General features: G+C 42.7%; 3 protein-coding genes and 2 pseudogenes across 7 annotated transcripts; all 5 read left to right on the top strand.

Moving 5' to 3' along the window:
* Positions 1-3969: 3969 nt before the first annotated feature.
* Positions 3970-8628, top strand: LOC115691756 (U-box domain-containing protein 33-like). Of its 5 annotated transcripts, none has more exons than XM_030618483.2 (7): positions 3970-4434; positions 4756-4883; positions 5225-5346; positions 5759-5863; positions 6235-6604; positions 7144-7590; positions 7807-8628. In XM_030618483.2, the coding sequence occupies exons 1-7, from the start codon at positions 4248-4250 to the stop codon at positions 8497-8499; spliced, it is 2052 nt and encodes a 683-aa protein (XP_030474343.1). In that variant the 5' UTR covers positions 3970-4247; the 3' UTR covers positions 8500-8628. The 5 variants fall into 5 exon arrangements, with proteins under 5 accessions (XP_030474343.1, XP_056160548.1, XP_056160546.1 ...); XM_056304571.1 differs by lacking the exon at positions 3970-4434 and adding an exon at positions 5522-5644 and having other exon boundaries at positions 5154-5346; XM_056304572.1 differs by lacking the exons at positions 3970-4434; positions 4756-4883 and adding exons at positions 4984-5007; positions 5522-5644.
* An 11840-nt stretch (positions 8629-20468) lies between these two features.
* LOC115691764 (U-box domain-containing protein 33-like) lies at positions 20469-24648 on the top strand (annotated as a pseudogene).
* A 745-nt stretch (positions 24649-25393) lies between these two features.
* On the top strand, positions 25394-26368 carry LOC115662889 (pentatricopeptide repeat-containing protein At5g66520-like). Its single transcript, XM_030584976.2, has one exon. It carries the CDS (start codon positions 25394-25396, stop codon positions 26366-26368), a length of 975 nt encoding a protein of 324 aa, XP_030440836.2.
* Positions 26369-36882: 10514 nt separating this feature from the next.
* LOC115662890 (U-box domain-containing protein 33-like) lies at positions 36883-38934 on the top strand. The gene is made up of 4 exons (XM_030584978.2): positions 36883-37329; positions 37645-37772; positions 37993-38114; positions 38520-38934. The coding sequence occupies exons 1-4, from the start codon at positions 37089-37091 to the stop codon at positions 38932-38934; spliced, it is 906 nt and encodes a 301-aa protein (XP_030440838.2). The 5' UTR covers positions 36883-37088.
* A 15935-nt stretch (positions 38935-54869) lies between these two features.
* LOC115665082 (U-box domain-containing protein 33-like) lies at positions 54870-60217 on the top strand (annotated as a pseudogene).
* Positions 60218-72089: the final 11872 nt, after the last annotated feature.

The raw sequence follows: 72089 nt of genomic DNA on the forward strand, positions 1-72089 counted from the left end.
AGAAATCCTCGCACTAAAGAAGAATGAGACGTGGGACTTGGTACCGAAACCTGAAAATGTACGTCCTATTTCCTGCAAATGGGTTTATAAACTTAAAACTCGACCAGACGGGTCGATTGAGAGGTATAAAGCACGTCTAGTGGCTCGAGGTTTTTCGCAAAAATATGGGGTTGATTATGAAGAGACCTTTAGCCCGGTAGCAAAGGTTACCACAGTTCGAGTTCTATTAGCACTTGCAGCAAGCAAGTCGTGGAATGTGTGGCAGATGGATGTGAAGAATGCTTTCCTGCATGGAGAACTTGAGCGAGAGATATACATGGAGCAGCCGGATGGTTTCAAGAGCAAAACTTATCCAGAATATGTCTGCAAGCTAAAGAAAGCGTTGTATGGCTTAAAGCAAGCCCCGAGAGCGTGGTATGGAAAGATTGCAGAATTCTTGTTGAAGAGCGGTTATAATGTAGCTCCAGCAGACTCGAGCCTGTTCGTGAAGGCAGAAGATGGAAAGGTTGCAGCTGTGCTGGTTTATGTGGATGATCTCATCATTACTGGAGATGATGAAGATGGGATATGTCAAATTAGAGCCAACCTCTCTGTGCGGTTCCAGATGAAGGAGCTTGGAGAGCTGAAACACTTTCTGGGGCTCGAGGTTGATAGGACAAAAGAAGAATTATTCCTATGTCAACAGAAGTATGCACGAGATCTCTTGAAAAAATTCGGGATGCTCGATTGCAAACCTATATCTACTCCGTTGGATGGGAACGCAAAGCTATGTGCTGAAGAAGGTCGAGAGCTAGAAGATTCGTCTATGTATAGGCAACTGGTAGGTAGTCTAATCTACCTTACCATAACTCGGCCTGACATCGCTTTTGCAGTGGGAGTAGTGAGTCGATTCATGGAGAAGCCAAGGAAGCCTCACTTGGATGCAGCCAAGCGTATCTTGAGGTATGTAAAGAAGACTTTTGATTTTGGGCTTTTGTATAAAAAAGAATCATCAGGTGAGTTGGTCGGTCATTGTGATGCCGACTATGCTGGAGATCAACACACACGGCGATCAACTACTGGATACTCGTTTCATCTTGGATCAGCAGTAGTATCCTGGTGCAGTAAAAGACAGCCGACTGTGTCTTTGTCTACAACAGAAGCTGAATACAGAGCAGCAGCAATGGCAGCTCAGGAGAGCACGTGGCTAGTGCAGTTATTAGATGATCTTCATCAGTCGATAGATTATTCGACAATATTGTATTGTGATAATCTATCCGCTATAAGCTTGGCAGAGAATCCAGTTTTCCATGCTAGGACTAAGCATGTGGAAGTCCACTATCACTTTCTGCGAGAGAAAGTGTTGGAGGGCGAGATCAAGATGGAGTACACTAAGACAGGTGATCAAGTTGCTGATATCTTCACCAAAGGTCTTGGAGCTGCAAAGTTTGAAGAGTTTCGAGCTCAGCTTGGTATGGTCGCTAGAACTATCCCTAGAGAGAGTAGTCGGTGAGGGGGAGTATTGAAGATATCACCGCCTTATCTCTCTAGATCTTTCGTGATTAGTCTTGACCTTTCGTATTTCAATGACTAGTTAATGTGATTGTTTGTATTTGGTCTTGACCTTTCGTATTTCAATGACTAGTTAATGTGATGTTTGTATTTGGTCTTGACCTTTCGTGTTTCGATATCTAGTTAATATCAGATACATGTATAGTCATTTATGAGTCATATCAAGAGTCATGTATTATGCCTATATAAAGGCAAGTCCAGTTGAAGTATTTGTAAGGTGAATCAAGTCATAATAAAATAGTTTATTCCTCTCCTCTCCTTGTGTGTTTTTCTTCGAGAGTTGTCGACGAGAGTTATCGACGATCGAGGCATTCACCTTCAAGAGTTGTCGATGAGAGTTATTGACGATCGAGGCTTTCACTTTTGAGTGTTACGCCTTTAAAACTCAACAGCATCCGGCCGTAAATCGTTTCGTCGTTTGAAGCTTCCACGCCTTTCACAGCTTGGCTATGTCTGTTAAAAGGAAGGATGTGTCGAGTAAAACAATCATTATCGCAGAATAAGGCATCAAACATGTTCTTTTGTGTGGAAATCAAGTGAGTGCCTTGACATGATTGGTTTGACTCACGTTTTCACACGAACAAGTCATCTAGAAACAGGCCAGATCTTTCCATCCAATGCCAACGTTGTCAGAATAAAAAGCCCGAGGCACCCTGATCTAACAGCGTTTAGCATCGAACTTCTGTCAATTGGATTCTGCGATGGCATGCAGTGTTCTTGAACGACCATCGTTGTCCTTCCGCAATGACAAATGAATTTCACAAACACCCAGATGAACAAATTTGAATCATGTCAATCCATCATGTGCAACTCATTGCTAAGAGGACAACGCGAGGGCTGTACAGGAAGAGGTTCTCTGTCATTTTCCTACCTCGTTCGTATGGTTAGGTCAATCGAAAAGGGGAAGAAATCGAGCCTCAAGTTCAACGGACGGGTTCCTGGCTTTTCCCTCTTCTAAGGCAAATAAAGAACTATAGTTCACATTCTCGTCCACAGAAGTCAAGATAGAAACTTCAAACTTGGGCTTCAAGGAGAGAGAAAGCTCCATTGCCACGATGTGATGCTTCTTCTGCATTAACAAGAAAAAATCCCACACGCATCCCACACGGGCGCTGGACTAATAGACCTCATGGAATAGAACCTTCCTTTCCAGAGATCGCAGTAAGTAGTAGAAAAGTGCTGGGGAGTCTACTACGAGATGGTGATTTGGGGAGAAAATAACTTTAAAAAAGATGAAAATTACTGAGTATACTGTTGATGCTGTGACGTGATATCGCAAAACTAATTTTGTTTGCTTTGAATCATCCTTTAAATATCATTTTTCTAAGATTTTGCAGCTCAACAAAGTATGTAAAACCTTTATGATATAAATATCCATGTGTGGATTACGGCTATCATTTTCCATAATCATTTAAAATTAAAGTATCTCTAATGTTAATATTTTAATCAGAAAAGTAGAATTCTTTCAATCCCAAAGGTACAAGTCTTCCAACCTTTTTGTCTCCTTCCAAATCGAGGGTTTCGCAGAAGAAAGCCAAGAAGGTGAGGCCAATTTCCTTGATTGGATTTGCATTAAACGTACGATGTCACGTCACCTCGCTCTCCATTGGGAAAGATAAGTCATCAATCCCACGAGGTTCTTCAGTTGACTGACGGAAGGAGACACAGAGATGTCTTATTGGCTGTGTGTAGACTCGAAGAGTACATTGAAAAGTCCAAAATGGCAACCCACTAGTAGCAGCTTTTAAGAAGCTCCTCGCTTGAAGAAATTCTGGCAAGATGTGCTCAAGATGACAACCACTAAAAGCTTTGGAAAAGCTAAGGAATTGCGTCGTCGTCGTTGAAGAAGTAAAGAAGTAATTTTCTTTCCAAAAATACCATCATATGTAATATTCTATAATTGACGTAGAGAAGCAAGTTAACCATTTTCAAATCTCGATATTCTCATCGATGACACATGACGCAACTATTTGATAAAATACCTTTTGGGTTTTTTTCTTTAGGTTCTACGACTTTTGATTCTTTAGCTTACATTTCAGATCAAGTTATCGGAGATCCATTTTGTGTCCATTGATCATTTCCTTGTTAATGATTCGTTTGACACTATAATATCGTGCATTTTATGAATATGACTGTTGTTTTTTTGTATTCTAAAAACAAAACTGGCTCGAATTTAATTACTAGAAGAATTTTCTAACTTAGTACAGGAGCGATCATTTAACAGGGATCGATTATTCCACGTGAATACTTGCTTCCTTACTCTTGCTCGGACACTGTTCAATTATGTTATGTAGGACCTAACAGAGCCCACCGAGAAATTGCTCACTCATTACCTGTTGAACGGGAGTTTCCCCTGGTTTCCTGGTATGTGCTGTCCGTACGTAAGCATTAGGACAAGCGACCTCTTTATAACTTCGAGCCATATCCCCCTCAAATGCCACCTCCCCACGAAACCCTCATTGCAGAAACTCCCCACTTTACTTCGTTTCCGTTTCTTAGAGAGTTCCCATGTCTCGCTTTCTGTTTCTCTCTCTCTTTGTCTGCTCTCGGTAGCTAGCTATCTCCACTCCAGACACTCCTGAGTTTGGTCCCTTTCCATTTTTTGTTGGAGGAGCCGTCCTCGTCGTCTGACTTAACACGCCTCGATAACCGCAACTGATCATATTAAACTTGCCGAGTTTGGAGTCCCGGTGATCATGCCGAGCGCTCGCGGGGTTGCATCTGAACAGGCAACGCCGGTGCTTGAAGACAAGATTTATGTTGCGGTCGGGAAGGATATGAAAGAGAGCCAATCGAAGCTTGTTTGGACGGTGCATCAATTAGGAGGCAACTTCAAGATCTGTATCATTCATGTTCTAGTTCCTTCACGGAGGATCCCTATGGGTAAGTCAACGTTTTTCTTCTGTTGTCTTTACATATTTCCCTCCACCGATTTTAGCTATCGTTTTTTGCTATAAGAGTTTCTATTGATCGTAAAAATAAGAACTTACCATGCTCGCATGGATATAATACACGGATCTTCCATGATGGACAATGGTTGCGCAATAAATTAAGCTCCCCTTTCAGGGTTTCGCGATTTAGGACCATATTGGATATCTTATTGCTTTTACCTGTTCGATTATTGTCGAGTTTTATTCATTTTGCGGTGTTCTTTCTTGCAGCGAATTAAAATAATTGTGCTGTTAATTTGCCTTTGGTTTGCAGGAGGCCTGGGTGCAGGAATCCCCGCGAGCTCGGCGAACGAGATTGTGTTGAGAGAACACAGAGAAAACGAGAGGTTAAACATGCATAAAATCTTGGATAACGGCCTCCTTGTTTGTAAAGAAATGGGGGTATATTTACTTTCTTCTTCTTCTTCTTCTTCTTCTTATGATGTTGAGAGCACACAGAGAAAACGAGAGTATAAACATGCATAAAATCTTGGATAACTACCTGCTCGTTTGTAAACAAATGGGGGTATACTTACTTCTCCTCCTTCTCCTCCTCTTGTTCTTCTAGATGATTAATTGTCCTGGTCAATGACTTCTTAACAAAGTGATAGTGAATCAAACAAATGTTAATCATTGTTGACCCTTGATATATATAGTTCTTGCGTGGCACAGGTTTACATGACAATATATGCTTCTTCATTTAGAGAGGAGGATAATAACGAAGCAAATTTATTGATTAATAGGTACGAGCAGAGAAAGAGTTCATAAAATCAGACAGCATTGAAAAGGGAATTGTGGAGCTCATACATTTGCATGGGATCAGAAAACTTGTAATGGGTGCAGCAGCAGACAAGTGCTATTTCAAGTACGTACAAGAACAAGAAGACACGCCCACATGGGTCGTGGACTTATTCATTCCACATCTATCCTCTTCATGATTGAAAGGACATGCTTGTTTGGATCTTTAATTGCGACATTAGAGCCAATGCTTATTTCATTATTAATCCTCAAAGATGTGCTGTACATGTATGATCTTTCAGGAAAATCTGGTAGCGCTTCTCGAACACATTGTCCTAATTCGCTCTGAGTCCATCACTATACATCATGTATCATGAATCAGTCTTATTTTCCTACCGAGTGGAAAAAAAAGATGATAAAAACTGGTGACATATCGTTTCAAGAATCGAATAGTCTCGTGTTGTGTCTACAAGTTTATGTTTCGTATTATCTGCATTACACCAAATTAATTCATTGTCTTCTCTGGTTTCAATTGGCAGGAGGATGACAGAAATCAAGTCCAGGAAAGCCGTCTTTGTTCGCGATAAAGCGCACCTCTCTTGTCAAATTTGGTTTATTTGCGACAGGCACCTCATTCGCACAAGGTTATCCTCCCACTTTTTTACTTGTCTCCTTCAAAACAATCGAATGCCCACGAGATGGTGTTAGTGAAAAAAAAATTTCTACATAAATAAATCTTGTTGCGATAGTTGACTGCCATAACAGACATAGAATTTTAGGTTGCGATGAGGCTAGGACAAACAATTTTGTTCCTTTTTTGCATTATACGTTCTTTCTTTGAATGATATGGCCAAATCCTTGGGAAATTTTGAGCTGGGGACCGATGGCAAATCAGTTTCAAGGTACAAGTAGGAACGTTTATGGGCTCGGAGTCTTGTACGGACGATCAATTTTATATAGTGTTGTGACAATTTTGGCTTCACCATAAACTTGTTTTCATTCCTTGTCAATATAGGGAAGCTCGGACGGTTCAAGCGGTTGCAGGAGTTCCTACTAATGTGCCATTCCCGACGACTCCAACCCCTGGACCAGGAAAGTCGATTCTCTCGAAATCGCAATCCTCTACACTGCCAAGGACGGCAAAGTTAAGTAATCCATTCCAAGACATTCTGAGAAGAGCATTCTCTTCGAAAATCGACCAAGGTGCAGTGATGCCTATGGCTTCTTCCTCTGATAGCTCTCCAGAGCATCCTAATGCGGCGAGCACTCTGGAGACACAAGATACTTTCCAAGAACTCAAACCAGTTTCAACGAGTCGTTCTGATCTTCCACAGTTGATTCAGCCGGTCTATTATACCTGCCAGCCATCAATTTCCAACTCTCTGGTATGTGCACAATAACTAACGCATGGTCTTTTTCATGTTCTCTAGCCGGGAAGCCATGTCTCTAGCTTTGCTTGTCCTATTTTATAGCCAAGAATATATTATTCTTTGTCATTAAAAGGAATATTTCAACTTTAGCTAATTGTAACTGGATATAAATGAAAACAATTCTCGAGAAATGCTTGAGGAGGGAGTGACGACTTGTGCTGAAGCAGAAGTACATATCATTGAAGGCAGGCGAAAGGATCCCAGGAAGGTCTAATGTCAATATAAAAACTGGACGGCTTTGCTATATATCGACCTAGACCCCTGATTTATGTAAATTGCCGCTATTAAAAATGGAGTATTTCTACTGATTTTGCTTAAGTCTGATTGTTGAGGACCATCCCGAACTCCATGGAAACATTTCATCGCAAATTGTAACACACAAATAGCAAGCATGACATATAGTTAACATGAGGATGAAAGATGATTTATTGACTCGAGGGCAAAAAAAAAACAGAGATGATCTATTGAGTATAGTATTATGGGTAAATTTTCAGTTGGAGGAAGAACTTGAGAAGGTGAAGGATCAGCTAGACAAAGTGATGGAAGAACTTCGCAGTGCCCAGGAACAGAAATTGCAGCTCGAGAGCCAATTCGCCGAGACCAACCAGAGCAGAAAGGAGTTGGAGCTGAAAATCATTGCGAGCGATGAAATGTTGCAGACTTTTAAAAAAGAGCGAGAGCTGTTGCAGATCGACCTCGAGAACGCGCTCCAAAAGGCCGAGGAGGTAAGCGGAAGAAAAGGAGATTCTTCGGGCACAAAGTACTTCTCCGAGTTCTCCATGACCGAAATCGCAGAAGCTGTGCAGAACTTCCACCTGTCCTTAAAGATCGGAGAAGGTGGTTGCGGGAGCGTGTATAAAGGTTTCCTTCGACACACGTGGGTTGCTATAAAGATCATGAAATTTCCTAGCATGCAAGGTTCACAAGAATTTCAACAGGAGGTAACAATTCTCGAGTTTCCTCTACTTGTTTTCATGTTTTCTCCAAACCAAAATTAAGAAAAATAAAAATATATAAAGACTTGGTTCATCACGAAGTAAATTTGTTTTCCACAATAATATCACTATGGCATGACGAATTCACTGTAAGAGTACAGTACTCACAGTGATCGAGCATATCATCGTTGATCATCGAACTCTTGATTGAATGTCTCCCAGGTGGATGTGTTGAGCAAGGTGAGGCATCCTAATCTCATCACGCTTATCGGCGCTTGTCCCGAGCCCTGCACTCTTGTTTACGAATATATACCAAACGGAAGCCTCGAAGACTGGCTCCGCAACAGCAACAGGGCGAAGCAGCTGCCGTGGCGAGCCCGAATACGCATTGCCATGGAGCTCCGCTCCGTCCTGGCCTTCCTCCACTCTTGCAAGCCTCACAGCATCGTCCACGGGGACGTCAAACCAGGGAACATTCTACTGGACGCGCACCTTGTGAGCAAGCTCAGCGATTTCGGCATTTGCCGACTGCTATCCAGCGGCGATCGGTCGAGCAACAACACCACTGTCGTGTACCCGACCGACCCGAAAGGGACGTTCGGGTACATGGACCCCGAGTTCCTCGTCACACAAGAGCTCACGACAAAGTTCGATGTCTACTCTTTCGGGATTATACTGCTGCAGTTATTGACAAGGAGGCCCGCCTTCAGAATAGCGAAGGAAGTGCAAAGGGCAATTAACGCAGGGACTTTGGAGGCCATCTTGGATCCATTGGCTGGAGAGTGGCCCTATAAGCTGGCCAAGGAGTTGACTGATTTGGCTTTGAGGTGCTGCGAGATGAGCAGAAGGAATAGGCCGGATCTCCGATCAGACGAGTGGACGGTGTTCGAATCGGTCGGAGCTTCCTATCGATAAACCTAGACTTGTGAATACTCAGGAATTGAGCGATATACACGTTCGGATATGTACTTTGAACTTCAAATAAATTGACTTTCCGGGTCATGCGTGGCGGTCATCGGCAAGTACGGGCCGGATTGTGTGTATTGTACATACATACATAGGTTTTTTGCTCTGTCATGTATTGAGTTATCTTGTCGAAAGTTCTTCCTTGATGTACCCACCATTGTTCTTATGAATAGATTTCTTCGTGTGCATTAAGTACATGGACAGTGAGATGGGATTGCTTAATTATATATGCAGAATCAGATCCACATATAGAGCAGCAAGCAAATCCAATGCCTTGTTATGCTGTTCAGTCCTACTAAATCCGCTTCACTTCAACGAACAATTTCTCATGGAATTTATCGGCCGATTATGCAGCATATTTCCTGACAAGCCAGTATGAAATGACCAAAAAGCTGGTCATTTCAATTGGTCTAGTTGTGGATTGGTTAAGTTCTTATTTGCGCTGATCGTGTCGGCCCCATTATTGCATGCACCAGCTGCATTTAAACCCGAAGTTTGAAAATTGTGCGAGATCGGCCAGATTTACGGATCTCCAAATGTGCTTGTGTTGACACGCGAGAATTTTCAATACTTTAGAACTGGGGATGAATGATGATTGGAGTCTTCATAAGGCCTTGAGCTTCGTTTTTTCACCTGCTTCTCATCGCTTATCCTTACTTAGTAACATCAAAAGGTATCTGCATAACATGAACGGATGAACCAAATCGTCTATGGAAATTCGGTGTAACAAAAAAAAAGAAGAAAACCTTTGTGTTTACACAACCCACTCATCAATCATTGAATAAAAATAGACAGTCAACGTTAGAAACTATATACTGTATATATCAACGATGATACAGGTGGCTGTGATTTATACAGTCTGTCTACCAATGATGGATCGAACGATATTTACGCTTGGCGAGGTCACCGTGGCCTAGGTGAGGGCTGGCCTCGCCAGATCTGGCCTAGGTAAGGCCGACCCTCGCCGGGCCTTGCCTGCCCTTGCTAAGGCTCGCCCATGCAAGGGTCAGCCGGGCCTCGCCTGTGGCGGGCTACGGCGGCCTCATCTGGGCAACGACAACCTTGCCTCGCCTAGGAGAGGCCAGGCGGCTAGCCATGGTTGGTGGCTAGTGTCTGGTGTCCGGTCACAGGCTAAAGGTAGAAGAAAGCAGAGGAAAAAAAGAAAAAATATTTAAAAAATTAAAATTTATCTACATCAGCGTTGGCGGTACCACGTAGGCCGGCCAACATTCACAGCTACAATGTCCAACCAAAATTAACCGGAATAACGGAATTGGTACAAAAACAAAAAAATTTAGGACTAAATTGGCACAAATGCAAAATATTTAATACTTTTCTAACACTTTTCCCATTGCGTCGGGCATATGCCATACATGAAAAGTTATTGCATGCACTATGAGAAAGAAAGAGAGGGTGTCTTTGCATCATCTATCTCTGGTCATGATCAGTGACGCCTCAATATTAATGGTTCGAAAGGGACGTGAAATTTGTAGCTTGTGACTTGTGAGTGTTGTCTTCTGGTGATGAGGAAAGGAAGAGGACGTGAACCCAAGTGCCTATGGACTGTTAAACGGAACAAAGTTCCTGACTTAGCCAAGTAAAATCCAATTATACATCTGTCAAAGGGTAATTAGAATGGCTATGTTTATCTAAGGTTTTAGTTGAGCTCAATTATCACTACGATCTCATCTCGTAATCTTGATGTTTCATAGGACGGATGACAATGGCAACAGTGATGTTAAAACTAGCAGCTGACCCCTTAAGCAAATATTTGATGGTACGACTAGGGGTGTCAGAACCGAACAGAAAAATCGAACCGAGATACGAACCGAACCGAGCCAAACTGAAAATTTGGTACATTTTGGTTCGGTTCCATTTTTAGTTCGGATAACCATTTTTTTTTTTCAATTCGGTTTATTTCAGTTTAGTTCGATTCAGTTCGGATCGAACCGAACTGAAAAAGTAACTCTGGTTTTTACCCTAAAAGTGCGCCCCTCTCTCTCTGGCTCAAATCCCCTCTCCATCGTCAAGTTCCCGTTGGCCAGATTGCCGCTCAGCCTCGGCGCCGCCGCGATCCTCGCTGGCACCACCTCCACCGTCGCGTTCACACGCCGCCGCCCTCCCCACTGGGATCCTGCCCTCGCCGACGACCTCCCCGCCATACGATATCTCCGTTGCGGAGCCACTGTACCGGAAGGACGCGACTTTCAGGTTCTCGACAGAGACATCGACAAAGGCGGTGATGTTGGTGTCGGCAAGCGCCGTCCCGTTCGAGACTAGCTGGGCGAGCTGGGGGATCTGGGCCTGGTTCATTTGGACGAGCGGGTCCCTGACGTGGAAAACGGTGAAGAAAAGGGCGAGGGCGACGACGGCAAGGATGAGGAAGAGCGCGGCGGCAATGCCGCAGCACTTGAAGTAGCTCGACTGGCGGAGCCTGAAGTGAGCCAACTAGGCTTCGTCTTCGTTGCTGCGGATGGTGCGCTAGGCGGGCGCTAGGGGCCTGGCTTGCTCTTTCTCGGCCATGGACAATGGGAGTGGCTTGGGGGACTTCGTTGTGCGGGGAGTTGCCGGCCAGGTGTTTGTGGAAATGCTTGGCTGAAAAGTCTCTGAGCGTGGATATTGTGTGCAGAAAAAACCGAAAATCAAGCTGTGAGTGAAAAGCAAAAAGAAAAAAGAAGAAAAAATTGAAAACCGAACCGAACCAAACCAAACCAAATTGGTTCATAATCATCATCCATGGAGAATTTCCTTTCCAACACAACACTGAGTGATCAAAATCATGTGAAAATAACTAGTGATAAAACACTATTGGCATGAAACCACTATCATCATATAACCTTGGCATGTTAATATCTACTATATTATATTACCAAATATACACGTGTTACCTATAGGCAAAAACTTGACATTCAAAAAGTTAAACAAAATCATTCTATTATGACTTATTCGAATAATTAAAAAGTTATACGAATTTATGGTTGAAATTATGTTGGCTAACAATATCGACTAGAGAGGATAAATAGGTGATTTCAAAAAATCTTGGCAAAATAGTGCGGAATTGATAGGGCCAAGTTCAATAACAGAGTAGTCGGGTAAAATAGAATATGACTATAATCAAGTTCTGGTAATATTCAAGTAGTACTGTGCAATGTATCTATCAAGCGGTGATTGAGTATGAACAAAGAGATAGAAGACAATGCACACAACTTTTATAGTAGTTCGGCTTTAGTGTAAGCCTATATCCACTCTGTCACGCTAATACTCTTCTGACTGGATTCCACTAGTCAATCGTTGAGAAATTACAGTCGTAACAAAGCAGGTGCTACTTATAATTAAGCTATCTCAACCTAAGCACACACTTAAAATATTGCCGACACATCTCAAAAGATTACAAGTATGCTCACGGAAGACAAATGAAAATATGTGAAGCTCTCTCAAAATTTGAAATTGTGAACTCTTGATCTTGTATCCTCTTTGGTGCCTTGGTCTTCTTTAATACTCCTTATCTTCCAAACTTCCCACTGGACAATCTTTAAGAGGATCAATCTCCAATCTACCCATTGGACAATTGTTGAGAAGATTAGGTAGCCATCAATCAGAATTCCCATATATTTGGTCTCCCGTATAATCAAACTTTGGTTCCCAAAAATGGAGTGCTTCAGCAAAGGAAAGAATTTTTCCTTTGAGATTATTGTCAATGAACTAAGATATCTCGCACAATTCAATGTTTTGTGAGGACAATCTTTAAGATTGTTAATTAATCAAGATCTTTGAAAGAAGGTATCGATATCATATCTCAAGCTAGTGATAAAATATCTCAAATTATTAATCTTGTAAATTGGGACCAGAACTTTTATCGCAAGTAGTATAGGTATTCTACTAATATTCAGCTATCACAATACATATTCAACGCCTTGCTAATATCTAGCATTTTCCCTGGTGTTATCTGGCACTCGTCTTGCTGATATTCAGCACTCGCCTTGCTGATATTCACGCAATTACCTTGTTGATATCCACGCAATTCGTTGTTTCTGGCTTCTTGAATATGATCAAGTGTTTTAACCAATATATTTTGACAACAATAGTTATGTAGATATTGTAAACATAAAACCTTGACACTTCTAAGTTAATATGAACTGTCCATTCTTCTAAACTTATTCATGTAGGTTTTTCAGTCATAAAGAATCCTTCCGGTTTGAATATTACTTGTAACATAAACACTTTTTGCATTTATCAAGATCGATATAAATCATGGATAGTTTTGTCAACTTCAAAATATATTATGAGGTTTTCTCAATAAAAAAATATACAATACAAAGGAATTGTATAGCTATGTATGGAAAGATAAAAATATTTCGAGATTTGAATTCTTTTTAGGAATATTGTTATAGGATAAAAATTCAAGTTTTAACATTGGAAAAGGTGAGAAATATAATATGATTGTTAATCTTCGGGGCATCTTTTTCTGCCCATGAACTTAGCTTCAAAACGATTTGAGTGAAGAATACTCAATTCGGGTAGCTGTCCTTGTTAGAGATGGCAACATGCCATGCCCCTCCTTCTTTGGACCATTTCCTCTGTCTTTCTCTCTTGTGTACGTTAATATTAAGACAGGATAGCTACTAACATCATGGGAAAATCTTCCTTAAATATCTTTAATTTATTATCTTATAATAATAGTATTCATCGGAGAATGCGTACTCAAGCATTTCGTTATATAAAATCCGAATCTTTCGTGTTCTTTGCGTGCTAGACTTCCTCTCTCTTATTTCCACTTGAAATTCTGTCTCTGTGTTCTTGACTTTAGGGAATATTACAGCTTATATTCTTCACCCTCTTCCATCTCCTCCATATTTAACCCTTGGAGTGATGTCAATAGATACATGCTACTGTTTGATTGGAGCAGGCAGGAGATTAGGTCTTGGACAGAAAAATTACTTCATGTGAATATCACCTAATCTTATTATAAAAACGAAAAGATAATTACATGCTCCAATCTTATATTACTTAATACCCATGGGCAGTCAATACCCAAGATAGGTCATGATAAAGTTCTAGTATCAATGCAGCCGAAAAGGTTTTTTCTCACATACATGCAAACAATTATTCAATTTCCTCTCAGAAACACCAATATTAAAAGGAAAAATTATATTTGGACAACCTGATGAAGATGTCATCTGTTGCTCATTCCTTCATTAATTAAATCAGGAGTGAAAGCAAAAGAGCTCATGGAATTGTTAAACCATGATGAAAGGACCTAGCAACCCTATATTTGATGTGGAATAAACTCTTTGGCTCCGTTTGTTTTGCAAAAAATATAACATTTCTGGAAAATGTTTCGCAAGAAGCTATTTTCCAGGAAAATGAGACAATTTTTCGATGTTCGGCTGAAATATAAAAAAGACTCGGAATGGTGGAGCCACGGTTAGGGGATCGTTCTTTGAACTCTCATTGTTTCGTTTAGCTTGAACAAATAAAAAAAATGAGATGGAGATTTATTTGGAGCTTTCCTAATTCCATCCACCAACGATCAATTTTGGCGAAAATAACATTCTAGGAATCAATGTTAAATTCATTCGGTGGGCCAAGAATGGCGGTACCATGTTTAGGGGATCGCTCGCTAAACTCTTGTCGTCTCTGTTAGCCTACATTGAGATGAAGATTTATTTGGAGCTTTCCTAATTCCATCTACCAACAATCGATGCTTGGTGAAAAATAAATCCCACGAATTAATTGTAAAATTCATTTGGTGGCCCTATAGCATGGTGGTGTCACGATGACGGAATCGCTCTTTGAACTCTTAGCGTTTCTTTCAACCTAGATAACCAGAAAATGAGATGAAGATATATTTGGAACTTTCTTAATTTCAGCTACCAATGATCGATATAGGTGAGAATAAAATTCCGGGAATTAATTTTTCGAGCTAATTTGGTGGCCCCAGAATGGCGGTTCCCCGTAGAAAATATCTTTGAAGAGCTGCGGACAAGGTCCCTTTCATGTAATAGAAGTGCGACCCCATCACCAAGGAAAGGTTCCCAGAACTGGTTTCTACTTAAGCTGGATCATCTGCCGACACATTGCTAAATGACAAATAAAGCTTTTAGCAAAAAACAAATGACAAGTGAAGCCAGAGTGATTGGAATCCAAAGAGATTAGGGGCTCCATCTTCGAGTACAAAAGTTGTCTTAGCATTTAATACGGTCCATCTTTTTCTAGGACAAAACCAACCAAAAAAACGAGAGAAGAAAATCCAATTATCTTTTATCGACTGGAAAACTCTAGGATGAAATCCGTCGTATTTCTTAGCGGCAAATGGGGGTTTTGACGAAGTTACTAGTCACATGTACCACGCCATGGAGTATAAAATTAAGTCTCTCAAATTCAGAATGACATTAATTGCGACATATAAAGAGTTAGTTGCCTTTGCCAGGGTTAGTTGCCAATGAAACAACGGACAAAGTTAATTTCTACATGATAGGTAGTAAGTTCGTGTTTGTGATATTTACTAGGTTCATGTCCTCATTATGTCTTGCCATAAATTTCAAACGATTGTTTCCATAACGATCTATCGGCTTTCATTTTCGGTCTGATTAAATAGCGCAACCATAAAAGAGGCATCTTGCATGTTTTTACATTTGTCCATTATCAATGTAGCCTTGTTATCCATATTTCAGCAAAGAACCATCCTCTATTTAATATTCTTAATTTGATCGACGGCCTTATTCTATAATCAATGGAACTTAATCGGCTCGAAAGCATGACTAGCAATAAGACTATAACTATACGGGGTTAAACACTTGTCACGAAAAACTATAGGACTATAAAAAACATATGAACAGCCATCTAGCAACGAGTCATCTAGAAACGGGTCGGATCTTTCAATGCATTCCAACGTTCTTGGAATATTCCCTCGTGTGCCACACGACTCTTTGTGTCCGTACGGAGCGACCAAGACCGTTAATCTTGTTAATCTTGGCCATGGTGGGACCCGCGACAGCAACATGGGCCCACTTCATGGACAGCTGCGATGACAGGACAAACGACAGAGGCGGAGAAGGTCAAGGATGGCTGAGATTCGCATTTCCGTTGGTACAATTCGGTGTGGGGCATGGAGTGTTCTTGGACGACCATTGTTGTCCTTCCGCTATGACAAAATGAATTTAATCTAAGTTAAATTAACACACGACGGAACACTCTAAATGACGTGAATTCGTCGTGCATATAAGTCATTGCTAAGAGGAAATTCGGAATGAATTCAATGGACGGCTTCCTAGCTTTCCCCTTCTCTTTTTCCGGGCAAACGAAACATTAGACTTCACAGTCTCGTCCTCATAAGTCAAGATAGATGCTTCAAGCTTAGGCTTCAAGCTTTGCCCTTCAATCAAGCCAAGCTTCGAGGAGGGAGGGAGGGAGGGAGAGAGCTCTATTTCCACGATATGATGCTTCTGCATTAAGCACGAAAAAACAATCCAACTACGCTCTGTGTCCCACGTGCATCCACACACGCGCACTTGACTAATAGACCTCATGGAATAGAACCTTCCCCTCCAAGGATGGCAGTAGACAGTAGACAAGTGCAGGGAAGTCTACCACGAGATCGCGCGGGATTTTATCCAGAGGCACTTGAATTCTTCTTGTGGAGTTGGGGTGAAGGTCTCTTGCCCTAATGTGTTTGACTTTTGCATTTTTTATGGAACATATGAGTTTGTTTGCGAGGCCAGAAAGTTCTTTGATGATATGCCTTAAACGGAATTTCGTTTCCTGGACTTCTTTGATGAATGGTTATCTGAACATAAAATGAAAGCTCGAGCGAGTATTACCAGGGCCGAGAGCTTGACGAAGCTCGAGAGGCCATGGCCACGAGCTTGACGAAGCCTGAAAGCAGGCGTGACCATGGCCGCTCGAGCTTTTTAGAGTTCCCCGCTTGAGCTTCTTCGAGTTGCTCGAGTTTCGTCGAGCTCGGCTGTGGCCGCTCGAGCTTCTTTGATTTCCCAGCCATGACCGCTCGAGTTTCGTCAAGCTCTGTGAACTCGAAGAAGCTCGAGCGGCCATGGCCGAGAGCTTGACGAAGCTCGATCAGCCATGGCCGTGAGCTCCTCGTTTCAGCCATGGCCGGGCGCACCTTCTTTCAATTCTCCTTGATTGCACCAATTTGATTGAAAGAAGAAGATGATCAGTTCCACGACAAAGGATGAACGATTTGACTTGCACCTCCTTTCAGCCATGGCTGAAAGGAGAAAATGAACCGCGGAAATAAAGAAGAAGATGAACAGTTAAACGGAAAATGCTCACTAATTGTTTTTCTTCTTTTTTTTAAAGCTTTTTGAAACTTTTATTTTAAAATTTTAATTTATTCTAATGTGGTGCTTGGTTGGCCCCACTTGTCTTAAGAAAGTAATAAAAAAAGCCACACCGGCATTTTTTATTAGCCAAATTAGACAGAGTTAACAGAATTACTTTATCGCACTAATTTGATAAATTTTAGTATTTAATTGCACTTTTTAAAAAACATAGGACTCAACTGCATTTTTGCTACCGATGCATTTATCCCTACTATTTATGATATACATATCCCTGTGTAGATATGGGTTATCATTATCCATTATTATTTAAATATCTCCAATTGTAAATTTTTGTGATAAGAAAGTAGAATTTATTTAATCCCGAAGCTATAAGCCTTCTCACCTTTTTGTTGTTGAGATAATCTCAAAATATATTTTGAAGTTGACAAAACAATCAATAGTTTATCTTGAATCTGATAAATGCATAGAAGTGTTTTCTTTCAGAAATACTCGTGAAGAGAAGTTCATATCAATCTTGATTATGTTCAAACTTTATCTACTATTGTTTAAATATCGCGGCCAAAGCTTAAGACATTTACTTCATGGATATCATCGATATTATTGCATGGAAATCATTAGAGCAACAGTGTTAATAGTAGCAAAGCTTATATGCGGACGCTTATTAAATCATTTGATTCAAATTCTATGCTAAAGTTGAATATCATCAGATTACGAAATTTACTTATGTCCATATATTTATTTAGACACAAACTCTTTTACTTATATCGTCACAGTTAGTGATCTGGCTTGGATTTCGCAAATAAAAGGCATTGATTGATCTTCAATCTTAAAAATTGTTCTGCAACGAAATTTTTTCACGTAAGGCATCTTGATTGATTGGCAATCACTCCAAAGGTAAGCTGCCTTCCTTAATCAAAGAACTCTACTTATGGAAATCAACATTTGTTTGTATGGGTGACCAAATTAACGAAGATTTATATCTTATCTTTCAACAGCTACTCAATCTTCTATGTACATTTTTGTCCAACCGGTTCTTTGGAGATCCTCTAAAGACTGTCCAATGGATAGATAGAAAGTTGAGGAGTATAAAAGAAGACCAAGGTGCCGAAGAACAAAGAGAGATTGAGAATAAAAAGTTTCAAAGTTCAAGAGAACTTCAATCTTACATACTTGTATTTTGTGAGTTGTAAACTGTAATCCTTAAGAGGCATTGAAAGCGTACTTGCATGACATAGTGAGACCTATAACAAATAGGAGTATTATCACTCACTTGTGTAACCTCTTATTGATTGACTAGTGAAATTTAGCTAATAGGTTGTTAACGTGGGAAAGTAAACGTAGACTTGCTCTAAGCCGAATCACTATAAATTGGGTTAATATCACGAAAAACCTCAAACTGGTACACCTTTGATAAATTTACCCCAAACTAATATTTTGACCACTAAAAACCCCAAACTGGTACATTTGTGACAGATTTACTCTCTGTTAGTTTCCGTTAAATTGAATTAATACCACAAAAAATCACAAACTGGTACAAATATAACAAATGGAGAGTAAAACATAAAACTGGTATATCAGTTAACTATCGCGTGTCATTTAACAAAGTAATTTGATAGTAAAATTTAACGGAAAAAAATGAGGGTAAATTTGTCACAAGTGTGCCAGTTTGAGGTTTTTGGTGGTCAAAAAATTAGTTTGGGTTAAAATTATTACATGTGTACCAATTTAGGATTTTTTGTGATATTAACCCTTATAAATTATGTGTGCAATTTCTTCTTTCTCTCAACTCTTGTTCATTATTTTTAATAGAATTTTGCACACTGATAAATATCATCATGTCACTGTCAGTATTCAGGCTCTAACTTCACTCGAGTTTGATAATACTCAACTTGATTATTTTACTTCTGCATTAAATTGTCAAGAGTTCTTCAAATCACCCAATTACCCCCTCCAGGTGATATTGGTAGCTACGACATTTGTCCCCTGCCAAATTGAGTTGTTTCGCAGAAGCAGAAAGCCAAGAAGATGAGGCCAACTTCTTTGATTGGATTAGGAAATTGGCAAGAAAAGCGGGATCAGACATTGGACGACGATTCAACGCCACATGACAATAATATTATTCTCCTATCACGTCAATCTAGCTTCATCGACGGGTGTCAATTACTTAGACTTTTCTGTTTTGGAAAATTTTATAATTGCTTTCTCTTCTTCGTAAAAACCTAAATGAATGGATCCCACAAGATTAATTGATTGATTGATGGATGGAGACACAGAGATCTCTCATTAGCTGTGCCCAGAATCGAAGAGTACATTGAAAAGTCCAATAAGGCAAACCCTAGCAGCAGCAGTTTGCAAGAAGCTCCTCACTTGAAGCAATTCGGGGTAAACGAATGTGCTCAAGATAACCACCAAAAAGCTTTGGAAAAAGATAAGCATTTGTGATAACTAAAAGCAGAACTAGGCGCAAGCTTATCCGGAGGATGCTGGACCTCATTAGAATCTCATGTAATTGGACTATCCCTAACATGAAGATGTAAGTTAACCATTTTCAATATAACTGACCAATTAAGACGGTAAATAAGAACATCGATATCTGAATTTTCTCGAAACTCTTCCTATTGATGACATACGATGCAAGTCTGCAACAAAATAATTTTTTGTTCTTTGTTAAGCGCTGCGACTTGGCAATTCTTTTGCTTACATTTCAGGTCGAGTGATCAAAGAGCCACTTTATGTTCGTTGATCGTGTCACCTAACTCTACAATATCTTGCTTTTTATGAATACGGTGGTGTTTCTTTGTATTCCAGAAATAGAACCGGCGTAAATTTATTACTAAAAGAGTATTTGAACTTAATACAGGAGTGAATGTATTGCACGGATTGATTATCTCACATGAATGCTTCCTTCCTTATTTATGCTTGTTGAGATGCACATGTAAGTTATGTTAGAGAAATCTCACATCGTAGAATTGGTATGATACATAGCAATATATCTTAGTTAGCCCATAACTCATTGGCTTAAGTTTTTGAATGAATGTGGATCTAACTGGCTTTGTCAACTCGGACTTAGGCTTCCTCTTGACGGTCTCTCCAAGTGAATGTATCAAGCTTCTGCTATGCGCTCCCAACGAATGGTGTCAAAGCCACGTTGTAGACTGGTGGGCCAAAATCTCAAATCAAAAAATTTATATTAAATTCATAAGACTGACTCTAACAAAACGTAATCAGCAAATTCACGGCTTTTGCTGGTCTTGACAAATTAGCTTAATCTACAGTGGAATTCATTAATGTTCTTCCCGTGAACGTAGGTCACCTAACCAAATCACATAAATCTGGCGTCCGAATTATTTTTCTTATTCTGTCTATTTTACTGTTTGATCGATTGCTTCCGCAACAATTGGTATTAAAGCTATATACTGTGTGAGTTATTGGATGCAATTGGAAGATGGCAAACACTGAGAGCGTTTGAGTGAGTCAGGTGTGGCTACAATCTCCGTTATATCGCTCAATTTATAGTGAAATTCGTTGCTGCTCTCTTGGAGACATAGGTCACCCGATCGAACCACGTAAATCTGCGATGGTGTAGCAAGCCACCAAACAATGCTAAGAAGGAGCCCACCGAGAAAGTGCTCACTCATTACCCGTGAAAAGAGAGTCTACGTTGGTCTCATGGTATGTAAACATTAGGAAAAGCGATCTCTATATAACCCAGCCATACCCTCCTCAACTGCGACCTCAACACATGACCTCGTTTGAGAGACTCCCCACTTTACTTAGTTTCCGTTTCTTAGAGAGTTCCCATGTCTCGCTTTCTGTTCCTCTCTCTCTTGTCTTCTCTCACTAGCTAGCTACCTCCATTGGAGACACTCCTGAGATTGTTCGCTTTCTTTTCTTGTTAAGAGTCGTTGTCGTCGTACTTGACTCGTGCCGGTATGGCCGTGCATGGTTAATCACATACCCACACTTTCTGGGTTCAGAGTCCCAGCGATCATGCCGAGCTTTCACGGGGTCGCACCTGAATTGACAATGCCAGCGTTCAAAGACAAGATTTATGTCGCGCCTTGGAAGGATGTGAAAGAGGGCAAAGCGAAGCTTGTTTGGAAAGTGCATCGATCAGGAGGCCACGTCAAGATCTGTATCATTCATGTTCTAGTTCCTTCACAGACGATCCCCATTGGTAAGTCAAACGTTTTTTCTTCTCTTTCTTTGCATATTACCAGCCATTGATTGTGGCTATCGTTTTCTTTGTTGTACGAGTTTTTTATTAATAGTGAAAATAAGAGCTTATCAAGCTCTCATGGATATAGTACACGGATCTTCCATGATGGACAATCATTATGCAAATTAGTCAAAATTCCCTTTTGAAGGTTTTGCGATGTTGCACCATATTGGATATCCTATTGCTTTTACCTGTTCTATTATTGTCGATTTTCATTCTTTTTGCGGTGTCCTTTCTTGCAACGGATTAACATTTTTGTGCTGTTAATTTGCCTTTGGTTTGCAGGAGGCCTGGGTGCCCAAATCCCCGCGAGCTCGGCGAACGAGATAATAATGAAAGAACACAAAGAAAAAGAGAGGATAAACACGCATAAACTCTTGGATACCTACGTGCGCGTTTGTGACAAAATGGGGGTAATTTACCTCCTCCTCCTCCTTTTTCTTCTAGATGATTAATTGTCCTGGTCAGTGCTTCTTGAAGTGCTAGTGAATCACACGAATACTAAACCTATTGTACGATAGCCAATTCACTTATAAACTTTTCAATTGTGCAAATTTAGTTCCAAACCTTTTAACAATTTGACAATTTACTCTTAAAACTTCCGATGATTTGCTAATTTAGTCCTAAACCTTTTAACGATTTGCCAATTTAATCGTTCCTGCTAATTTTGGCAGAAAATCGCTGAATTAAACAATTTTTAAAATTTTTCATTTTTTTCCTTTCCTTTTTTTTCTTTTTTCTTTTTTCCTTCGCCGACCATCATCTGGCCTCGTCGATGGCCGCTGGAGAGCCTTAGGCAAGGACCGCCCCACCTAGGCTACGAGGGTCACCCTCACGGGCCTAGGGTGAGGGCCCTCACCGGATCTGGCATGGCGCTAACCCTCGTCCTCGCTCGATTTGGCAAGGGGTGCCCTCGCCAGCCCAAGCGAGGGTGCCCTTGGCCTTCACCTGAGGCCGGCGACCTCCGCCAACCATCGACGAGGCTTGGCGATGGCCGACGGAGGGAAAAATAAAAATAAAAAGGAAAGGAAAGGAAAAAAAAAAGAAAAAATTCATAAAATTTTAAAAAAAATTGCAAAAATTGTCGACGTTAACATTGGTTGTGCAGTGTAAGACGACTGACGTTGACTAGACCGCCACGCTACCAAATGACTAAATTGGCAAATTGTTAAAAAGTTTATGACTAAATTGGCAAATCATTAAAAAAAATTTAGAACTAAATTGACACAATTGAAAGGTTTATGATTGAATTTGCTTTCGTACAATAGGTTTAGGACATTTTGGACAATTTTCCTTATATATACTTCTTCATTTAGACACGATGATAATAATGAAGTAAATTTATTGATTTATAGGTACAGGCAGAGAAAGAGTACATAGAGTCAAAAAGTGTTGAAACGGGCATTGTAGAGCTCATTCGTTTGCATGGGATAAAAAAGCTTGTAATGGGTGCAGCAGCAGACAAGCGCTATTTCAGGTACGTACAAGAACAAAAAGCCACGCCCATATGGTGGGGGACTTATCCATCCAACTCTATCCTCTTCATAACTAAACGGACAGGTTTTTTTCGATCCTAGAATACAACAATAAACCAGACACTTATATCTTTATCAATCCTTGAAAATGTGTTGTACATGTCCGATATTTGAGGAAACTTGTCGGTGCTTCTCAAACGCGATGTCTCAGTTCGCCCCAAGTCCACTACTCTATTTCACGTAACATGAATCATCTTATCTTCCTATTGAGTGAAAACATAAAATAAAAATCAGTTACTTATCGTCCCGGGAATCGAAAAGTCTCTTGTGTTGTGTGTGCAAGTTTATGTTTCGTATTATCTACATGTACACCAAATTAATTCACTATCTTCTTTGGTTTCAAGTTGCCAGTAAGTTGACAGAAATCAAGCCCAAGAAGGCCATCTTCGTTCACAATGAACCACACATCTCTTGTCAAATTCGGTTTATCTGCAATGGGCATCTCATTCACACAAGGTCATCCTCCAGCTTGTTTACTTTTAAATTTGTCTCCTTCGAAATTATCGAATGCGATATGAGGTGTTAGTGAAAACAAATTCAACATCAAATAATCAATGTGAAAAAAATGAGCTGATAGATCATGTTGAAATAGTTGAATGCCATAGGAGACTTAGAATATTAGGTTTGGAAGAGGCTGGGACATACTTTTATTCATGTTCTCCATTATATCTTCTTCCTTCGGATAATAGGGCTAAAATCAAATTTTCGATTGAAATTCAGTACAAATAGGAACGTTTATAGGCTTGGAGTCTTAGTACAGACGGCTAATTTATAGAGTGACGTGACAAATTTATATCTTCTTCATTATAGAGTGACGGCTAATTTATGGAGTCTTTGTACAGACGGCTAATTTATAGAGTGACGTGACATACTGTTATTCATGTTCTCCATTATATCTTCTTCCTTCGGATAATAGGGCTAAAATCAAATTTTCGATTGAAATTCAGTACAAATAGGAACGTTTATAGGCTTGGAGTCTTAGCGCAGACGGCTAATTTATAGAGTGACGTGACAAATTTGGCTCCACCATGAAGTGGCTTTGATTCCTTGTCAAAACAGGGAAGCTAGGACGGTTCAAGTTGTTGCAGAAGTTCCTACTGGTGCGTCATTGCCAACGACTCCGACCCATGGAACCGAAAGGTCGATTCTCTCGAAATCACGATCCACCATACTTCGGAGTGGTACGGCAAATTTGAGCAATCCAATACAAGACATTTTCAGAAGACCATTCTCTTCCAACGTGGACCGACGTGCCAATAACTTCTCCTTCCCCAGATAGCACTCCTTCAGTGCAGCCTAATGTGGTGAGCATGCTGGAGAGGCCAGACAATTTCCAGGAACCTGAACCGGTTTCAACAAGTCTTTCCCATCGGCCGCAGTTGATTCAGTCAGTCTATCATACCGGCGAGTCATCACTTTCCAACACTCTGGTATGTGCAAAATATGACAACGGATAGTCATTTTCATGTTCTCTAGCCAGGAGGCCATTTCTCTAGCTTTGGTTGTCTTGTTTCATAGCTAAGAAGAAAGTCCTTCAAAGGAATATTGCAAAGTTTAGCACTCCCCACGGCGAGGCCGCCCTGGCTTGGACAAGGGTCGGCCTCGCCAGATCTGGCGGGGGAGTCTCACTAGCGAGGCTGACCCTCGCCTGTGGCCGGTGGCCGATGACCGATCAAAGCAAAAACATTTAGTACTATATTGATCAAATTAAAAATTTTAAGACTAAATTGATATCAATGAAATAGGTTAAGGACTTTTTTTGTACTTTTCCCATCAATTGAGTGTAGTAATATGGGTAAATTTTCAGCAGAAGTATCCATTATGTGCTGAGAAATTGGAGGAAGAACTCGAGAAGGTGAAGGATCAGCTATACAAAGTGCTAGAAGAACCTCACACAGCCCAGGAACATCCACTCTTGCACGCCTCCCAGCATCGTCCATGGGGACGTCAAACCGGGGAACATCCTACTGGATGCACACCTAGGGAGCAAGGTCAACGATTTTGGTATCTGCCGACTGCTGTCCCGCGGCGAGCGGTCTAGCAACAACACCAGAGTCCTGTACACAGCCGACTTGAAAGGGACGCTCGGGTACATGGACCCCGAGATCCTCGTCATGCGAGAGCTCACAACACAGTTCGACGTTTATTCTTTCGGGATTATACTGCTGCAGTTGTTGACGAGGAGGCCCACCTTCGGAATAAAGTGCAATAAGTGCGGGGACTTTGTAGGCCATCTTGGATCCATTGGCTGGGAGAAAATATTCCGTGGTAGGATACTGCCACGTCACTTGCCTATATAGTATACATGTTCCATTAAAAGAGTGACATATGTCACTGACATGGATATTAAAAAAAGAGGAAAATTTGTCAGCGCCCCCCCTCTCTCTCCTCTTTAATTACGCGTGCTCTCACTCTTTCCTTTTTGCGTCTTCATCCCCTCTCTCTCTCTTACTTTATTTCAAATTTCACACCTCTCACCTCTCTCCTCTCTCAGTCTTGAAAAATCCTCCGACCACCTCCGACGAGCACCGCCGGACGCTCTCTCTCAGCTGCGACGGAGGCTTGGTGGAATGGAGTCGGGGTCGGAGGGCTCCCTCTGAAGAACAGGTCATCAGAGAGAGATCGAGCCGTGGTTCTACCCGGAAGACCCAGAAGATAGGCGAAGTTGAACTCCCTGTCGACGGCGTCGCCTTGCCATCCTCGTCGCCATCTCCGCATTCACTCTCCCTCCCCCATGGGTCTCCACGAAAAGCCAGGTCAGCTCGGGCGCAGATTCCAATTTTTAAATGTTCGTTGAAGCAGCGCTTCCCGCTTCGTACGCGACAACTTCGAGAGCGCCGCGGCAGCACCTCTTCGCCCTGCTCTGGAGCCGCGGCGCCCCGAGGAGCCTCCCCCAGATCCACGCCCAGGTCGTCGTCAATGGCTGCGCCGGCAGCAGCTTCGTCCTCGCCCAGCTGCTCTCCCGCTACGTCGGCTCCGGCCTCCTCGCGGACGCCTCGAGGGCCTTCGAGGGCGCTTGGAACCCGAGCACCCCCGCGTGGAACCAGATGATCCGGGGACACGGGCGGGGCCCCGCGCCGCGAGAGTCGGTGGAGTGCTGTGCTCGGATGGTGCGCAAGGGTGCAGAGCCCGACGGCTACACGTTTTCCCATCTCCTGAGCGCTTGCGTGCAGTTGGGCTTGTTCGGAGAAGGATTGCAGGTGCACGGGAGGGTTGTGAGGGGTGGGTACGTTTGCCATCCGTTTGTGAAGACTAATTTGGTGAATTTGTATGCGATGGGGGGAGGGGAGAGTGGGATGAAGGATGCGTGCAAGGTGTTCGATGATATGGGCGAGAGGAATCTCGTGTGTTGGAATTCATTGCTTGCTGGGTACGTTAGGCGCGGAGACATGGGTGGCGCGCGGAAACTGTTTGACGAGATGCGGGAGATGAATGTTGTCTCTTGGACGATAATGGTTGCTGGGTATGCTCAGAATGGAATGTGTAGACAAGCGCTGAGCGTGTTTGATGAGATGCAGAGACTTCGGGTGGAGTTGGACCAGGTGGCCCTGGTAGCTGCGCTGTCGGCTTGTTCGGAGTTGGGAAATTTGAAACTTGGCGGGTGGATCCATTCATATGTCGTAGAGAAAATATGTGCTAGAAATCAGCAATCGTCGGTCACTCTGAACAATGTCATTATACACATGTATGCTAGCTGCGGCTCGATAGATGAAGCCTACGTGGTGTTCAGGAAGATGCCACGGAGAAGCACAGTCTCTTGAACGACCGTAATCATCGGATTGAATGGCAACGAATAGAGTTTCTTCTACATAGAGTACACGGACAACGACCCATTTTTCCTCCGACAGATCCAATGAATTCGAGGAGCTGTCATGTCCTTGCTGAGATGGCAATAGGCCATGCCAAAGAATCGAACAAATAAATGACATCATACCCCAAATATCAAGGATTATATTGGGGATCCCCCTTTCTTTAGACCTTTTGCTCTCTCGTGTGTATGTTAATATTAAGACAGGATAGTGACTAACATCATAGGAAAATCTTCCCCAAATAACTTTAATTATTTATACTATGAATGTTACATCCATAGGAGAATGCAGGGTGAAGAGCAGCAGAAGTGCCAAAACTTGTGTACGGCGCTCACTTTAGTGCCAAAAATTTGTTTTGAATCATTTTAGTGTCAAAAATTTTGAAAAACGATCACTTAAGTGCTAACTCCGGTCAGTTTGGCCGGAAATCCGATGTGATATTTTTTTATTAATTTCTAAAGCTGATGTGGATTGCCGGAGGATTTAGTCAGCATGTACACATCAAAATGACGTAGTTTTAGCATGTACACTTGGATTTTTCAAATATTTTTTCTGATTTTTTTTTCCTTCTTTTCTTTTTTTCTTCTCTTTCTTCTTCTTCTACCTTTAGTCATCGTTGGTGACCGGAGGTCGACCACCATCGCCTCGCCTAGGCGAGGGCGAGCCTCGGCGAGGGCTCCCCTTGCCAAATCCGGCGAGGCCTCCCGTCGCCTAGGCCACAACGTTCTCGCTGGGCGTTGCCTAAGGGAAGGCGACGCTCGGTGAGGCCGTCGTGGCCTGGGCGATAGGCGGCCTCGCCAGCCTCGCCAGATCCAGCGAGGGCGAGCCCCGGCGAGGGCTCCCCTCGCCAGATTCGACGAGGCCACCGTGGCCTCACCGGGGCTCTACCTCGCCCAGGCGAGGCGAGGCGAGGTCGACCCTCGCCAGGGCTCGCCCGCCCTTGCCCAGGAGAGGGTCGGCCAAGCCTCGCCCTTGACGGGCGACGACGGCCTCGTCTGGGCGATGCCAAGCGGCTGGTGGTGGCTGGTGGCCGGCCTCCGGTCACCGGCGGTGACTGGAGGTAGAAGAAGAAGAAAGAGAAGAAAAAAAGAAAAGAATGAAAAAAAATCAGAAAAAATATTTTAAAAATCTAAATGTACACATGAAAATGCCACGTAGACTTATTTTTTTAAAAGAAAATCCAACTAAGACTAAATTTTTAATTATAAAAGCCACGTATTAATTTGGCCGGAATTTCTCGCCGTTGGCACTTAAGTGATCGTTTTTCCTCCGATTTGACACTTAAGTAAGCCAGCGAAAATTTTTGGCATTAAAGTGAGTGCCGTACATAAGTTTTAGCACTTCTAGTGTTATTCTCCCGGAGAATGCATGAATTAATATCTTTATTTTTTCTCTTACGTGTTTCGGCATTTAGATTTGAATCTTTCCCTTCCCTTTACGTGTTATTTGGTTTGGTTAACCGATCCAAATTGAAAATCACCCGTCTTCAAGTGGAAATAATGTAATATTAAATGCCAAAATAACTTAATCTTTCCACTTGAATTTCTTCGTTCGTGTTCTTGACTTTAGGAAAATATTACAGCTAGCTACTATTCTTCAATCCACTTCCATCTCCTCCATATTTAACCCTAGAGTTTCGTCGGTTTTACATGCAACCTATATATTGGAGCGGGCAAGTAGATTTGGTCTTGCATAGAAAGTACATGTTCTTGACTACGTCTATGTTCTTGACTTTAGGGAATACTACAACTACTATTCTTCAAGCCACTTCATCTCCTCCTTATTTAACCCTAGAGTGTCGTGGATTGTTAAATGCAACCTTTTTATTGGTGCGGGCAAGTAGATTTGGTCTTGCATGGAAAAACTAATTAATGTACATATCGCAAAATCTTAGTTTAAAAACGATGATACAATGAAATGCTCTTATCTTATATTAGTTAATACCTATAAACAGTCGATTCAAACGTAGGTGATGATAATATTAGAGTATCCACGTAGCCAATAAAGTACCCTCGCAAATACGTGCAAACAATTATTTACTTTCCTCTAAAATACACCTATATGAAGAGGTAAGATTCCATTTGGGCAACGCGATGAAGATATCATCCGTTGCTTTATTACTCCATTGATTAAATCAGGGGAAAATTATCAAAAAAGTTATAAATATATTGTAATTGTGTTAATTCAGTCATAAACATTCTTTTTTTTTTACCAATTGAGTTTTAAACATTTTGCTTGTGTCAATTTAATCCATCTAGCTAATTTTGGCCTAAAATCATTGACATGGACGTCGTCCGTCCTACATGGCGTTGTTGGTGCTGAAGTGGATAATTTTTAATAATATTTTATTATATTTTCGAATTCTTTATTTAATTAATTATTTTTCCTTTTATTTATTTTCTTTCTCTCTCTCTCTCTTTTTTTCTGTCCTTCTTCCTCTGGACAGTCATCGAACCTTGGTGACCAAAGGTGAGGGCTGACAAGGTTGACCTCGTTAGCCACTGGCGAGGCTTGCCATGGTCGGGTGGGAGAGGTCAACCTCGCTGGCCCTCACCTCTAGCTGATCGACTAGAGAAAGAAGGGAAGACAAAAAAAAAAAGAAAAGAGATAGAAAATAAATAAATAATTCAAAAAATTGTTAAAATATTATTGAAAAATGTCCACGTTAGAGCCAGTCACGCAACTTAGGAAGGCCAACATCTATATTAGCGATGCCGGATGAACTGAATTGGCACAAATACAAAAGATTTAGTACTCAATTGCCAAAAAAAAGATTTACTACTAAATTTGCACAATTATAATATGTTTATGACTGTTTTGATAATTCTCCCATTAAATCAGAAGTGATGACATACAGGCGTGTACGATGCATCTAGTAACCCTATGTTTGATGTGGCATGAACTTTTCTTGTCAAGTATATTATGATTCTCTCTCTCTTTGCAATGGCGTTTGACTTTTTGTCTCGAATATTCCCGCGAGATTATTCGTATATACCTCTCGGAATCCCCTTGCTTAGGGATGTCGTAGACTCACAATATATCTTAGCTTTAGTAATAATTGACTCATTATGTCTGCCAAGGCCGGCATGGGATATGGTACACGTGTATACACCTCTTAGGATGACGTTCGTGTCGATTTTTTTAATGACACAAAACCAGGAAATAGTCTATGCTTCTTGGGGGATTTATCTCTGATCTATTATTGCTGTTTCTTTTAGCCTAAACAAATAAAAAAAGAAGAAGAGATGAACCTTGCTTCGTAATTCCAACTACCAACGGTCGATTTAGTTGGACTTGGCTTCTTCTCTGAAGACCTGCGGACAATGTCCCCTTCATGCTCCTAATACCAAACTTGGTTTGTACTAAGCTCGATTAATCTGCCGACACATTGCAAAATGACAAATTAAGTCAAAGTCATGGTTCTTTGGTTCCAAGTAGAGAAGTTGTAATTTGCATTTAATGCGGTTGTGTTTTTATTAGGACAAAGACCAACCACAATAGAGAGAAAAATCCGACAATCTTTTAAGTCACCTGGAAACTCTAGGACAAAACCCGTCGAATTTCTTAGCTAGAAATCGAGGTTTCCACGAAGTTATCTATTAGATATTCTTTGCCATGGTACGTGGAATTAAATCTAGTTTCCAAAGTTAATTTCAACATGATAGCTAGTCAGTTGTGCTTAGCGATATTTACTAGATTCATGTGCTCATCTATGTCAGGCCACAATTACTCAATCAACTATTTCTAGATCTATCGACTGGCTTTCGTTTTTTTGGGTCCAACTAAAGAGTACGACCATAAATGAGGTTTCTTACATTGTTTTTTAAACTTGTCGATTATCAATATAGCCTTGTTGCTACCACCTGCCTGGGTGGCGCTGCTGGAGAGGGCGCTCTTCCTCTCGCAAAAGGTTGAGCGTTCGAATTCCGGGCGCCGCAGAGTGACTTAACCGGTGGCACGTGTGTGGTGGCTAGTACGTGTCGCCCCCAAGGTTTACTCCCCGGCTGTCGGCCGTGCGGGGGTTCCCTGGGTTACCAAAAAAAAAAAAATATAGCCTTGTTGCTCATGTTCCATTAGACGAACCATCCTCCATTTAACATGTTTAATCTGATCAAGGCTTTGCTTGATTTAACAAACGACCATGGTCGTCCTTCGGCGATGACCTTCCACCTTACCAAGAAACTAAACATTCCATCTAGTTAAATTAACGTACAACGAACGAATCTAAATCATGTGAATCCACTACGTGCAGCTCATTCTTAAGAGGGAAACTTTTCGGCCACCGAAGAGGAGGAGGCTACATTGAATTTTTTACCTCTTTGGTTGTTGATGTTGTCTTGAATTCCATGAAGTTTCGATCGATTAGAGACTTGGAAAAATCGATCGGGAAATCTAAGAAGGCTTAGAAATTGCACACTACGTGTTTCAAATATATTTCCTATCTATATGGGATTTCATGGTAAATAGTCCTAATTCAATGTAACTGGGATATGTCATGATATTCCTAATATTTAGGGGATAATCACTAAAGATTTATTAGTTAGTTTCCTAAACTGATAAGATCTTTAGGGTGAGACTTCTTGGGATTAGGAAAGTAGGGATATGAGGATCTATTTATTAAGCATTGTACCTTGTATCAAATATGCTCAGAAATAAGAAATCGTCTCTCTCTCTCCCGTGGACGTAGGCGAAATTTTTTTGCCAAACCACGTAAATCTCTGTGTTTGGATTATTCTTGTTTCATCTCATTTAGTTAGGGTGCTCTTCCGCACAACAATTGATATCAGAGCAATCCAGGTTCTCCGTTCTTGTACTGCGACTTATGACTAGATGGCTGGAAAAAGTTCGACCATTCGATTCGATATCGAAGGATTCACCGGGAAGAATCATTTCACACTATGGCGGAGAAGGATGAAGGATCTGTTTATTCAACAGGGTTTATCAAAGGTTCTTCTGGGAAGATCGAACAAGCGGGCCACCATCACTGACGATGACTGGACCGACATGGAGGAGAGGGCGTGCAACGCGATCCGATTGAACCTATTGGACGAGGCCCTTCAATACGTGGCGGAAATTGAATCCGCTCCGGAGGTATGGCTCAAACTCGAAAGCATCTACATGACAAAGTCTCTTACGAACAAGTTGTTCTTGAAGAAGAGATTGTATTCGCTTCAGATGAGTGAAGGAGGAGATCTGTTGGAACACCTCAAAGTGTTCAATAAGATGATCAATGAACTTACAAGCTTGGAGGTAAAGTTCGAGGATGAAGACATAGTGCTTCTACTATTGGCGTCGTTGCCGGATTCGTTTGACCACTTGGTGACTACACTCCTTTATGGCAAGGAAACCCTGGAGATCGGAGAGGTAACTGCTGCCCTAATTTCAAACAACACTCGGAAAAGGGCAAGTAGTTCAAAATCTTCGGGAGAGGGACTCTTTGGGAAGGAGAAAAGCAGTCAAGGAAGAGGAAGATGAACAGATCGAGGATTGAGTCGTAGGGTCGATCAAAATCCAAGGGAAAGTTCAAAGGAAGATGCTACGGGTGTAACAAGGAAGGGCATACCAAGAGATTCTGTCCAAATAAGAACGAGAAAAAGAAGAAGGGCTCGGATGAAGCAAGTGTAGCCGACAGCACTAAGACCAATGATGGGGATGTCTTGACCATATCGTTGGGGAAGGATACCTTCGAAGATTCGTGGATCTTGGACTCCGGATGCACTTATCATATGTGTCCTCATCGAGAAGCTTTCGATGAGTACAAGGCATATGATGGTGGTTCAGTTCTCGTGGGGAATGACACTTCATGCAAGACTGTGGGAGTTGGAACCGTGAAAATCAGAATGTTTGATGGCATGATCAGAACCCTAGCAGATGTGCGTCATGTACAACGTCTAAGGAAAAATCTGATTTCATTGGGAGCACTTGAATCCAATGGATGCAAGTACTCGGCTCAAGGTGGAGCCTTGAAGGTGATAAAGGGAGCTCTGGTTGTTCTAAAGGGACAGAGGCACGGGAACCTATATCGACTTATAGGAACCACAGTGCAAGGTGGAGCATCTGTGTCCACGGATGCTAGCATGGAGATAGATAATACCTATCTATGGCATATGCGTCTTGGGCATATGGGGGAAAGAGGATTGATGGAGCTTCACAAGAGGAATGCACTCCAAGGTATGAAAACATGCAAATTAGATTTCTGCAAATTTTATGTGTTTGGAAAACAATGTAGAGTACGGTTCAATGTTGCAACTCATATGAGCAAGGGCGTGCTTGAGTATGTACACACGGATGTATGGGGTCCTTCACTAGTAAAGTCAAAAGGTGGGAAGGAATACTTCGTGACATTCATTGATGATTTCTCTTGGAAAGTTTGGGTCTACTTCATGTGACACAAAAGTGAGGTCTTTGACAAGTTCAAAGAATGGAAAGCCGAAGTTGAGACTTCAACAGGAGAGAAGCTTAAGTGCTTGAGATCGGACAATGGAGGAGAGTACAAATCGACACCGTTCATGGAACTTTGCAAGAAAGAAGGGATTAGACGTCACTTCACAGTTCCGGATACGCCCTAATAGAATAGCGTAGCGGAAAGGATGAACCGGGAGCTCGGAGCATGAGGTTGCATGCGGGACTGAGCAAGTAGTTTTGGGTAGAAGCTGTCTGCATGGCATGTTATCTTGTGAATCGGTCTCCTTCAACTGCAATTAAATGCAAAATTTCCGAAGAGGTATGGACTGGTAAAAATGTCGATTATTCTAATTTAAGAATATTCGGTTGTCCGGCTTTTGTACATGTGCAGAGTTCGAAGCGCTCAAAGTTGGATCCAAAGTCAAAACAGTGCATATTTCTCGGTTACGAGAAAGGAGTGAAAGGCTACAAATTATGGGATCCAAGTGAGAAGAAAGTTCTAACAAGCAGGGATGTTGCGTTCAATGAATCTACAATGTTGAAGTCAAGCTGCGTGCCACACACGGCTGCTGAAGAGGAGAGTGATAAATCTATCATTAAGGTGGAGCTTGAAGCTAGAGAATTTGTAGAGAATGACGAGTCATCTGATGAAGCTCCGGAAGTGTAAGAAACAGTAGAAGTTCCTCGTACCATTGCGATGGGTGGAGGAAGGCGCACTCTCAAAGCACCGGAGAGGTATGGTTTTGAGGACATGGTTGCTTATGCTCTTACCGTAGGCTCCAGCGATCTAAGCTCCTATCATGAAGCTTTGAAAAGTGATCACAAAGAAAAGTGGATGACCGCAATGATGGAGGAGATGGAGTCGTTACAAAAGAATGAGACGTGGGAACTTGTGAAGAAGCGCAAGTATCGGAAAGTCATTGGCTGCAAATGGGTTCTTCGAAGAAAGGAAGCAGCAACGGAGAAAGAGCAAGAGAGATACAAGGCCCAACTTGTTGCTAAGGGCTATGCACAGAAAGAGGGGATCGATTATAATGAGACATTTTCCCCAGTTGTAAAACACACGTCAATTCGTGTTTTACTAGCTATGGTGGCCATGTATGACTTGGAACCCGAGTAGCTAGATGTGAAGACGGCATTCCTTCATGGTGACTTGGAGGAGAAAATTTACATGGAGCAGCCCGAAGGCTTCAAGGTGGAAGGGAAAGAGAATCATGTTTGCTTGCTCAAGAGATCACTTTACGGTTTGAAGTAATATCCGTGGCAATGGAATAAAAGGTTTGATTTTTTTATGCTTCGTATTGGCTACATAAGGAGTGTGCATGATTCTTGTGTCTACTACAGAGTTTTGGATGATAAGTTGCTTATTCTATTGATGCTCTACGTTGATGATATGTTGATTGCTGCAAGGAAAATGAGAGACATCATTTCCCTAAAGTCTCAATTAAGCAACGAGTTTGAAATGAAGGATCTTTGTGCTGCAAAGAGGATCCTTGGCATGGAAATCTTTCGAGATAGACGTGCAAGTAAGCTTTGGGTAAATCAGAAGAAGTATGTTGAAAAGGTCTTGGAGTGGTTCAACATGGGAAAAGCTAAACCGGTTTGTACACCCTTAGTAAATCACTTCAGATTATCCGAGAAACAATGCCCTAGTTCACATGAGGAGGTTGTAAAGATGTCTCGAGTACCCTATGCCAGTGCAATAGGGAGCCTCATGTATGTTATGGTTTGTAGCAGACCGGATTTAGCTCATGCAGTGAGTCTCGTCAGCCGATATATGAGCAATCTGGGTAAGGAGCATTGGGAAGTTATTAAGTGGATCTTTCGTATTTGGCCGGAACTACCGAAATGGGTTTGATGTTCAGTTCAAAGGAAGAATCGATCAATTTAGCAGGTTATGTCGATTCGGACTTCACTGGTGATTTAGACAAGCAAAGGTCCATCACGGGATACGTCTTTACTCTTGGAGGTGGAGCTATTTCGTGGAGGGCAGTACTTCAGTCTACTGAAGCATTGCCTACAACCGAAGCCGAGTATATGGCAGCAATAGAGGCTGCGAAGGCGGGAATATGGCTGACCGGTTTGGTCACGGAGTTAGGTTTAAAGCAGGAAACTACTACACTATATTGCGATAGCCAAAGCGCAATATGTCTTGCGAAGAATCAAGTGTTTCATTCCAGAACGAAACACATTGAAGTTCGGTACCACAAGATTCGAGAATTTGTGGAGAATGGTAGCATTGCTTTGAAGAAAATCCATACAAAAGATAATCTCGAGGATATGCTCACGAAGACGGTTACTACGGAGAAGCTCAAGTCTTGCAGGGACTTGATTTCTCTCACCCATCATTGAAGTTGATAGAGGCCGCACCGGTCTAGGTGCGGGCATACCTTTGCGAAGGTACGGTGGAGAGAGAGATATAAACGTTTTCTTGATTCAAGTGGAGGCTTGTGGTTTATTCAAGCCAAAGGTGGAGATTTGTTGATGTTGTCTTGAATTCCATGAAGTTTCGATCAATTAGAGACTCGAAAAAATCGATCGGGAAATCTAAGAAGGCTTAGAGCTTGCACACTACGTGTTTCAAATATATTATCTATCTATATGGGATTTCATGGGAAATAGGCCTAATTCAATGTAACTAGGATACGTCGTGATATTCCTAATATTTAGGGGATCATCACTAAAGATTTATTAGTTAGTTTCCTAAACTGATAAGATCTTTAGGGTGAAACTTCTTGGGATTAGGAAAGTAGGGATCTGAGGATCTATTTATTCAGCATTGTACCTTGCATCAAATATGATCAGAAATAAGAAATCGTCTCTCTCTCTCCCGTGGTCGTAGGCGGAATTTTTTCGCCGAACCACGTAAATCTCTGTGTTTGGATTATTCTTGTTTCATCTCATCTAGTTAGGGTGCTCTTCCGCACAACATTGGTATGGTCGGGTCAATGAAAAACGGGGACGAAACTCAGCATGAAGTCAATAGAAGGGTTCCTGGCTTTTCCTCTTCTTTAAGCAAAATAAAAATTTATACTTCATAGTACCGTCGTCAAAATTCAAGATAGAAACTTCAAACTTGGGATCCAAGCTTGCCCTTCAATCCAAATCAAGCTTCGAGAAGAGAGAGAGAGCTCCATTTCCACGATACGATGCTTCTGCATTAAGGAAGAAACAATCCCGCGCGCATCACGCACGAGGACTTGACTAATACGTAAAATCATTTAAGATACAAATATCCATGCGAAGATTTGGGAATAATTTTTTCTATTATTATTATTTAAAACTTACATTATTTTAACTGTCAATATCTTAATTAGTAAAATTAATCACGCTTCTGACTTTTTTGTCGACTTCTTGCAGTTGAGTGTTATGCAGAGGCAGAAAGCCAAGGAAGATGACGCCAACTTCTTGATTTGCAGTAGACGTTTGCTGTGGTAATAAAACATAATATCAGACGAGACCGATTTCTTTGATTGGATTAAGGAGATGGATACTAAAAGCTGGACGAGACATTTGACGAATGATCGAATGCCGCGAGACGATAATATTTTTCTCTTATCACGTCAGTCGGTTTCAATGACGGGTGTTACCTACGCAGAATTTTTTCTTTTGAAATATTTTATAACGCTTTCTCTCCTTCGGGAAATATAAATGAATCTGCCCCCACAAGATTAATTAATTGATTGATGGAAGGAGACACAGAGTTCTCTGGTTAGCTGTGCCTAGAAGTCCAAAATGGCAAACCCTAACAGCAGTTTTCAGTAAGCTGCTCCCTCGAAGGAGTTCGGGCTAACGAATGTGCTCAAGATGACCGCCAAAAGCTTTGGAAAAGCTAAGCACTTGCGTCATCGTTGATGGACACTCCCCCAGCTGTGATCACAAAAAGCAGTACAAGGCACAAGCTCATGTTATTTTATGTTATATATACACCAAACTTGATGGATCACAACGAGAAATTGCTCACTCATTACCCGTGAAAAGAGAGTCTTCGTCGGTTTCATGTTAAGTTCTGTACGGTCTACGTAAGCTTTAGAACAAGCCATCTATTTATAACCCTATCCCCCACAACACAGAACCTCACTTGAGACACTCCCCACTTATTAACTTCATTTTCGTTTCTCAGAGAATTCCCATGTCTCGCTTTCTGTTTCTCTCTCTCTCGTCTGCTCTCACTAGCTAGCCATATCCATTATAGACGCTGCAGAGTTTGTTCGCTTTGATTTTTTGTTAAGAGCCGTCCTCGTCATCATACTTAGCACGTTCCAGTATGGCCATGGTCGATCGTATAATTACACTTCCTGAGTTAGGAGTCCCGGCCATCATGCCGAGCTTTCGCAGGATCGCACCTGAACTTGCGACGCCGGTGTTTGAAGACAAGATTTATATTGCAGCTGGGAAGGACGTGAAAGAGGGCAAAGCGAAGATTGTTTGGACGGTGCATCAATCAGGAGGCAATGTCAAGATCTGTATCATTCATGTTCTAGTTCCTTCACAGACGATCCCCATGCGTAAGTCAACGTTTTTGCTTTGTTTTCTTTGCACATCACCCACCATCGATTTTCGGTATCTTTTCTTGTTCTACAAGTTTCTGTTAACGGTAAAAATAAGAGCTTACCAAGCTCCCATGGATATAATACACGGATCTTCCACGATGGACAGTCGATATGTGAATAAATTAAATTTCTCTTTGAGGGTTTTGCGATGTTGGACCATGTTGGATAATCCTATTGCTTTAACTTGCTCTATTATTGCCAATGTTCGTTCTTTTTACCGCGTTCTTTCATGCAACGGATTAAAATAACTGCGCTTCCTTTGGTTTGCAGGAGGCCTAGGTGCCGGAATGCCTGCAAACTCGGCGAACGAGATAATGTTGAAAGAACACAGAGAAAACGAGAGGACAAACATGCATAAAATCTTGGATACCTACCTGCGCGTTTGTGAACAAATGGGGGTATATTTACTTTCTGCTTCTTCATCTAGATGATTAAATATCCTGGTCAATGACTTCTTAACAAAGTGCTAGCGAATCACACAAATATTAATCATCGTTAACCCTTGATATATGTTCTCGTGTGGCACAAGTTTACATGAATATATATAGATATATATAATTTTATATTTAGAGACGAGGATAATAAAGAAGCAAAATTGTTTAACTTATTGGTTCATAGGTACCGGCAGAGAAAGAGTACATAGAATCGGACAACATTCAAAAGGGAATTGTGGAGCTCATACGTTTGCACGGGATCAAAAAGCTTGTAATGGGTGCAGCAGCAGACAGACGCTATTCCAAGTACGTACAAGAACAAGAAGACACGCCCACATGGGCAGTGAACTTATTTATTCCAAAACTGTCCTCTTCACAACTATAAGGACATGTTTGTTTGGATCCTTAATTACAACATTAAACCAGATACTTATTTCTACGTTAATCCTTAAAGATGTGCTGTACCCGTCCAGTCTTTGAGGAATACTTTGTGGCGCTTTTCAAACACGATGTCTAGTTCGCCCCGAGTCCATCACAATAAATATTGTAGTATGAATCGTCTTACTTTCCAACCGAGTAAAATAATAAAGCTGGCGACATATCGTTTTAAGAATCTAAAAGTCTCTCGTGTTGTGTTTTCAAGCTTATGTTTAGTATTATATGAACTCAGACCAAATTAATTCACTATCTTCTATGGTTTCGAATTGGCAGGAAGATGACAGAAATCAAGTCCAAGAAAGCCATCTTCATTCGCGAAAAAGCGGACATCTCTTGTCAAATTCGGTTTATCTGCGACGGGAACCTCATTCACGCAAGGTCGTCCTCTGACTATTTTACTCGTAAATTTGTCTCGTTCGAAATTATCGAATGCGCACATGAAGGTGTAGTGAAAAAAAGATCTACAACAAATAATCAATTTGAAAAACAAATCAGCCGAATATCGTGTTGCAAAGTTGAATGCCATAGGATACCAAGAAGTTTAGTTTGGGATGATGCTGAGACAAACAATTGTATTCATGGAGTGCTGTTTGGGCAGGAAATTGTAATATCTCATGGAGTGCTGTCTCGTGGATGGATATTATTGTTAGAAATTAAACCAAATTTGTCGATACTTGTTTTTTTGTGAGTCTATTCGTATTTTCATATTTTAATTTTTCGTGTTTTTAGGTGCTAATTATAGTTTGAGCCCGAAAGAGGAAATTTTCCTAAGTCAATTAGATTTCCTAATTGAATGGTTTCCTAATCGGAGTAGGTTTCCTAATTAGAATAGGTTTCCTAGAAAGAGGTTTCCTATTTCGAATCAAACTATGGCCTATATATAGTCTATTTCTCTTGTAATTGAAACATGCAATAGAAAGGCGCGAATTGCGATCGTTTCACCTTCAAAAAATTTCTTCCATCAGATCAATATTGTTGCCGCGCCTCTGACGCTCAACAAATTGGTATCAGAGCTTACGGTTCGTGATCATGGCCTCAACGAACAATCAGCTTCCTCTTCAATACCCTTGTCTTACCAAAGAAAATTATGGTAACTAGGCTGTTAGAATGAAAGCTCTACTCGTCGCCTACGGTGTGTGGGAACTTGTTAACACTGGCTATGATGAGCCAGAGGATGAAGCCACGTTGAACCAGAACCAAAGGAATGCCTTGGAGAAGGTTCGAACGAAAGATCAATATGCCCTGTCGATCATCTATCAAGCGTTAGATGATTCCATGTTCGAAAAAGTTTCGAACGCCACTACCGCTAAAGAGGCATTGGAGATTCTTCAAAACACACACCAAGGAGTTCAAAAAGTTCAGAAGATTCGCCTTCAAACCTTGAGAGACGAATTCGAGGTAATTCATATGAAAGAATCCGAATCGATTGCTGATTATTTCACGAGAATTTTGGCAATTGTTAATCAGATGAAACGAAATGGAGAAGACGTTTCCGATGTTCGTGTTGTTGAGAAAATACTTCGGTCCTTAGACAAGAAGTATGATCATATTGCGGTTGCAATCGAAGAATCCAAAAACTTGGATGCCATGACGGTCGATGAACTTATGGGTTCATTACAAGCCCATGAAGAAAGGTTTAGAAAGAAAAAGATTGAACCGGTAGAGGAAGTTCTCCAAATGCAATTGACCATTCGAGATGAGAAGAAGCAAAGAAGAGATCCCGTACAAAATCGCAGGACAAATTAAGATCGTGATCGAGGTCGTGGCCGAGGTCACTTTCGAGGAAGAGGTCGTGGACGAAGCAGAGGAGATCCTGCTCGAAGTGATGGAGGATACCAGTACCAAAGAGGTGTTCGTGGAAGAGGAAAGAACTCGACAAGCCAATGATATGATAAATCTAAAATCCGATGTTATCATTGCAATAAACTTGGCCATTATGCTTCTAACTACTGGAACAAAGAAAGTAGCAGAGCAGGCAAAAATGCGAACTTGGTGAATGATGCTGATCAAGTTCTCTTATTGGCATTCAAAGAATATGAAGAAGGTCAAAGCGATACGTGGTATTTGGATACTGGCACAAGCAATCACATGTGCGGGAGAAAGGAGATGTTTGCCGAGTTAGATGAGACAATTAAAGGGACTGTCTCATTCGGTGATAACTCTAAAATTCTTGTTGAAGGGAAAGGTATAATTTTGATTCGCTTAAAGAATGGTGCACGTCAGTTTATTACCAATGTTTATTATGTTCCAAAAATGTCAAGAAATATCTTGAGTTTGGGACAACTTCTGGAGAAATGTTATACTGTTCATATGAGATATCTTAATCTTATGTTGAGAGGTCGAAATAATAAACTGATTGCAAATGTGAAGATATCGAAGAATAGGATGTTTATTCTTAATATAAAGAGTGAGATGTCTCAATGTCTAAAGGCATGCGTAGATGATCCTTCATGGTTGTGGCATTTGAGGTTCGGCCATCTCAATTTTGGCGGACTCAATTTGCTTTCTCGCAAGAAAATGGTTAATGGCTTACCACATATTGATCATCCCTATCAATTATGTGAAGGGTGTGTTATCGGCAAGCATTCTAGAACTAGCTTTCCAAAGGAGGCGACTTATCGAGCGAAGAAGCCGCTTGAGTTGATTCATTCTGATTTGTGTGGCCCGATCAATCCTCACTCATATGGTAATCATCAATATTTTGTTACTTTTATTGATGATTTTACTCGAAAAACTTGGGTGTATTTTTTGAAAGAAAAGACAGAAGTGTTTGATACTTTCAAATAATTCAAGAACCTGGCTGAAAAGGAAATCGGCTATTTTATCAAGGCTTTGAGGACTGATCATGGTGGAGAATTCACCTAAGCCATATTCAACAAATTCTGTCAAAATCATGGTATTCGGCGTTTCTTGACGGCCCCGTATTCTCCTCAACAAAACGGTGTGGCTGAACGGAAAAATAGAACCATTCTTGATATGGTTTGAAGCATGTTGAAGAGCAAAAATTTGTCAAAGGAACTTTGGGCTGAAGCTGTTTCGTGTGCCGTCTATCTTCAAAATAGATGTCCCACATATGGACTTGAAGGCGTAACTCCACAAGAGGCATGGACCAGGAGAACACCAAGTGTTTCGCACTTGAGAATTTTTGGGAGCATTGCCTATGCTCATGTCCCAGACCAAAAAAGATCGAACTTGAAGACAAGAGCAAAAAGCTCATCTTTATCGGGTATGACTCATCATCCAAAGGCTATCGACTATTTGACCCTAATACTTTGAAAGTGTATGTAAGTAGAGATGTCAAGTTCGATGAAGATGGAATGTGGGAAGAAAATCTAAAAGAAGAAGCGAATGTTCGTGGTGATTCCGATCAAACGGAGTTGAAGCATCAACCTTCACCTTCTTCTCCAACATCTTCTTCAAGTTCATCAACACCATCCTCTTCAAATAGTATCGATGGACCGCTATTGCCAAGATCGAGAAGATTGTCTGAAATTTACGAAGCTACCCAGGAGCTTCATCTTATATGTCTTCTTGCAGATTATGAACCACTTGCTTATGATGATGCGGCCAAAGAGGAAAAGTGGAGGAAAGCCATGAACGAAGAAATTGAAGCCATCGAGAAAAATCAAACATGGGAGCTTGCTAATCTTCCGAAGGACAAGAAATCAATTGGTGTTAAATGGGTGTACAAGGCCAAGAAGAATGAGAAAGGTGAAGTAACAAGGTACAAAGCTAGATTAGTCGCGAAGGGGTACAAGCAAAAAGCCGGAATCGACTATGATGAAGTTTTTGCCCCTGTCATCCGCATGGAAACGATTAAATTGATTATTTCCATTGCTGTTCAAAATAATTGGCGGATTTATCAAATGGATGTCAAATCAGCATTTTTGAATGACATCCTTGAAGAAGAAATTTATGTCGAATAACCCAAGGAGTTTGTTGTGAAAGGTCATGAAGACAAAGTGCTAAGGTTGAAGAAAGCTCTATATGGGCTTAAACAAGCACCGAGAGCATGGAATTCCAGAATTGATGCATATTTCAAGGCGAATGAATTCTCTCAATGTCCATACGAGCATGCACTCTATTTGAAGCAAGAAAAAGGTGATATTCTGCTCGCCTGTTTATATGTTGATGATCTTATTTTTACAGGAAATAATTCGGCGATGATTGATGCTTTTAAGGCATCGATGGTGAAAGAATTTGAGATGACCGATAATGGTCTCATGAATTATTTCCTTGGTATCGAAATGAAGCAAAGTGCCGATGGGATTTTTATTTCTCATAAAGGATATGTAGAAAATATCCTTGAAAAATTCAACATGAAGAACTGTATGCCGGTCAATACACCAATGGAGTGCGGAACCAAGCTTTCGAAGTTTGATGATGGTGCCGATGTTGATTCGACATATTATAGAAGCTTGATTGGGAGTTTGAGATACTTGACATGCACGAGACCGAATATTATGTATAGTGTTGGAATTGTGAGTCGATACATGGAGAAGCCAAAATCATCTCATCTTAAAGCTGCAAAGAGAATACTTCGGTACATCAACGGTACTATTTCTCATGGCTTACACTATTATTGCTCTGAATCTTTCAAACTTAGAGCTTATTCGGATAGTGATTATGGTGGAGATATCGACGATCGAAAAAGCACCACGGGATTTGTATTTTTCTTGTGCAACACTGCTTTCACGTGGTCATTAAAGAAGCAATCAAGTGTTACTCTGTCGACATGTGAAGCTGAATATGTAGCTTCATCTTCATGCGTTTGTCATGCAATATGGTTGAGAAGACTACTCAAAGATATTCTTATGGAGCAGAAGAAAGCAACGGAGATTTTTGTTGATGATGTTTCTGCTATTGCTTTGGCGAAAAATCCAGTTTTTCATGAACGAAGTAAACATATCGATGTTCGATATCACTTCATCCGAGAACAGGTTAAAGAGAATGAAGTTGAAGTATTGCATGTGAAGACCGGAGATCAAGTAGCAGATATTTTTACTGAACCTCTCAAGATCGAAACTTTTCGAAAGTTCAAGAGCCTGCTTGGAATGATCGATGGAAGAGAATTTGGTTTAAGGGGGAGTGTTAGAAATTAAACCAAATTTGTTGATACTTGTTTTTTTGTGAGTCTATTCGTATTTTCATATTTTGATTTTTCGTGTTTTTAGGTGCTAATTATAGTTTGAGCCCGAAAGAGGAAATTTTCCTAAGTCAATTAGATTTCCTAATTAAATGGTTTCCTAATCGGAGTAGGTTTCCTAATTAGAATAGGTTTCCTAGAAAGAGGTTTCCTATTTCGAATCAAACTATGGACAATATATAGTCTATTTCTCTTGTAATTGAGACATGCAATAGAAAGGCGCAAATTGCGATCGTTTCACCTTAAAAAATTTCTTCCATCAAATCAATATTGTTGCTGCGCCTCTGACGCTCAACATAGCGAACGTAGCGCAAAGGGCAATTAGCGCAGGGACTTTGGAGGACATCTTGGATCCATTGGCTGGAGATTGGCCCTATGAGCTGGCCAAGGAGTTGACTCATTTGGCTTTGAGGTGCTGCGCGATGAGCAGAAGGGATAGGCCGGATCTCCAGTCAGACGTGTGGACGGTGTTCGAATCGGTCGGAGCTTCCTATCGATAAACCTAGACTAGTGAATACTTAGGAATTGAGCAATATACACATTCGGATGTGTACTTTGAACTTCAAATAATTTGACTTTCTGGGTCATGTGCGGCAATCGTCGGCGAGTACCGGCCAGTTTGTGTGTATGTACATACATAGGTCTTTTGCTACGTCATGTATTGGGTTATCTTGTTGAAAGTTCTTCCTGTATGTACCCACCATTGTTCTTATGAATCGATTTTTTCGTGTGCATTAAGTACATGGACAGTGAGTTGGGATTTTGCTTAATTATATGCAGAATCAGATCCACATATAGAGCAGCAAGCAAATCCAATGCCCTGTTATGCTGTTCAGTCCTATTAAATCCACTTCACTTCCATGAACAATTTCTCATGGAAGAAATACAATTCGCTGTATCTTTCCTATCCTTTACGTGCAAGACTTTCCCTCTCTTATTTCCACTTGAATTTCTATCTCTATGTTCTTGGCTTTAGGGAATATTACGGCTAGTATTCTTCACCCACTTTCGTCTCCTCCACATTTAACCCTCAGAGTGTTGTCAATAGTTACATGTTACTATTTTATTGGAGCGGGCGAGTAAATTTGGCAAACCTTTTGTTCTTCACCCCCTTTTGTTAAAGACGAAAAGATGATTAAATGCTCTTATCATATATTATTTATTTGATACCTATAAGCAGTCAATTCAAACAAAGGTCATGATAAAATTCCAGTGTCTATGCAGAAGGGGTGAGCGGTTTCAGGTTCCTCCTGTCACGGGTTCCAGGGTCTAACAGGTTTTTTTTTTTTTGGTTTCATTTTTAGTTAAATAAAACGAAAATGAATTCAACAATACTAAACAAATTTGTCATTCACCAAAAAGAATACAAAAGACTAGTTTTTCTGAAATTACGGTTCAAATAAATATAATTAAATGAGAAACCATTGTGTGAATCAATACGCAACATAATTCACGAGGGACTAGCATGTCGATCAAGACAATATCCAAGACCACAAACAAAATGGAAAGCAGGAAAAAGGAAAGAAAGATGAGCTTTTGGTCCTCAAACATCGATGAACCCGAAATCAAAAGAATCAACAATCATAGTCAACAACTTAATAATAGTTTTAAATTTAAAATTGAATTTTTACGTATCGATCATTTACAACTGCAACTACAACTTTTTCTTTTCTCCTTCCACCATCCATTATCACCATAGTTTTAACTATGCAACTATCAAGCTTAAGATGTTTCTTGAAAGAGTGAATGACGGAAACAATCGAACCTCACTAAGGAACAAAAACTTGGCACATATACATGACAATAAATACCCAAATATGACAAGTTAAGCAAAGTAATGAGCATGCAAATGGTGGGTACTCTAAAACCACAAGAAGCCAAAGGTCTAAACAAATTTTAGAAAATGTTCTATATGCCCCTCTGAAGCATATAGCTATATTCCCAAACGCAAGTCTTCACAAGAAAGAAAATTGAATATCAATCTCTCAGTGAATCAGCAAATCATTCGTCTTCGATGGATGAAAAAGACATCTGATCAAACCATGCACGTGTAGTGATACGCTACAATTTTTCTGCTAGAACTCTTAGAGTCGATCATTTAAAGAAGATATTTGCCCTTTGTTTCACATGGTAATGGTCCAACTCTTTGGAGAGACCAAAAAAAAAAAAACTTCCAACCACTAAAAAAGAAAATTAGGGGTTTTAGATTTAGGGTTTCCGGTTCTTTGAACCGGCTCAATGCATCCGTTACCTTATTAGCTTTTCCAAGGTGATACATAATATCGCAATCATAGTCCTTAAGGAGTTCCATCCAACGACGTTGCCTCATATTCAATTCCTTTTGGGAGAACAAGTACCTTAGACTTTGATGGTCTGTATAAATCTAAAATTTCTCTCCACACAGGTAGTGTCTCCAAATCTTAAGGGCAAAAATAATCGCAGCCAATTCCAAGTCATGCGTCGGATAATTCTACTCATGTGACCTCAATTGCCGCGATGCGTATGCCACTACTTTCCCGTGTTGCATTAACACGCATCCCAATCCTCTTAACGACGCGTCACTATAAATCTCATATCCTCCAGGACCTGACGGGATCGTTAACACTGGTGCGGTTGTCAACCTCTGTTTTAATTTTTGGAAACTCCTTTCGCACTTATCTGTCCATTCAAACCTCGTCTCCTTCTTCAATAACCGCGTCAACGGCGTCGCTGATGCCGAAAACTTCTCCACGAAGCGTCTGTAATACCCTGCTAAACCCAAAAAGCTCCGAACCTCGGTTACTGTTGTCGGCCTTGGCTAATTCACGACGGCTTCAATTTTCGCTGGGTCCACTGCAATTCCTTCTCCGGATACCACATGTTCTAAGAATGCCACTCGATAAAGCCAGAATTCACACTTGCTGAACTTAGCGTAGAGTGCATGTTCCCTTAGGGTCCGTAGAACCTTTTCCAAATGTACCTCGTGCTCGGCGGAACTCTTCGAGTATACCAAAATATCATCTATAAACACGATCACGAACTGATCCAAAAATTCCTTGAACACGCAATTCATTAAATCCATAAAGGCTGCAGGGGCGTTCGTCAGTCCAAACGGCATCACCGTAAACTCATAGTGTCCATACCTCGTCCTAAATGCCGACTTCGGCACGTCCTCCTTCTTGATCCTCAATTGCTGATAGCCAGTCCTCAGATCGATCTTAGAAAACACTCACGCCCCTTGCAACTGGTCAAATAGATCATCAATCCTTGGCAACGGGTACTTATTCTTAATGGTCACCTGGTTCAGTTGTCTGTAGTCAATGCACAATCTCAATGATCCATCCTTTTTCCTTACGAATAATACTGGCGCTCCTCATGGAGACGCACTAGGGCGAATGAAGCCTTTGTCCAACAACTCTTGCATTTGGACTTTCAATTCTTTCAATTCCGACAGTGACATCCTATAGGGTGCTTTCGAGATCGGTTCCGTCCCTGGGGCTAACTCAATCGCGAACTCCACTTCTCGATCAGGTGGCAGTCCCGGCAATTCCTGAGGAAAGACATCGGGAAAGTTGCACACCACGGCTATGTCTTCTAGCCCCGGCTCTCCAGCCATCGAATCAACTACATTTGCCAGAAATCCTTAGCACCCTTCATCTAACAGCTTCGTTACCTCGAGCGACGAGATCCAAGGGATCGAGGTTCCTCCTCGATTTCCCACAAACTCAAATCTAGGATGTCCAACTGGATTAAATTGGATCACCCTGCTACTACAGTCCATAACAGCTCTCTGTTTGACTAGCCAGTCCATACCGACAATCACATCAAAGTCATGCATAGATAAAACCGCCAAATCTATTCTCCCTTCCCTATCGCCAATCACTATCTTACAGTCGGGACATCCAAACACAATCAGCACTTTATCATTCAGCGGAGTAGTAACACACAGCATAACATCAAGCGATTTTGGCTCAATCCCAGATAATTTAACGAACTGCTCAGAAATAAATGAATGCGACGCCCCCGGATCAAACAAGGCATATGCAGCATGATCACAGAGAGAGACCGTACCTGTGACCACGCCAGGCGCGTCCTGTGCTTCCCTCCTTGCCATTGCATACACCCGTCCTTGGGCCGGCGGCCTACTCTGATTTACCGGCTGGATAGCTCTAAATTGGTTCCCATTACGGGGCGGTGGCGGCAGCAGTGCAGGCGGCCCAGCTTGTCTACTGTTGGGGCAGTCCTTCATCTGATGGCCCCTCCCACCACACATAAAACATGCCCCGCTCCTATTCGGGCAAGGTCCATTTCCGTGTCTTCCTCCACATAGCCTACACGAGGCGTTCTGATAACGGTTTGGCTTCCCAATATTCCTCCGAGCTGGCGGGACGAAACGACTATTTCCTGCCATGGGTCTTTTCCCAAGTTGACGGTCATCCCTAGTCGGGGCATACCGCGATCCAGAAGCGGCAGTCCGATCCGTCTGATCTCGTTCAATTGCCTGAGCCCTTTCATATATCTCGTTATAGCCTCTCAAGTTCAAAGAGATCATCTGACTACGAAGGTCCGGCTTCAGCCCATCCCGGAACCTCCTAGCTTTGTCCGTTGGATCCTCCACCATCCTGGGGCAAATTTGGATAATCTTGCAAACTCGGCCTCATACTGATCCACTGACGACTGCCTGTCGAAGTCTCATAAATTCCGCCGGTTTCTGCTCTCGGGCACTTTCCGAGAAGTATTTACCATTGAAGGTCTCAGTGAAGACAGCCCAATTCGGAGCAGTACCAGTGGGGAACACTTGACCCCTGGTGGCCCTCCACCAATCACTTGCATTGTTCTGAAGCTGGTAGACTGCTAGCGTTACCTTCTCTTCCTCAGTACACCCCAGCACCTCAAAGGCCTTCTCTAGCTCTTCTACCCATCTTGGTGCAGCCTCGGAGTCGCCTCTCCCATCAAACTTTGGGGGCTTCAACCTCAGAAACTGCTCTACTAGCTTGGACATCGGCCGGATCATATTTACTCGCATCATACCCGGATTTCCACCAATCACATTATTCCCCTGATTTCCATTATTCCCAATGACCTCACTGGCAGCTGCAGCAGCGACAGTAGCGCTCCTTTCCCCGGTCTGTCTACCCGATAACAATCCTGCTTCCTCAAGTACCCTCCACATTTCATCCAATCTAGGACCCCCCACTATTCCAGCTTGCGGGGCTACACGACCTCGAACTCGACCTCTACCTCGACCTCGACCGCTCATCTTACTGAATCTCACAAAAGCTCACCTGCTAAATTCCACGTAGGAATCAGAAACCTAGGCCAACTATACCAGTCTACGCCCTAGGCAGTGCATCACAATACAATTCACTAAACAGGCAGCCAATCACAACACCACTCAATCACAACCAACAGGGTTTTGTGCACTTACCTCAAATCCCGACACACCTGCACCTCACATAACATTGCATAAAATCACTCAGCAATCACAATCACACAGTCTGGGGTACACATAGCACGCGAGTCTCCCTAACTGGCTACCCCAAAGTCATCGCTCCTTATCACTCCAGGCTTCGACCATCTTGGATCGAGCTGACCTTGCTCTGATACCACATCAACGGGGGATGTCACGCCCCTAATCCCAACAGGCTCGCGACACCCCTTCAACGGTCGTATTTAATGCGACGTCCCAGGACGCATCGCCGACCCAAACGAATTACGCAAGTGGAAGCGAAATAAAACAACCCAGACAACTAACAAGATGACAAAAGGATAGCACGAAACAATAATTGCATAACATCATAAAGCAGTCACTATTCATAACGATAACTCAGGTTACCAATTTAAAACCACAATTTTCAAAAGGGGACGGTGGTAGACAAGCTTATCTCCTCTACAAAAGGTACTCAAAAGACAGGGTAAATAATCTATCCTTCAATCCCTGTGGTGCTCTGGCGGCATCTCCGAATCGATCACGGTCGCGGATCTGAAATGGTTATATAATAACCGTGAGAACAAGTCTCAATAAGCAACAACCTATGCCCCATCTAGGCTAATGCGTACCCAAACAAGTCTAACATGCGAGTCACCAGACAACACAACCAGTTTCACAGGATAAGCTTACCTCGCCTAGAACCACGTGCCAACCCTGCATATTAGTCCAAACATGATAGTGCAAGAATAGTTCACTGCCATAACACAATCACCCGGCACACACACACTCCCACTCGCAATCAATCAATCCAACCAAGCACCCACATGTACATTTAGCCAATCCAATCAGTCACATCGCACACACGTGTCCAACCAACTTTCCTCTCACGGACCACCGTCAACACGTCTCAAGTCCGGTCTCACAGGCACACAAGCCACACGATTCGATCAATTCCAATGGCCGCCGTCAACACGTCCCAAGCCATACCATCCAATCAATTCCAGTGGCCGCCGTCAACACGTCCCAAGCCACACTATTCAATCAATTTCCAATGACCGACGTAAACACGTCCCGGTCCAATACACCTTTAACGGGCCACCGTCAACACGTCTCAAGACCAAATCCATTTGGCACATCGGCTATTCATGCCTTCACACGGACCGCCGTCAACACGTCCCAAGTCCGTAGCCCTCCGATCAATCCGGGCTTCAAATCGACAGGCAATCACACGCCAATCAATTAAATCAATTTCACGCCAATTGCATCAAACAACCCATACTCACAAGTCAGTGCAATTCACAATTCGCCACCTCAATCCACAAACCCGACGCTCAAGTCGGCCACACACCATTACCCGAGTCAAACATATTATTTAATCTAATTTAAATAGCGCAATTATAACATAATATAATTAAATTAAAACACGCCCTAGCCGTTCTAACCCGAGACAAGTCAATAAAGTACCCAAAATACTAGGTAGGGTTTAGGAAGCCACTTACCTAAGTTTGGCCCGGGAAAAGTCGGCTCGGGCCTAAAATGGCCCGGGTGAACAGTGCGGACTAGGCACACGCGCGGGCACGGCGGTCGTCCACGGGCGCGGGCGCGGGCTTGGTCGCGTGGGAGACGAGCTGGCCACGGCCTGGGCTGGTAGGCCGGGGTTGGCGGCTAGTCGGGGCGGCGCGGCGGCGGCGGCGGCGCAGCGGCGCGGCGGCAGCAGGCGGCAGCAGCGGCGCGGGCGGCGCGGCTGGCGAGCGGCGGTGATGAGGCGGCACGGCGACCTCGTGGCGGCGAGGGGCACGGCTGGTCGAACCCGGCGGGCGGCGGGCGACGCGGCGGCGGCGACGAGCGGCGGAAAGCTAAAGGAAGGAGAGGAAGTTGGGTGAGGCGGGTGGTGCGGTTGGGGCGCTCGCGACGGTGTCGGGGGACGCCTTCGGGCGTCGGGGCGGCGGCGAGGAGTTGGCCGGGTGGTGGCCGGTGGCCAGCGGGGTTCGGTCGCGCGACGGCGGCCGACGGCGGCTGCGGCTCGCAGCGGAGGAGGAGAGAAGAACGGCCCGGTCGGGCGGCGGCTAACGGACGGCGCGACGGCGGCCGAGCTGGGCCGGGCGACGCCACAAGCGGCGGAACGGGAACTGGGACGAGCCGGCCGGGCAACGCCGGGCCGTGGACAGCGCGGCGACGAGCCGAGCTCGCGCGCCGGGGAGGGGAAGGAGGCAACATCGAGGCGGCGCTCCATGGGCGCACACGGCGGCGCGAGGAGGACGGCAGAGTCGGTGGCTGGTGGGACGGCGTCTAGCAGAGGCGGAGGGGCGGTCGTGCGGCGTTCGGTCGGGCGAGCAGACGCACGAACAGGACCAGTCGGGCGAAGGAAGAAGGAGAAGAAGAAGAAGAAGAAGAAAGAAAAGGAAAAGAAGGAAAGAGAGAGAGAGAGAGAGAGTGGTTGCATGGGGAAGGGGGAAACGTGCGCATGGCAGGGGGGTGGGACGTGCGCGGAGGGGACGTGCTCAGCGCGGCAGAGGGAGGAGAGAGAGAGAGAGAGAGAGAGAGAGAGAGAGAGAGAGAGAGAGAGAAGGAGAGACAGACGAAATGATGGGGAGGACGTGCACGGGCAGAGGAGAGAGAGGAGAGAGAACAAAAAGTTAATTTTTTTTGTCTTCGAGCGCGATCCAACGGACACGATTCAAATTCGAAAAACGATCTAACGGTCTATGAAAAACCCCAAATAATAATATAAGACAAAGGGCCAAAATAAACTAACTCAAAACACACTACGAGGGAGGTCTACTAGTCCAAATTCGCATCCGATCAAAAATCCACTTTTCACATATTCCTGGCAATACCGACGCTGGCCACAATAATATCGACACCATCCAATTTATTTCGTCCTGAAACTCCCGAAAATCGACTGCCAAGTTCGGGGTCTAAATAACGTCCAAATTCGATCGAGTGCGATTCTAGCGAAATCTCTAATTTTAAAAACCATAACCCAGGAGTGATCAGTTCCGGGCGAGATTTTATTATAAGCGCACTGACGAATTACACATTTTATAAATCCCAAAAATGGGCCAAAATTCGGAATGTCACAGTAGAGGAGCTCATTTTCCATTTGGATGCCTCTTTCGTATGGCCTGGTCAACGGAAAAGGGACGGAAAAGGGGAAGAAATTCAGCATGAATTCATTAACAAATAAAAAAAAAAAGAAGGATAAATGCATTAGAAGTCCTAAAACTCATCACGAAAGTTCAATTGAATCCTACAACTTCCAAAAAATGCAAAAACTCTTCATAAAAGTGCAATCGAGTCCTAAAACCTTCAAAAAGTGCAATTAAGTCCTAAAACTTGTCAAAAAAGTGCAATTAATTCCTAAAACTTTCAAGAAGCGCAATCAACAGAAGGACTTGATTAAACTCAATTGCACTTTCTTAACAAGTTTTAGGACTTGATTACACTTTTCGAAAATTTTAGGACTCGATTGCACTTTCGTGATAAGTTTTAGAACTTAATTACAGTTTTTGAAAGTTTTAGGATTTAATTGTACTTTCGTAGCGAGTTTTAAGACTTTTAATGTACTTATCCCTGAAAAAAATTATAATTTCATAGTCTCGTCCTCAAAAGTCAAGACAGAGACTTCGAACTTGGGCTTCAAGCTCGCTCTTCAATCCAAGTCAAAGCTTCGAGAGAGCGAGAGAGCGACATTTCCACGATATGATGCTTCTGCATTGAGGAAGAAGGACGATCCAACTGCGCTCAATGTCACATACGCATCAAGCACGGACACTTGACTGATAGACCCATAGGACACAGAACCTTCCTATCCAAAGATCGCAGTAAATAATAGAATGGGAAAAACTCACAAAAAAAATCTTGAATTGTATCCGCTACCCTAAACTTTTTCCTATGACATAAAAAACACTCCAAACTTATATCTATATAACACATTTACCTTCTTTTAAGGTTTCATTAGATGATTTTTCAGCCCAAAAAATATCTTTTAAATTCATATTTACACTGTTTACTTTCTAGCATCCATTTACGCAGATTTTTAATGGCTCTCATTGACAAGACTTTTAGGAGCGTAAATGTGTCACACAGTTATAAATTTATAATTTGTGATGTCACAAAAAAAAATTAGGGTAAATATGTCACAGTGAACATAATTTAGGGTTTTTGGTAGTTTTTGTCCTAATAGAAAAGTGCAAGGAAGTCTACTCCGAGATGGTGTTTTGGCAAGAAAATAACTCAAAAGAGACAAAATTACAGCATATATTATTGATACGATAACATGATATTGCGAAATTAATATTGTTTGCTTCGAATTATCTGTTAAGTATCTCTTTTAAGATTTTGCAGCTCAACAAAGTACTTAAAACCATTTGTGATATAATTATCCGTGTGTAGATTTGGGTTGTCATTTTCCCTAATCATTTAAAATTAAAATATCTCTAATTGTTAATATTCTCATTAGAAAAGTAGAAGTCTTTTTAATCCCAAAGCTATAAGTCTCCTTCCGACCTTTTTGTCTCCTTCCAAATTTTCGCAGAAGCAGAAAGCGTAGAAGATGAGGCCAATTTCTTTGATTGGATTGCTTGGACTAACGATCACGTCAGCCAATTTCAACTGCGGCTGATGCATATATAGATTTTTCTCCCGCCCAATCGGGAAAAATAAGTAAATCAATCCCACGAGGTCTTTCAATTGACACAGAGATGTCCCATTGACTAAGTGTAGACTCGTACATTGAAAAGTCTATAACGGCAACCTAAGGAAAATTATCAAAAAAGTTACGACCTTATTATAATTATGCCAAATTTAATTTTAAACTTTTTTTTGTTATCAATAGAGTCCTAAACTTTTTGCATTTGTGTTAATTCAGTCCATCTAATCAATTTTAGTCGTAAATCGTTGACATAGACATCGGTCGTCTTACGTGACGTGACCAATATTAACGTGAGTGACCGACCGATCGTCAAAACTTGGCGAGGGCCGGCAAGGGCGAGGCTCGTCATCGCCGAGCTGGCAAGGTTGACCTCTCCCAGCCATGGTGAGACTCGCCCTCGCCAGTGGCGAGCGAGGTCAACCTCACTGGCCCTCGCCTCTGGCCAATTGTCGAGGTCTGACGACTGGCAAAGGAAGAAGGGAAGAAAAACAGAAGAAAGAGAAAGAAAAAGAAAGGAAAAATAAAAAAATAAAAAAAATTCGAAAAAATATTAAAATATTATTTATAATTGTCCATGTCAGCGTCGGTCGCGCCATGTAAAATTGCTGACATCCATATCAACGATTTCCGGCCAATTTAAATTAGCACAAAAGCAAAAGATTTAGGACTTAATTGAAAAAAAAATATTTATGATTGAATTGACACAATTACAGTAAATTTAAAACATTTTTGGTAATACTCTCTGGCAACCCTAGTAGCATCTTTCAAGAAGCTCCTTGCTCGAAGAAATTCGGATAAGAATGCGCTCACGATAACCACCAAAAGCTTGCGTCATCATTGATGAAGAAATAAAGAAGCATTTTTCATTCCAAAAAATATCATCTTATGTAATTTTGTTTAAAGAAGTAAGTTAACCATTTCAAATCTCGATACTCTTATTGATGACACATGATGCAACTATTTGATAAATATCTTTAAAGTTTTTTTTTAGGATCCACGACTTTCGATTATTTTGCATACATTTTGGGTCAAGTTATCGGAGATCTCACTTTGTGTCCATTGATCGTTCCCTAGTTGACGATTCATTTGATTCTACAATATACTGCTTCTTATGAATATAATGTTTTTTTTTAATTCCAAAAACAGAACTGGCTCGAACTTAAATACTAGAAGAATTTTCAAACTTAATACAGGACATTGACAGGGATCGATTATGCTCGGACACGGTTCAATTTTGTTAATATAGTACCTAACTTTTCGGGACCCGCCGAGAAATTGCTCCCTCGTTACCCGTTGAAAGAGACTTTCCGTTGGTTTCGTGGTATGTGCTGTCCGGACTACCAAGCCATTAGCACAAGCGAAATCTTTATAAGAGGCTACCCACTTCACTTCGTTTACGTTCTCAGGGAGTTCCCATGTCTTGCTTTATGTTTCTCTCTCCCTTGTCTTCTCTCACTAGCTAGCTATCTCCCCTCAGGACATTCCTGAGTTTGTTCCCGTCAATTTTTGTTAGAGTCGTCGTCCTCATCGCCTTTCTTAACACACGTCGATATGGCCATGGTTGATCCAATTAGACTTCCCGAGTTTGGAGTCCTGGCGATCATGCCGAGCGTTCGTGGGGTCGCATCTGAACAGGCGACGCCAGTGCTTGAAGACAAGATTTATGTTGCGGTCGGGAAGGATGTGAAAGAGAGCCAATCGAAGCTTGTTTGGACGGTGCATCAATTAGGAGGCAACTTCAAGATCTGTATCATTCATGTCCTAGTTCCTTCACGGAGGATCCCCATGGGTAAGTCAACGCTTTTTCTTCTGTTTTCTGTGCATATTTCCATCCACCGATGTTAGCTATCATTTGTTGCTAGAAGAGTTTTATTCATGGTGAAAATAAGAAGTTACCATGCTCGCATGGATATAATACACGGATCTTCCATGATGGACAATGGCTGTGCAATAGATTAAAATTCCCTTCGAGGGTTTTTGCGGTGTTCTTTCTGGCAACCAATTAAAATAATTGTGCTGTTAATTTGCCTTTGGTTTGCAGGAGGCCTGGGTGCAGGAATCCCCGCGAGCTCGGTGAACGAGATAGTGTTGAAAGACCACAGAGAAAAGGAGAGGATAAATATGCATAAGCTCTTGGATAACTACCTGCTGGTTTGTGAACAAAAGGGGGTATATTTACTTTCTTCTTCTTTTTCTTCCTCTTCTTCTAGATGATTAATTGACCTGGTTGATGACTTCTTAACAAAGTGATAGTGAATCACACAGACATTAATTAATGTTGATGCGTGGCACAAGTTTACATGACTATATATGCTTCTTCATTTAGAGAGGAGGATAATAATGAAGTAAATTTTTTGATATATTGGTTAATAGGTACAAGCAGAGGAAGAGTACATAGAATCGGACAGCGTTGAAAAGGGGACTGTGGAGCTCATACGTTTGCATGGGATCAGAAAACTTGTAATGGTGCAGCATCAGACAACCGCTATTTCAAGTACGTACAAGAACAAGAAGACATGCCCACATGGTTCATGGACTTATTCATTCCACATCTATCCTCTTCATAAATAAAATGACGTGCGTGTTTGGATCCTTGATTGCAACATTAAAACCGATGCTTATTTCTTTTTTAATCTTTAAAGATGTGTTGCACATGTCTGATCTTTCAGGAAACCTGATAGCCCTTCTCGAACGCAATGTCATAGTTCGCTCTGAGTCCATCACTATACATCATGTATTACGAATCAGTCTTAATTTCCTACAGAGTGAAAAAATGAAGAAGATAAAAACCAGTGACATATCGTTCTGAGAATTGAAAAGTCTCGTGTTGTGTCTACAAGTTTTTGTTTGGTATTATCTGCATTACACCAAATTAATTCACTGCCTTCTCTGGTTTCTGCAGGAGGATGACAGAAATCAAGTCCAAGGAAGCCATCTTTGTTCGCGATAAAGGGCACATTTCTTGTCACATTTGGTTTATCTGCGATAGGCACCTCATTGACACAAGGTTATCCTTCAACTTCTTTACGTTCAAATTTGTCTCCTTCAAAACAATCGAATGCCCACGAAGGGTGTTAGTGAAATCAATAGAATGCACCTCATAGTTGACTGCCATAACAGACCTAGAATTTTAGGTTGGGATGAAGCTGGGACAAATAATTTTCTTCCTGTTGTGCATTACACCTTCTTTCTTTGAATGATATGGCTAAATACTTCGGAAGCTTTGGGCTGGGAGCCCATAGCAAATCAGTTTCCCTAGATCCACTTGTGTATAGTTGGCTCATAACACAATGGATCAAATTTTAGAATGAAATTGAGCACAAGTTGGAATGTTTATGGGCTCGGAGTCTTGGTACGGACGGTCAATTTTATAGAGTGATGTGACAATTTTGGCTTCACCATAAACTTGTTTTCATTCCTTGTCAATATAGCTAGGGAAGCTCGGACGTTTCAAGCGTTTGCAGAAGTTCCTACTAATGCACCTTTGCCGACGACTCTGGATCCTGGAGCCGGAAAGTCAATTCTCTCGAAATCACAATCCACCCCACTGCAGAGGAGTGGTACGGCGAAGTTGAGCAATCCATTTCAAGACATTCTGAGAAGAGCGTTCTCCTCGAACACCAACCGACGTGCAGTGATGCCAATAGCTTCTTCTTCCTCAGATAGCTCTCCAGAGCAGCCTAATGCGGCCAGCATGCTGGAGAGGCAAGATACTTTCCAAGAACTTGAACCAGTTTCAACAAGTCTTCCCCATCGTACGCAGTTGATTCAGTCGGTCTATCATACTGGCCAGTCATCAATTTCCAACACTCTGGTATGTGCACAATAACATAACGGATTGTCGTTTTCATGTTCTCTAGCCAGGAAGCCATGTCTCTAGCTTTGCTTGTCCTATTTTATAGCGAAGAATATCTTATTCTTTGTCCTCAAAAGGAATATTTCAACTTTAGCTCATTGTAACAGGATATGAATGAAAACTGTTGCGGAAGCCAAGCGATCGAACAATAAAATTGACAGAATAAGAAAATAAATCGGACACCAGATTTACGTGGTTCGGTCGTAGCGACCTACGTCCACGGGGAGAGCAGCACGGAATTCCACTATAGATCAAGCGATACAACGGAGATTACAATCACACTCGAGTCACTCAAACACTCTAAGTATTTCCCAAGCCCCAATTACACCCGATAACTCACGCAATGTTTAGCCCCACAATTCCTCACGAAATAATCTCTCAATCTCGCAAAAGAATTATACACAAATCTTAACACAAGATTTACGCTTGAACACTAATTCTTCTTGGATGTAATTCACGAACGAGAATCCACGGAAACACCCACCGCCAAGCACTCACGAACGTCTTCACGTCAACCGCGGCGCTTCAAGACTTCTTTATCAACAATGGCGCATCAAGACTTCTTCTTCTTGCGGCCAAGTTCAAGAATATATATGTATATATTTGTATGCCCACGTACAGTGGCCGACTCCAACTTGGAAAGAGATTCCATGCGGTCAACAAGTCCAAGTTTGGACTTTCCTATTTCTTCTTTCTTTGGCAGACCGTGACTCCCACTAAAATTAGGAAAGAATAAATATTCATTCTATTTTCCTTTTCTTTTGTTTGCTGCCAACTCTTGCATATTAGGAAAGCAAATTTCCAAAATTTCCTTTTGCTCGATTTTGGACGTCCGCAAAATACCAATTCCGAATATTCAGATTTTCGCTTTGGGCTTAAACTCGAGACATATTTTCAACATGAAAACAATGCACGAGAAGTGCTTGAGGAGCGAGTGACGACTTGTGCTGATGCGGAAGTAGATATCATCAAAGCTGGGCCAAAGGATCCCAGGAAGGTAAAATGTCGATATAATAACTGGAAAGCTTTGCTATATATCGACTCAGACGCTCTGATTTTTGTAAATTACTCATTTTAGAAGTGGAATTTTTCTACTACTTTTACTCAAGTCTGATTGTTGAGGACCATTCCGAACTCCCTGGAAACAATTCATCCTAAAATGTAACACATAGATACCATGTATGACATAATTTACATGAAGATTAAGATGATTTCCTGACTTGTGGCAACAAATAAACGATAAACTATTGATTGTAGTATTATGGGTAAGCTTTAAGTGGAAGTATCTGCAGAGATTATATGCTGATAAGTTGGAGGAAGAACTTGAGAAGATGAAGGGTCAGCGAGACCAAGTGATGGAAGAACTTCGCATTGCCCAGGCCCAGAAATCACAGCTCGAGAACCAATTCGTGGAGACCAACCAGAGCAGAAAGGAGTTGGAGCTGAAAATCATTGCGAACGACGAAATGTTGCAGACTTTTAGACAAGAGCGAGAGCTGTTGCAGATTGACCTCGAGAACGCACTCCAAAAGGCTGAAGAGGTGAGCAGAAGAAAAGGAGATTCCTCAGGCACAAAGTACTTCTCTGAGTTCTCCAAGAATGAAATTGCGGAAGCTGCGCAGAACTTCGACCTATCCTTGAAAATCGGAGAAGGTGGTTTCGGGAGCGTGTATAGAGGTTTCCTTCGACATACGCTGGTGGCTATAAAGATCATGAAATTTCCTAGCATGCAAGGTTCACAAGAATTTCAACAGGAGGTAAGAATTCTCGTGTATCCTCTACTTGTTTTCATGTTTTCTCTAAATCAAATTAAGAATGATAAAAATATATAAAGACTGGTTCATCACTAAGTAAATTTGTTTTCCACAATAATACCACTATGGCATCAGGAATTCACTGTAAAAGGACATTACTCACAGTGATCGAGAACATCATTGTTGATCATCGAACTCTTAATTGAATATCTCACAGGTGGATGTGTTGAGCAAGGTGAGGCATCCTAATCTCATCACGCTCATTGGCGCTTGTCCCAAGCCCTGCACTCTTGTTTACGAATATATACCAAACGGTAGCCTCGAAGACTGGCTCCACAGCAGCAACAGGGCGAAGCAGCTGCCGTGGCGAGCACGAATAAGCATCGCCACGGAGCTCTGCTCTGTCCTGGCCTTCCTCCACTCTTACAAGCCTCACAGCATCGTCCATGGGGACGTCAAACCGGGGAACATCCTACTGGATGCACACCTCGTGAGCAAGCTCAGCGATTTCGGCATCTGTCGACTGCTGTCCGGCGGCGAGCGGTCGAGCAACAACACCACCGTCGTGTACCCGACCAACCCGAAAGGGACCTTCGGGTACATGGATCCCGAGTTCCTCGTCACGCAAGAGCTTACGAAGAAGTTCGACGTTTATTCTTTCGGGATTATACTGCTTGAGTTATTGACGAGGAGACCCGCCTTGGGAATAGCGAACGTAGTGCAAAGGGCAATTCGCGCAGGGACTTTGGAGGAAATCTTGGATCCATTGGCTGGAGATTGGCCCTATGAGCTGGCCAAGGAGTTGACTCATTTGGCTTTGAGATGCTGCGCGATGAGCAGAAGGGATAGGCCGGATCTCCGGTCAGACGTGTGGACGGTGTTCGAATCGGTCGGAGCTTCCTATCGATTAACCTAGACTCTTGAATACTCAGGAATTGAGCGATATACACATTTGGATGTGTACTTTGAACTTCAAGTAATTTGACTTTCCGGGTCATGTGTGGCGGTCGACGGCGAGTACCGGCCAGTTTGTGTGTATGTACATACATAGGTCTTTTGCTACGTCATGTATTGAGTTATCTTGTTGAAAGTTCTTCCAGTATGTACCCACCATTGTTCTTATGAATAGATTTTTTCGTGTGCATCAAGTACATGGACAGTGAGTTGGGATTTTGCTTAATTATATGCAGAATCAGATCCACATATAGAGCAGCAAGCAAATTTAATGCCCTCTTATGCTGTTCAGTCCTATTAAATCCACTTCACTTCCATGAACAATTTCTCGTGGAAAATATACAATTCTCTGAATCTTTCCTATCCTTTACGTGCTAGACTTTCATTCTCTTATTTCCACTTGAATTTCTATCTCTATGTTCTTGACTTTAGGGAATATTACGGCTAGTATTCTTCACCCACTTTCGTCTCCTCCATATTTAACCCTAAGAGTGTTGTCAATAGTTACATGTTACTATATTATTGGAGCGGGCAAGTAAATTTGGCCTACCTAATCTTATGTTAAAGATGAAAATATGATTTAATGCTCTTATCATATATTACTTATTTAATACCTATAAGCAGCCAATTCAAACAAAGATCATGATAAAATTCCAATGTCCACGTAGTAGGGGTGAGCGGTTTCAAGTTCCTTACAGGTTCCTTATTTTTTGAAATCTAGAACCTACCCGTCAGAATATGGAACCTGGAACCTAAATTTTCAGGGTCTAACGGGTTTTTTTTTGTTTTTGTTTCATTTTTAGTTAAACAAAACGAAAATGAACGCAATAATACCGAACAAACTTGTCATTCACCAAACAAAATACAAAAGGCTAGTTTTTCTGGAATTATGGTACAAATAAATACAATTAAAATGAAAAGTCATTGCGTGAATCGATACGCAACATAATTCATGAGGGACTAGTATGTCAATCAAGATAATATCCAGGACCACAAACAAAATGGGAAGCAGGAAAAAGGAAAGAAAGATGAGCTTTTGGTCCTCAAACATCAATAAAAATTTGTTCCAAATTCTGACCAACGGAAATCAAAAGAAACCACAATCATAATTAATAACTTAATAATAGTTTTAAATTTAAAATTGAAGTGTCACCATCCATTATCACCCAAGTTCTAACTATACAACCATCAAGCTTAAAATTTTTCTTGAAATAGTGAATGACGAAAACAATCGAACCTCACTAAAGAACAAAAACTTGGCACAGATACATGACAATGAATATCCAAATATGACAAGTTAAGAACCTCACTAAAGAACAAAAACTTGGCACAGATACATGACAATGAATATCCAAATATGACAAGTTAAGCAAAGCAATGAGCATGCAAATGGTGGGTACTCCAAAACCTCAACAAACCAAAAGTCTAAACAAACTTTAGAAAATGTTCTACATGCCCCTTTGAAGCATATAGCTACATTCCCAAACGCAAGTCTTCACAAGAAACAAAATTGAATATCAACCTTGTTGACACCTATTTTTAATTTGCCCAAAATTAATTGCACAAAATTTAGGAGTTAATTTTATTTAATTCCTAAAACAAAAATATTTCTATTTAAATGCATTGCATATAGAAATTAGGTACATTTGCACTAATAGAGTCTATTATAGAGTTTAATTTAAAAAAAAATCGAGTCGGGCCGGGTCGGAGCTGGGCCGACCCGGCCCATTTCTTTTTTCCTTTTTTCCTTTTTTCCCCCCTGGCCCGGCCCAGACCTTCTTCCTTTTCTTCTTCTTTCCCCACGCCGCGGCTGGCGTGGCCCGCCCAAACCTTCTTCCTTCCTTCTTCTTCCCCTGCGCGGCCGCTCTCTCTCCTCCCCTGTTCTCCCCTGTGCGCGACCGAAGCGTGACGCACGGCGGCGCCGCTCCTCATCGTCGTCATCCGGTCAGAGGAGGCCCAGGCGGGCACGCCACAGGGACTGGCCATTAAGGCCAGTCCCGTCTTCCCCATCTCCCAGGCTCTCTCTCCTCTTGCCCCGTCTCTCTGCACCCTCTCTGCACCGGCCCCCCCCATTTGCTCTGCTCTGCACCGGCCTGCCATGGCCGCGAAAGTCGCGGGGCAGGTAGGCCGGTGCAGGCCATCGTCACGCCGACGCGGCCGGGCCCAGATTCGTCGTCGTGGGCTATGAAAGACAGAAAGAGAGAGAGAGAGGGGGGGCCATTTTTAGAAAAAACACAGAGAGAGCGTGAGAGCGTGAGCCGGGGAGAGACAGGAAGCCTCCGGCAGCCACCGCGCCTCAGCCATCCATCCCCGTCGCCGAGCCGACGGCGGCGACACAGAGAGAGAGAGAGTGGGTCGGCGATTTTCAGAGAAAAACAGAGTGAGAGAGAGAAACCGAAAGAGACCGAGAGAGAATAGAGAGTGAAACAGAGAAGAGAGAGGGAGCCGAGAGTCCGCCGGAGCTAAAGAAGAACCAGCAGCGGTCGTCGACGCCGCCAGACCTGCCGGAAGCCGCCCGGACGCGCCGTCGCCGTAAGCCCCCTCGGCCGCGAAGCTCCCCTGTTTTCCCCGATTTTGGCTCGGTTTGGCGGGACTCGCGCCGGCCGTTTCGCGCGAATCCCGGCCCATACCGTCGTCGGCCCCGACTCCTAGTCGCCGTCGGAGGTGAACCCAAGCCGGGAGTCGACCGGACCCGCCGGAGGAGGTCGGAATCCCCGTTTTCCACGCGCCCGCCCGGGCGTTCGACGAAATGTCTCAACCACGCCGGTTTTGTTTCATCGCCGGCCGGCGAACGGTGGTCCGACGGCGGCTCGGGTGAGTGGCACATGCCACAGGGCGGTCCTAGTCGGGCGACTTGGGGGCGGCGGGCTGGGTCGGCCGGGGGACGGCCAATTTTGGCCTCGCCGCGCCCTCCCCACCGGGTCTGTTTGTTCGGGTCGGATTCGGCCCGAATCAACAAATCCGACCCGGGTCAACGCCCGGGTCGGATCCGTTGACTCGGGTCGGTTCCGACCGACCCGGATTAACAGTTCCGACCCCGGGTCAACGCCCGGGTCGGATCCGTTGACCCGGGTCGGTTCCGACCGACCCGGATTGACCGATCCGCCCGAGTCAACGCCCGGGTCGGATCCGTTGACCCGGGTCGGTTCCGACCGACCCGGATTGACCGATCCGACCCGGGTCAACGCCCGAGTCGGATCCGTTGACCCGGGTCGGATCCGACCCGACCCGGTTAATATTATATTATTATTTTATTTTATTTAAAAAATTTAAAATTTAAAATTTAAAAAAAAATTTAAAAAAAAAATGTTAAGAAAAAATTTTTTTTTTTCTTCTGTATTATTATTACTATTTTTTTTCTTCCGAAAAAAAAATTATTTAAATTTTTTTTTTATATGTTATATCTAAGTGTTTTAATTTATTGTATTATTATGCATGTTTTTTTGTCTTGTTTGAATTAGACAAGCTTGAGGTTGCGCGGTAGTATTTTGCATGTTAGTTTTTATTATCGCTGTATTATTATGCATGTTTTTAATACAATTGCATGAGTGTTGTATTTTTGAATGTCATCTGACTTAGTTAAGGTTAGAACCTTAGACTGCATGAATTGTTGTGTTCTTGACTGTTAATCGTTTCTGATTATGCACTCGCTTGATCACCTCACATGTTAGGAGAAAGGTCCTAAAATCAATCCAAATTGCCTGACAAATGTTTTTAGAAATGAACAGGGTAAAATGGTACCGAAAGGGCATTAGTTATCCAACTAGTGTAACCAAGTCCCCGAACTCATTTAATCTCTGGTTCGTAGGAATAGGGTGATTCTCCCATCACCCTATTTGGGTTTCTAATCGACCCACCCCAAATCGATTAGTGGCGACTCCTTGATATAAACCACTTGCATGTTAAATACTTAAACCCTAAGTCGCGATATGGTATGGGCTTGGGAGGGCCCGAGTTAAGTCCCGAACCTAGACTTAGCACGTACCAGGCGAGCCCCCCTTTTTTGCATGTTGTTTAAAAGAGGGCTCGGAAGTTCGGTCGCGACAGACTGGCGACTCCGCTAGGGATTTGCATTTTTTTAAAGTGGACTTAAGCCAAAAATTTTTGTCTTGTTCAAAATAATTTTTGTTTGGCAGCAAGGACTCCAGGTATGATCCTGACATTAAGGTGTTATTTGTTTTGCAGGTTCGAATTGATTGTTTATAATTTGTTGTGCATGCTTTAATGATTTAGCACTACACCGTTGCACACACAACCACGCTGCCGGACCTGGGCCGCGATAGGGCATGTTAGGATGGTGTTAAGAAAGATACGACCTCGAACGCGAGCCCGCGATGTAGAGGTTGCCTTTCTTTTCCCCGAAATTTATTTCTAAAAATCGTAAAGAAGTATCTTTAGCCGCTATTCGCGTGACTATAAGATATTCCTTTCGATTTGGCCGAGGTTAAAAGGACTTGACACCAACGCGAGACTGCGACGGTCAGGCACCCTTTTAACTTCATGTTGCTGAGCCAGTCTAGATAGAAATCGAACCTCACTCCTCATGTGCATGTTGTTGCGATTGCCATGGTTCAAGGAAAGGTATATATTCTATCCCTTCTCATTTTTTTATATATACGGCCTACTTATTCAATTGATTTGTTACTGTTAGGCCACCCGTTGATTGCAGTCTATATACCAGGGATACGCTTATTGCGGAGCTTGTCCGTAAAAATAAGCGCCTCCGAGAGACCGTGATTTCCCCATCATTTATAAAATGAGTATCCGGGAATGACGCCCTTTTGTTAAAAGCCTCTGTCTTTTATATTTCCTAGTAATTATGTTCAGGGGTTTTGATTATCTCCTATGAAAATGTTTTTGGGTTGTACTAATGTTAATATAACTCGGGCCATCTTTTATGCTTTAAATAAATTTTTTTGCCCCTTAATGACACCATCGCGGCCTTCGGCCCAGTGGTATCCGGGGATGTAGCGAAACGGTCCGAGGCGACCGGGGTTCGAACCCCAGGGACGCCGTTTGTAATGTTAATATTAATAAAAACCTTTTTTGCTTATTTTTTCTTTGCAAATAAAGAAAATATGCAATAATAATATGAATAAGTCATAGAATGATTCTTTATTGGGCATTATACTCATTCATATACGCGTTTTCGCAAGTAGCTACTAAAAATGGCCGAAGAAAACGTCCGTCTCAATAACATGGAAGATGAGATGAAAATGGTCATCAATGCGATCCAAAATCTCACAAAGCAGGTGGAATCCATTCATGGCAAGCTCACACCTACGCCTGCAGCAGTTGAAGTGGTGTTACCACCACCGTCTACTAGAAAAGACGAAGCCTCCGCCAGTGACAGTAAAATGCCCCTGCTGGAGGACGATCCGCTTCCCCTTGCTGTCAGGAAGCCTGAACTTGAAACTGTACCAATGAATCGGGACAAACGCCTTGCAAAAGTCGAGGAGATCTTTGAAACACTCTACAAGGCCCGCAGAATCTTTGTCCCACTTGACCTGTCTATATACAAACGGGTCAAAGTACCGAGAAAAGTTCAAGATGCCGGAATTCGAGAAATATGATGGCACCTCATGCCCCGGACATCATCTCGCACATGTACCATGCGGATGACTCAAGACGTTGATAATGAACCCTCATGATTCGGACCTTCCAAGCGAGTTTGATGGGGCCAGCCCTGACATGGTATATGTCGAAAGATGTGGATACTTTTAAGTCTTGGGATGATGCCGCTGATGCATTCCTCAAACATTATCAATTCAACCTTGACGTCACCTTTACTCGTGACAATCTGGAACGCGCTGAGAAGAAGAAGAGTGAGTCCTTCAAAGAGTATGCCACCAGATGGAGAAACTTGGCCGCCCAGGTTACCCCACAACTCACTGATCATGAACAAGTGAAGTTGTTCATAAAGTCTCTTCCATATGAATACAGACACCGCCTGGTTGGTGCCACTGCCGAATCCCTTAATTGTCTTGTTCCTGTGGGTGAACGAATCGAAATGGGATTGCGTGAGGGGTGGTTTACAGACCCCACTTCCACAAGCAAGAAACTCGGCATGAAGAAGGAGAAAGAACCCCTGACAGATGCAGATGTTGCATACACCCAAACCGTTCGTCCTTCCCCAAATGATTCGGATGAGCAAAGGAACGAAGAACCGCCTCAAAGCCACAAACCGCCCCAAAGGCGAAATAACAAAAAGCAGTTCACGCCACTCCCTTTGCCTATGTCTCAGATCCTGCCTATTCTCCTGGAAAAGAGGTTGCTTGCTAAAGAGCCAAAGCGTGAAAATCCTGAGCGTTTCCCCAACTACGATCCCTCCGAGGCATGTGACTATCATTTGGGTGAAACGGGACATTCCGTCAATGACTGTGCTGTCTTGAAAAATAAGGTCTAGAAATTGCTGGATGCAAAGATGTTTTCATTCCGCAACGCACCACCCAATCAAGCAGGAGGCACGGATGTCATCATTGAGTAAACTGAAGACTCAATTTTCCTCCTTTAGAATAGAGGCATATTTAATAGTTTGAATCCTCCTATGTAGGAGCTTTTCTTGCTTTCTAAAGTCTCAGTTGTTTTCTAAGATTCCCAGTTTTCTGAATTTGTAATTATGCTTGGAATTTTAGTATTGCGATTTCCATTCCAACAAATGTAATTCGCCTGAACTATTCAAAAGAATTACAAATGGCGTCAAGGCAAATCCTGACAACCACAGAAGTCTCGATGGTAGTCATGCCCATATTCGTCAAAGACCTTTAAAGTAGAGATTAGCTTTGCTGCGAAGATCCCCATGCAAGCAATTGCACATACCCTGTGCATGTCAGGAATCATATGATTCCCGAGAAACTCCCCGACGTACCGGAGCCGCATTGACACAGTATGCGTTGACAATAGAACCCTCTATTCGGGAGCACCCCTAATTATAGAGGATCTCATTCGAGCTTCATGACCAAGAATATGGAGGAGCAGACTGAGACAGAGAAGGCTGAACAAAGTAAAGAGGAGAAAAGACTCTGCTAGCTTTGAAGGAGGGAATTATCAACATCTGAGAAAACTCAAGGAGTTGTCAGTTTGATCTCAAATGAAGGGAATCACGAAGGGTAATGTTGTATCGTTCCCATTCCTGTCCCCCAAAGAGCCATTCATTAACATGGTCTTTTTTATTACCTTACAGGTTTACCTCGTTGCTGCTGCAGCATAGGTAAGTATTTCTTTCCCTTAAAACTTTAAGAGTTGAAAGAATCAAAAGAAAGAGGAAATATGTTAAAGTAAATAAATGCTTAACCTTCCCCCAAGTGCATTGCATATCTTTTGGAAAGAATTTCGCATGGTAATTTTACCTGTTTAGTTCACCAATTTTGACAATTCGACGAATGGTGTCGAACTGCTCCGATGTATTGAACGAGGTATGTCAGGATGATGAGAGGCAATCCTTAATCTATACACATTCTCACATATCAAACCCTTGCAAGATGAGCGAAAAGGTTCCACTTCTACAAGGTAAAGGGGTTTCTCGCATAAGGTACGGTAGCCAAAATGACGAGAGGTAGTTCATTTCTCTGCCCCATACACTTCCATTAATCCTTTGCTTGACCATTTAAGCCCATACACTTGGAGGTTCCCTTTAAATCACCCCTGTCAAGAACCACCCCACATTGGGGCAGCTTGAGGGAAATCAGCATCACAAGGAGAATTCAAATTCAGAGGGAGCAAGAAGAGCGTCCCTCCCTTTCGATCACCGTCCCTGTGACTTCGGCCTCGTCGTTTTCACGGATCCGGTGGTCCTCGACAGAGTCTTCCAAGACAAGCACACCATCGACGGCCGGACAGTCGAGGCTAAGAGGGCTTTGTCAAGAGAGAAGCAGCAAACTAAAGCTTGTCCAAAATGCCAACATCTTATTGATAACAGTGATGAGCAAGACAAGAAGGATAAGGAGTTTGTAATATCTAAAATTTTCTATGATCATCAGCTGCAACAGCTCTCACAAGGTGAAAAGATGAATAGAAATTTTCTTGCTCTCATTTGCATTAATCTTTGAGTGTTATTATTGCAGGTGAACTCTCACGATAATTTGAATGCCCTAGGATGACGAAGAGCAGTTCTTCTTCTATCCCATACACTTATATCCCTTGCTAGCCCAATTGAGCCGGCGATTTCATTTCGTACCAACCCAGTTGGTGATCATCCCCTACACCGGGGCAAGGCAAAAGTCACCACAGCTTGAGCATCAGGGTCCGAAGTACCGAATCTCCAAGAGCCTAATAACATTATCTGCTCAAACTTGTTTAGGCTAGTCCTGACAACACCAAAAGAGCAGCAATAAAATGCTAAAAACTAGGGGCATGAAAAAGCAGTGTGCCTGGTAAAAGCAAGGCCAATGCCCATGAATAAAAAACAAAGAAAAAGAAAAAGGAGAAGAAGAAAAACGATGAAAAGACGACCCCAAAGGGTTAAACTTGAGTTCTTCTTCGATACAAATTCCTACTTTAGGAACTCTGTCTTGACAAAAATCTGTCACATGATAGATGAAGACAAGCCTATTCTTGAGAAAGCAATTGGAACAGGGATAGAATGGTATCCAGGAAAATGCTTGACGCAGAAGCTCCTCAAGAAAATGTTGTCAAAGATGCTAAAACACGGGATTACCCAGGGAGTTGCCCAAGAGGATCCTCATGATGAAGAAAAAGACAGGTGACAATGCCAAGATGATCACCAACTCTCACCCTTACACACATTTTTGAGCCTAACGATCCTTTCGTTTCTCAACCTGTGAACCGAGCCCACGTTACATCCCTCATGAAGTCTCTTCTGATTAGGGCACTTAATTTAACGTGGAATTTCAAATGTTTATAAACAACGCTCGAGGAAGTGCGAGCAAGACTATTTTTATCTCGTTTTGCAGGGTTCTTGACTTGTAAACCCGGAGATGATTGCAGAATATTTTCTTTCATGGCCTTGACTTGGACAGTCACCTTCATTAAGCCATTAACCAAGCCTACTTTACGACCCTGAAGAAGACCTCTCAGATTGGCAGCGTCGTACCGCTTGCGAGAAAACTCAGACTCTTGCGGATTTGGTAACGGTCAGATTGAGTGTTCTCGATGTTCCCGCATTAATGGACGGGACAAATAGCCCTTTTCAATGAGAGCGAGTGGAAAGTCCTTTCTGACTGAGAATCCCTCGTTCAGCATCTCGAGAAGTCCACCTCCCAAGCGAAAATTGTCTTGATTGACCCTCGGTGGATGTTTGGTGATGCAAACATGGCAAAATCATCATGCATGAACTTTCAAATACACATTCTGGGATAGCCTAGCTTGTCTATCCTTGATGAATGCATGCATGTTTACGCTAACCCTCTTTGACAGGTAAAATATCCTCAAAGACTCAAAGAACAGATGACCTTTGGAGCGTCTCCAAAGATGTCACGAGAAAATTTCTTCCGCTCCCAAGTGGAATTGACACACATGCTTTTCTTGCTCGAGTTCTAATCCCCGGTGATAGAACACGAAAATTCGGGCGTGGAGAAGCCCTCATTATCATCGCGAAGAGATACCCGAAAAGGTCGGGTATTCAGCAGATGATACATCAAACCTCCGGGTAAGAAATCCCAGGTATTTCATCAGATTTCTTTTCAAACTACCCAGAAGGTAAACGGGGTGTTTCTTTGAAAAGAAAAGCATCTTGACTAGCCTGGTCAAGATATTTCATACGATATTCAAGAATAGCCTCAGTTGTCTATTTCTCCGATGAATATGTATGTCTTTGCACAAAAAAAACTTGTCTGACAGGAGACACGCCCTTAAGAGGCAGGAACGTGCCCAGGTGCTCATCGTTTGAGCCTTTTCAAGACCCGCTGGCGAGGACCCACCGGGCAAACCAACAAATCCTCGGGCGAGGACCCGTGTGCTCATCGTTTGAGCCTTTTCAAGACCTGCTTGGCGAGGACCCACCGGGCAAACCAACAAATCCTCGGGCGAGGACCCCAGTGCTCATCGTTTGAGTCTTTTCAAGACCTCTGGCGAGGACCCACCGGGCAAACAATCAAATCCTCGGGCGAGGACCCCAGTGCTCATCGTTTGAGCCTTTTCAAGACCTGCTGGCGAGGACCCACCAGGCAAACCATCAAATCCTCGGGCGAGGACCCCCAGGTACTTTGTCAAAACAAAAGTCAGTCAAGGCGACCGAAGAAAGGTTCGGGTCCTAGACAGACAAAATCCAGTCAGTCAAGGCGACCGAAGAAAGGTTCGGGTCCTAGACAGGCAAAATCCAGTCAGTCAAGGCGACCGAAGAAAGGTTCGGGTCCTAGACAGACCAAATGAAATCCAGTCAAGGCGACCAAAGAAAGGTTCGGGTCCTAGGCAAGCGATTTCCCCAGTCGAGGCAACCGAAGGTAGATTCGGGTCCGAGACAAATGAAATCCAGTCAAGGCGACCGAAGATAGGTTCGGGTCCTAGGCAAGCGATTTTCCCCAGTCAAGGCGACCGAAGAAAGGTTCGGGTCCGAGACAAACAAAATCCAGTCAAGGCGACCGAAGATAGGTTCGGGTCCTAGACAAACCATTTTTTCCGTCAAGGCGACCGAAGACAGGTTCGGGTCCTCGACACACAATATCAACTATCTGGAATTACTCTACCCTTCGGCAAGGTAAGTAGCCCCAGGTATGTTTTTATTTGCTCTAGCATGCATCATCTTATATCGCATCATAAAAATGGGACTCCGGTCTCGCCAAAAATAACATTCATTGAACATGCATGGGCCAAATTTAGGTACCATTTTATCTTTGAACGTAACCTCTGCGAGCTCAATCTCTGCGAGCTCACCTTCAAAGAGGGGCAGCTGTTGACACCTATTTTTAATTTGCCCAAAATTAATTGCACAAAATTTAGGAGTTAATTTTATTTAATTCCTAAAACAAAAATATTTCTATTTAAATGCATTGCATATAGAAATTAGGTACATTTGCACTAATAGAGTCTATTATAGAGTTTAATTTAAAAAAAAATCGAGTCGGGCCAGGTCGGAGCTGGGCCGACCCGGCCCATTTCTTTTTTCCTTTTTTCCTTTTTTCCCCCCTGGCCCGGCCCAGCCTTCTTCCTTTTCTTCTTCTTTCCCCCACGCCGCTGCTGGGCGTGGCCCGGCCCAGCCTTCTTCCTTCCTTCTTCTTCCCCCTGCGCCGGTCGCTCTCTCCTCCCCTGTTCTCCCCTGTGCGCGACCGACGCGTGACGCACGGCGGCGCCGCTCCTCATCGTCGTCATCCGGTCAGAGGAGGCCTAGGCGGGCACGCCACAGGGACTGGCCATTAAGGCCAGTCCCGTCTTCCCCATCTCCCAGGCTCTCTCTCCCTCTCTGCCCCGTCTCTCTGCACCCTCTCTGCACCGGCCCCCCCATTTGCTCTGCTCTGCACCGGCCTGCCATGGCCGCGAAAGTCGCGGGGCAGGTAGGCCGGTGCAGGCCATCGTCACGCCGACGCGGCCGGGCCCAGATTCGTCGTCGTGGGCTATGAAAGACAGAAAGAGAGAGAGAGAGAGACGGGGGGCCATTTTTAGAAAAAATACAGAGAGAGCGTGAGAGCGTGAGCGGGGAGAGACGGGAAGCCTCCGGCAGCCACCGCGCCTCGGCCATCCATCCCCGTCGCCAGAGCCGCGGCGGCGACACTGAGAGAGAGAGAGAGTGGGTCGGCGATTTTCGGAGAAAAAGCAGTGAGAGAGAGAAACCGAAAGAGACCGAGAGAGAATAGAGAGTGAAACAGAGAAGAGAGAGGGAGCCGAGAGTCCGCCGGAGCTAAAGAAGAACCAGCAGCGGTCGTCGACGCCGCCAGACCTGCCGGAAGCCGCCCAAATGCGCCGTCGACCGGTGAGCCCCCCTCGGCCGCGAAGCTCCCCTGTTTTCCCCTGATTTTTGGCTCGGTTTGGCCGGGACTCGCGCCGGCCGTTTCGCGCGAATCCCGGCCCATACCGTCGTCGGTCCCGACTCCTAGTCGCCATCGGAGGTGAACCCAAGCCGCTGGAGTCGACCGGACCGCCGGAGGAGGTCGGAATCCCCCGTTTTTCCACGCGCCC

The sequence above is a fragment of the Syzygium oleosum genome, unplaced genomic scaffold (genome assembly GCF_021117445.2).
Source record: "Syzygium oleosum isolate NSW1041296 unplaced genomic scaffold, Sole_v2.1 Sole_v2.32, whole genome shotgun sequence".
Taxonomy (NCBI): Eukaryota; Viridiplantae; Streptophyta; class Magnoliopsida; order Myrtales; family Myrtaceae; genus Syzygium; species Syzygium oleosum.

Coding starts and splice junctions, on each gene's coding strand:
- LOC115691756 (XM_030618483.2), top strand. CDS start 4,248: ATGCCGAGCGCTCGCGGGGTTGCATCTGAACAGGCAACGCCGGTGCTT. Junction 4,435..4,755: donor TTCACGGAGGATCCCTATGG/GTAAGTCAACGT, acceptor TTTGGTTTGCAG/GAGGCCTGGGTGCAGGAATC. Junction 5,347..5,758: donor GCAGACAAGTGCTATTTCAA/GTACGTACAAGA, acceptor TTCAATTGGCAG/GAGGATGACAGAAATCAAGT.
- LOC115662890 (XM_030584978.2), top strand. CDS start 37,089: ATGGCCATGGTCGATCGTATAATTACACTTCCTGAGTTAGGAGTCCCG. Junction 37,330..37,644: donor TTCACAGACGATCCCCATGC/GTAAGTCAACGT, acceptor TTTGGTTTGCAG/GAGGCCTAGGTGCCGGAATG. Junction 38,115..38,519: donor GCAGACAGACGCTATTCCAA/GTACGTACAAGA, acceptor TCGAATTGGCAG/GAAGATGACAGAAATCAAGT.
- LOC115662889 (XM_030584976.2), top strand. CDS start 25,394: ATGTTCGTTGAAGCAGCGCTTCCCGCTTCGTACGCGACAACTTCGAGA.